Below are 72,089 nucleotides of genomic sequence, written 5' to 3' on the forward strand. Positions count from 1 at the left end.
AAGTTCTTTGTAACCACAAAAAAGAAATAATGCTGTCTCTTCCATAGAGAGGGATGCCCTCTAATGATGCCCTCTAATGCCCTCTAGGAGTAACGAAGACGACATGTGTCATTGAAATTTAAAGAAAAAGAAATTGTTGGGGAGAGGGTGCAAAAACAATTTTTGGGGGTTCCAAAAGATGAACGTCCAAAACAGGTCAACAGTGGTGAGAGAAACTATAATCCCATAATGATTTTATTTTTTTCTATTCTGGGAAAAGTATAAAATCTTGATCAGAGGTGATATGCAGGCTGTTGCTCTAATTTGAGTTTCATGTTCGGATTATCATTTCAGTATATTTTCATCAATAATATCAATTGTTGAAAATTGTTGGTTGACATGAAGGGCGTGGTATTAAGGTGAGTACAGAGTGGAAGCAAATAGAGTGGAGTAGCCGGCACCGGCACCGGCACCGTCAAGTGAGAAGCGACTGTGAACCCGCGATTTTAAAGGTCGCAGGAAGACTCCATGTCCGTGTGCTAACTGCGCGTGCGCCAAAGAGGGGACTCTGAGGGCTGCGGGCTGGCTCTGAGGCAACCTTAACATTGCGCCTCATCGATTGAGGGCTGAGGGACTGAGTCGGGTAATAACCTCAGCGCTACCACACTTTCCCACTTCAACTCGTATCCTCTCACTTTCCCACTTCAACTCATCGCATCAACCCAATTTGCTGTGCTCAGTCACTTGCACCTCTACTCTAAATTTAATATTACTGTCTCAACCGTCACTATGGAAACCTCTTCAATACATTTCAAATCTATTTATATATTATATATATAATATATATTATATATTATATATATATATATATATATATACAAAATACCTCTGAACCTATCCCCGAAGTAAAAATTGTCGCATATACTTCAAGTTCTTTATTAAATGAATGTCTGTTTGTGTGTTAGTTTGTCTGCTTCCTATAGACTTGAAAACTACTTGACAGAACAGCATGAAACTTTGGGGATATGTTGTGTGGATGTTGGGGATGGTTTCTGACCAGAAATTATAATAGGGGGGATAATAAAATTGAAATCTCTCAACTCCATCGTTTTGAGCTGATTTGAGCAATTTTTATTTCGATTTGAGCACCCTCCGTTTTTGAGATATGACGTATCAAAAATTGGAGAGCCAACTTAATGCTAGCTCTCCACTTTTCGAAAAAAAACCAAGCACGCATTCGTTTTGAGCTGATTTGAGCAATATTTACTTAGTTTTGAGCACTCATGGTTTTCGAGAGATTCCCATTCATAGTACACCAAATTTATTAAAGAGGAAATTGGGAAAACAATTTTAACTCCTGAGCTGGAAGGGCTCAACACGTGAAAACCTGCATAAGACTAGAGCACAATAAGGATCTGCTCTCAACAGAAATTCACGTTTTGAGCCATCATAGTTTTCGAAAAATTTCCACTCGTAGTATGCTCCATGTACTATATGGGGAATTGAAAAAGAATAATAACTCCTAAACTAGAGGTGCTCAAAACGTGAAAACCTGCATGAGGGTAGAGGACTATGAGAAGCTGCTCTCAGTGAAAATTGACGTTTTGAGTCATCGAGAAATTCCCACTCATAGTAGGCTCCATGTGAGAAGTAGAAAAAGACTCTATTTCCCATACAGTACATGAAGCCTACTATGAGTGGGAATTTCTCGGGAACTGTGATGGCTCAAGACGTCAATTTTTGCTGGAAGCAGCATTTTGTAGTACTCTACCCTAATGCTGGTTCTCATGTTTTGAGCAACTCTAGTTTAGAAGTTATATTTATTTTTCTATTCCCCATAATATAGTACATGGAGTATACTATGAGTGGGACTTTCTCGGAAACCGTGATAGCTAAAAACGTCGATTTCTGCTGAGAACAACTTTTTATAGTCCTCTACCTTTTGCAGGCTCTCACGTTTTGAACACCTTCAGTTCAGTTCACAGCTCTCCATGTGAGAAATAGAAAAAGACTATTTCCCATACTACATGAAGCCTACTATGTTTGGGAATTTCTCGAAAACGGTGATGGCTGCTCATAATGTGAATTTCTTCTGGAAGCAGCTTCTCATAGTACTCTAGCCTTATGCAGGTTCCCACGTTTTGAGCACTTGTAGTTTAGGAGTTATATTTCTTTTTATATTTCCCATATAGTACATGGAGTATACTATGATTGGGAATTTCTCGAAAACTGTGATTGCTCAATACGTCAATTTCTGCTGAAAGCAGCTTTCTATAGTCCTTTACCCTTTTGCAGGTTCTCACGTTTTGAGCACCTTCATTTCAGAAATATGGTGTTCTATGAGTGGCAATCTCTCGAGAACGGTGGGTGCTCAAAACGAGCTCAAAACGATGGCGTGTTTAGTTTTTCGATTTCGAAAAGTGGAGAACTAGCATTAAGTTGGCTCTCCAATTTCTGAGACGTCATATCTCGAAAACGGTGGGTGCTCAAAACGAAATAAAAGTTGCTCAAAACGATGGCGTTGAGAGATTTCAAAAATATTCTAGTGTAGAGCCACTTAATGTTGATGGTGAGTTATTCTGTCAGAGAGCTCCATAGATTCAGAAACAGTCATAACTTTCCAGTTCCATCACTTCTCACGTGTTTGTCACAAATCTTTATCAGCAAATGTTTAGTGTATAAATGTCTATTGAAATTCAAATAATGTCCCAGCAATCTATCATATTTGGCCATCATCGTCATTACAACTAGTAACCCACAGTAAATATCACATTGAAATTCATTCTTATTAACAAAGAGCTCGTTTCATAATTATCGGCCGAATCGCATTCCTATCGAAACACTTGTAATTGATATTACTGTTTCATAAGACATGCAAGAATTTTGAAGTGAGTATCCTCCTAAATCAGGATCAAAGTACAAAGAACAAAAGATCTGAAAGCCTTTCGCGACGGTCGGTCCACAATCAAAGAACTCATGCATGCTTCGTTTGTTCTTTTTCAGCTATTAAAATAACGTATCAAAGGCTCGAAATATGCATTGGGAATTAGGCGAGTCATTTTGTTATGAAACTATAATGGTCCGAACTGATGCTTCAATCATTATTGCGATGAGGATAACAGATCCAAATTAGAACGAGAGACAACTAAATGAAAGCGAGAGAAAGAAAGAGGATATAGGTGAATGAGGCAGAAGAAGTGAGACAAGTGAGCCTGGGGTTAGTGAGAGGAGCTGATAAACGAAGAAAAAGAGTTTGATATGACGGAAACAGGTTAAGTGATCCTAGATTGAACACGTTTAGAAGGTGGAGCTAGAATTGAACGAATCCAACATCATTTCCATAGCTAATTGTTATCGAGTTTAAATTCATTGTTGTTATAGTTCACCCATTGACCATAACTTGGTTTCAATGAGTTATCGAGGGCATTATCACTCTCCGAAAGTATTCATAAGATAAAAATAATCACTAGCTTCGAATGGTAAGAACAGGTTATTGAGGAGATCACAATATTTGTGTACAATATGAGATTCATTCAAAAGGATTTCCAAACACATTATCATATTTATTTGTGTATAATTCACTCCCTTTCCAATCGAATTCTGAACGAATCTTAAGTCCGTTAATTGAAATGATAAAATAGTAATGATAAAAATGTTTGCTTGTATCATGGAGTATATTGATGATAGACCATTATATCAGAGAAGGAAATTAAAAGCTCAATATGACATACCTAGGTATAGGCAAAATAATATATGTAGGGAGGCCGAGGGAGAGATGGATACCGGAACAGGTTATTTGAAAAAACCTAATCCATGTAGTGAAGATGATGATGATGATGATGAAGGAGAATTAAAAAAGTTGTCAATTTACATTCATCTGAAAAATGTGGAGGAGTATCAATGATACTCGTACTTTGAAAAATAAGTTAGTATTCTTGCTTCAAACTTTTCACCTATTTTTTGAAAATGCAAATAATTTTCTGATCACCAATTCTCATAGATATCAGAAAATGTATTATTTTTGTTCAGTTCAGGGGAATACATTCAACTCCTATGAATACATTCTATGTAGTTGTATGAATAAAGCTTGTGAATCGACAATTCCACACCTGTTGGTCTCAGCAGTGAGCATTTATCGAAGAAACTGGAGAGAACGAAAGATATCCGTTCATACCAAACATAGTTTTTGGTACTCGTTCATTTTCTATGTAATTCTCTGATATTTTCAAACAAACTTAAATTGACTCTAGTGACTAAAAGTGAGTCACTTTTGACTTGTGAATCAAACTGAGTTCAACTTGAACACTTTCGACCGATTTATTTACGGAAATCTGAGAAACAAATTTAATACGCAAGAAGATATTATTTGGAAGCCGTTGATTTTTGGAAAGAATTTAAAAATTAACTAGAATTTTAAAACTCTTGAAACTATACTATACTCTAGAGTATGGGCAGTATATACTTAGTTGAACGTGTGTACCATTACCAGTGAAATTTACTAATTAATTCGTTTTTGAAAAAGCGGAGTGGAGTGATCGACAGTTCAAAAACAAATTTCTTCAGCTGACTGTTTAGTGAGCTTACGCATTTCTGGGTGATTCATTTTCGGATGAGTTGATAACAATGACGAATGATACATCACATGTATTTTGAAAATATATTTTTAAGCCCCTGATCACACAAACCCTTTTTTCCTTAGTTGGATTCTAGTACCAAATTGCGTCTCTTTTTAACAGATTTCTATCGGAAACAATGAGAAAACTGATTGCAAATTGAAACGCTGAAATTCATTGTAATACGTAAAATTTTAAATTTGAGCCATTTTTCAAATTGGAGGGTCATGCTGACATGAACGAAATATTGTTATAGCGAAATACATTATTATAGTTTTAGTTTGTTCCTGTCGCTTCTATACTGGGCAATGCAGTGCGATTACTGGGACATTGTCTATTGAACATCTGGGACTATTGTCTCACATGTCGAGCATTTCAGCAGATAGCAGCCATTCTTCTTTATTAGTAGTAGTAGAAAGAAATGGATGATAATAAGCAATCGAAGATTCATTCAAATCAGAATACTTTGATCATCTCATGCTTGTTCCTCATTTGATGCTTCAAATTCAGTGAGTAGCCAACAAGCATCATTAAAAAAAGAATAAAAATACCCAAGCTTGAAATGATATTCATGAATCAGATTGTTTTGTTCCACATTGTTAAATGACCAAATCACAGTGGACTTCAAATAATATCAATAGTTAATTTGGCTTGAGGGGTGAGCGATGTAAAAAAGACATTCCATTTTAGTAACAAGGGCTTCATTAGAATGATCTATAGGCCGGGCCGGGTGTTGTTTACAAGCATCCTCATTTGTTTAGCAATTTGTGATGACAAATTTGAAAAGCATTTTTTTTGTATTGGCTGATAATGGATTCTTATTCTAGGCAGCCAGGCGAAGGATAACTAGAAAGCGGTGATGAAGTGGGGGGAGGAGAAGAAATCGAAAAAACATAATAGAGGAGTGAGAAAAGCGGAGTAAGGAACAGGCTTAGAATGAACTGCAAGGAGGAACACAAGAACAAACCTCGTTAGAGAAAAAAGACGATATGTTTGCATAGTTGGAAGTCGTAGGGACATAGAAGTATCCAATTTGAACAGGCCATCCTCAAATTTTAAGGGGTGAGGAGTGGTGAGGGGGTAGTGAGGGGTTCTAATGGGGGTGTGGCGTGATTTTGAATATTTATTTGAGTTTCCAGTTTCCTTAAACGTACAGTTGGAGACACGCCCTCTCGTGTAAGCGGACGAATTAATTAGACTGTCCTATTCTCGAATCCGGCACTTGTCTTCACACGTCTCACAGGACCCGGGGTTATATTATATACAGGGGGGGGGCGAGAAACGCTAATATTTACAGACGTGAGACGCATCGCCACCAGAACCTACCTCGTAATTATCGTCAAAGCATTGATTTTTGTTCTCGCTTAGCGCGTCGCTGTCCATTATAACTGACACGTTGTAAATCATAATCCTAGTGTGAGCTGTAGCCCGGTTTGGAAAAAATATGAACCGACAACAGCGTTGCTTTTTCACTTGCGGGCTTCAATTAGAGTCAAATCGCTTGATGCGATGCTGCGCTGGTAGAGGAGAGGGGTCGTCATATCCTATTGATTTATACTCCACTTCCAGAGACGATGATAGCTGGAATTTTAACCAAAACCCAATTTCACTCTTGAAAAATGGGTCGGTTTGAAAAATAACCGCTGTGAAAACCAGTCATCACATCTTGGTCACCTCGCAGTCATCACAAATATCTCATTTTAACCGATGAATAATAATATTGATCATGCTGTCAGTAAGTAAATATTTATATAGATCAAATAATCTTGTTATAATTAGACTAATAGTGGATCCTTATAATAGGCAGATGATTGAGAATTGCTCTATATATCCAAATTATTAGAATAATAAGAACACGTTAAATGCGATATTTCCCGTCCCAATTCTAAGACCCCATTTTCCTATCGATAATGAATCTCAACCATTAAGTGGATTATAATAATAATCTTTTAATACAATCATTTTTTACGATTGATATTCTCCACATAGAAAAAAGTCTGCAAGTCATAATCGTGCTATCACTTATTTCAATTCATGAACTTCATTATATTCCTTGAGAAGCACACTCCATTAAATGAAGTTGGACAATATTTTGTTTTTCAACCCATCTATTCTTATTCCTCTATGATAACGTCTTGCAAACTCAAACTAAAGAAGTCGGTCCAGAAGTCTTATCTCTTGGATTTTTTCAACCGTATCACGAAAAATCCTGCTCAACCTATCACCGAACCTCACCCACCAACAATAATTCAATAATATTAGTACCTAACCACATAAACCCTCTGCTGAACTCTATTACTCTCTATAACTCTATTATATTTGGTTTACAATAACCAAAAGTGGATTCGATTTTTTCGAATATTGTGACTTAGCAAACCCACAACTTTTCCCAGATGAGTTTTCACCCGAAGAGCTCCTTTTTTGTTGGACAAGGAAGAAGATTTTTCCTCATTTTTCAACCAACTGACCATAACCGAAAGTTGATGATTTTATTCTAACTTCAATGGCTCTAAAAAATTGACCAAATTTTAAGAGAATGCTTCGGAGTATTTCGCATGGTTTATTCTAGCTGAAAATAAAATTTTTCTCGGTTGCATAATAGCAGCAAGGAAGATTTCTACTTGTTCTGTAATTATAAAGATATTTCCTCCTCTATTCATAAAGACATCTGAAAAGCCAAGGTGGACTGCTTTGAATTGGACCGTTTGTGTAGCATCCATTTATCAAGTTAAATTCAAGAGACAAAGAGATAGGATCAATTAGGGAAAGAAATAAGTTTGAAAGCTCTTTGGAGGCGCCCCGTAGAGATCCCCTGGCGAGAGAAGAACTGCTTTGACTGAGCAATTCACCGACATCATTCAACGCTGATATCATTTCCACCCTTTACGCAGTGTATATCAGGTCCTTATCACCAGCATTAAGCAACACACATAGTAATCACTGATACCATCTCTCTGGTTTTCTTGAACAAAGCTTTGTTGCAAAGTCATCTTAGATCACATAATTCAGGAAAATCTTTCAGGTACTTTACTGAGTGTGAAATATTTCCAGCAACGCTACAAAGCACTTTCAGCCAGTGAAATGTGCAAATATAGCTGTTCAAAGATGACAAATAGAACTAAACAGTAAGTTTGAGTAAGTCTCGAGCAAGTTCTCCAACCCAGAGGGTAACTAGTTATTTCTTAAAGAATTATCCAAATAGTATTCTAACGTCTTGTTGAGTGAATCGTTTGAAAGTAATAACAGATTTAGAATGAAATTATGAACTGTATCGCGTGGTGATGCATTTCTCAAACGACGTTCAATTGTTGACGTCACTCAGGAAATGCCGTTGTTATTGATGCAGTTTCCATAGCAACGTTAAGAAAGTTGCTTTCAACTGATTTTGATTCATGACTATTGTTCGAGGAGGATTTGCCAATAAGATTATTGACTACACGATCCATCTCTATAGTGAGGTCCACGTTATAATGGCAGTGAAGAAGGATAGGAGAAATACGTTGCCAAGTCTCTCCATTTTGCCACTGACTGTACACAGCTGTTACTCAATTCATCCCATTAAATTTAATCTAATAATAATTATCATTTCCTTGATAAAATAATCAATTTAATGTCAAATTGATCAAGGAAATGTATTTTTTCATAATTTGATTCAAAAATTTGCTTTCATGACTGAGATAAGATTTTTATTTTTATACAAACCTGAAATGGCGGCTAATTTAAAAAGCTGTGATACACCAATCTGAATTTCAAAACAACAGAAATTGAGTTATTTGGTAGGTATTCTATTCCAATTTCCCTAAAAAATAATAGAAAAATAGAAATCCTATTTAAAAATGAGTAATTTCAATGGATTAATTCTGAAATAACTTTTCAATATTATTAAAACCGGTACGAGTAGGTCTAACCTATACGGATAGGCTAACTTAAGCATGGATGAAGTCTAGGATGGTTAGTTATTAACTTTTAAAATGTCATTTCATGTATTTTAATTTGTGTTTATCATAAGGTAATGTTTAAAAATTATTTCATTGGTTCAAAAATACATTTTAAATCAATTATACGACTTGTGTACTCAAGTATTTTGATAGAATGATGAAAAAAATGGCGGCTGAGAATATGGTTTGTTCAGTTTTGTACAGTCACTGTCAAAAGTAAATATAAAATATTCTGGCAAATAGACAACATTGCAAAGCGAGAGAGAGAGATAGTGCCATCTGTTTTGTTGTATGATAGAAAAGGACAGCAACAGTATTGTCAATCGTACAGCACTGCCATTATAATGTGAACCTCACTATAGACAGTGTTGAGCTCTTCTAAGATATAAGATTTGAGATGTGCTTGAATATGAAAAGTGGAAGAGCTATAAGTTGATATTTTTTGACAAATTTATTTCAAAATGTAGATTTTATCTAAAGTATTCCTCTTACAGGCACTATCTCATCTGTTATTGGAATTGCATCAAACCAATTAACAGTGCGGTACCGGTACCAATTTAATTTCACAATAATAATAATAATTTAATTTTATAATTTAAATTGTAATTCATTCCTCTTTATTATTATTTTTTTATAATAGAATACATTCAATAAAATGCTGCTCTTTTTTTGAGCATTGATAGCTGCGAGTTTTTTATTTTTTAATTATTATGAGTGGACCCGCTTATTGGTTTTTCAATTTTCCCTCCTCGCTATTTAAATCAGTGACAAACAACTTAATATGCTTATCTTCTCTCTATGGTAATAACCTATAGAGTATGTTGATTACGCTCAGAAGACTAATGAGTATGAGTAATCATAATCATATTCACTGTAGATTAAGTTAACTCAGCAGTGGCAAACCAGCATCCTATCTTTGAGAGGATACTTAATTGAAAGCATGATGATTTTAATCCCAAGTACTTTCTTTATATCATTGGAAGGCAAAATTGATATAAATGTATAATTCACGGTATCCAATACTGTTATACAAGTATAATAATAAGCTATAGTTGAGATCCATAATATACCATACATATATGCTACGTTGTTGGTTCTTAGAGATTAGAAATTAGCATTATAATAAAATGCTACAAATATAGTAACAAAACTACCGTTCATGAAACGTAGAAGACTTGAATTGATAATGGCGGAAAAGAAGGTGCGGTGACCGTGATTTCTCTAATATGACCCATTTTCTCTTTTTGGAAGAGAACCGTAGGACGATATGTCGTTTTACATGATTTCTCTCACTCAGAAAATGCGTCTCTCTTGCTTTTCATGCTAACTTATTCTGCTGCTGTGAAAATAATTTTTTTAACAATGAAAATCAATTTTCATCATTATTTTTCTTTCCTATAGATTAAGTACAAGACAATTTTGGACTGAAGTCAGTAGTAATATTTTTAGTAAAAATCAGTAACTAGTAATATTTGATGATCTTCGAAATTTCATCGCCACAACTCGATAATATAAAGAGACAAAGGTGGTTGCTGCAACATATAGAGATTAAGATAGAAAATCCCTGAAATTTTAAAATGATTCTGTTAAATTTGAAGAGTGACTGGAAACTAGGTTATGATCGCAGCCACTACTCATTTTTATAAATTTGGAAAGTGAGAGTAAATCATTACTTGAAAGAGAAGGAATCAAATAGTCGATTCTTGATAGCAACCAAAGACAATGCACAACTTTGAGATGATTTGCCAGGTATAAATAGTGATAATTCACATAAATGGGCACTAGTTGATGAATGTGCGGTAATACACTACCGTACCGTATTCCTTTCCATTTTTATAGAAACACATTAGAATTACAATACACTTCAACTCAGTGATTTTCCATGAAAAATCACAAAGCCACAACAGGTAATTTTCATTACTAAAAAATATTTTTTAATCCAGTTTATTCAAAAGGAAACTATTTTTTCATTCATTTCTACATGGATGAATTTATCTCTTTCTCAGCAGTCACTGTTTTGCTGTTCAAATCAGTCTTTTGTTATAATTCAGCACATTTCCTGTCATTATTCAATATATTGTTATGTAAACCAAATATAATCAATAATTTAAAGGCCAGTACATATTATAGAATGCGAAAAACATGTTGATTTATCTGACCTGCATGTGTATTTATTATTTGACAGATAAAATTGAGATACTGGAATAAAATGACCACAGTCATGGAAGTTATTTATCTCAACGTCATTGATATTGTTAGGCACTTAATATTTCATTCCAAGACACATGAACTATGAATTGGTTTTGGTGAGATTTATCGAACGAAAGAAGTAGGTGTGTTAGGAACTGAGTGACAGCTAACATTATTTATTGGCTGGCGTCGAAAAAGCTGATAATAATTTGCCAAGATTAATATTCGATTCCAACTAATTCATTATTTTTGATAAGGGGATCGGAGACGGCATATTCAATTTCATTCATCGCCTTACAATTTTTGGCTACAGGAATATTTTATTTTTGGATCCTTAAATGATGACTATTTGTTCATTAAAATAACTTGTATGAATAATATGTTTAGATGAGATTCTTGAGCTGGTCTATTTTTGAAAAGAGCAAGGAACATGATTACTATAGGCCTGACTGTTTGGAATAATAATTATCAACTCCGTCTCTTTTGACAAAAATTTAAAATCAGATTTCCAACAATCGCTTCCCCAATTTATTGGGTTCGCCTTTTTTCAGGAGCCCCCTGTTTATATTACAGGTCCTCATAAGTTTTTCTTCATCTTCACCAAGTTTTATCTACCTACGGTATCAAATACATTCTAGTTGTTTTTAAACATTTAGTTTTATGACCAAATTTTGATTACACTCAATAGTTTTAGAGTATCTAGCCTTCATAATACTAGTCTTTAGGCGCAATACTTTTAATTTGTCTGATAGTTTTCGACTACCCTAGATAGTCGTCTAGAGACTTGATAATAGTGTGAGGTAAGATAGTTTCGTGCCTTGCGGGCTAATCAGCTGTTCGTCAAGTTGTGACGTCACACGCGCATGCGCCCACACGCGGCCCACGTGCGATCAGCACCGGTACCACAATCTCTCCTTTCCATTTTTGTTGATCGTTTACTTAGCCCACACAATCTGCATGAACCAGCTTATCTGTTTGCTGCCAACAAAATTCATTAGTACGGCCAAATGAGATGAATTGGATGACCTCTTGGTGATTTCGCTCAAGGATACCCACAGCAATAAACTCGGGTTCATAAACCTAGCAACTGTATTTATTTTCTATTCCATTTCTTCAGATTTTCATGTGATATTATCCATTTCTTGGCTGGTTATCACGATTCCACATAAGAAGTCTTTCTGTTGAGCTGATTCGTTGATGAACAACAAACATCTGAACTCTTTCTTGAATCATCCTGTAGATTTATAACAAAGTTTAGAATTGTGAAGCTGTTCTTAACAAAGTTAGGCCCTATTCATATTTCAGCTTGACAGCCAATGAAAGATATTTTAAATATATACGTAAACTATTACGGTACAATGAACACCTATCTATGAAATTAATCCATAATTTTGATTTGAATTTTAAAACAGCACACATCTTATTTTATTCTCCATACCATCATTCAGTAGGATAGAAGCCAAATTAAATTCGAATGAAATAAATAAACTTATCAAAGACCCAGTGAAAGCATATTTTGGAGGGAATTATAATTGACCTAAACGAAAAAAATTCAAATTTGCAGCAATTGGAAAATGTTACAAAAGTCACTCACAACTAATGCAATCAATTATTACAGATTCTAATCAATCCATAAATATGTAATTTAATTGCAATAAGAACTGATATACGCGAGTTAACGGGCACTAACAAAACAAAATGGGTAGTTTACCAAGTTATAATATCAAGGGAAAAATCAAAATTATTCAATTGAAAAGAATTGAAGCCAATTTTATTCTCTTCTAAGATCGTAATTTATGTTACTGGTAAATCTAATTCTAACTTACATAATTTCAAGACTTAAAATTTGTTACATAAATAATTCAACTCTATTTACAAGATAAAATATACAAAATTCGAATCTATACATTCATTTATCACTCTGATTTATCATAGATTTTAATTTTACAAATAATTACTATTCTCTAGTGAGGCCACTCACTAAGCATTGATACCGATCAAATATAATATCAGTTTCCAATAACTACAGTCAATGTCAATTATAAGATAAAGATGACCAAGTAAGATAACCTCGCATCAGATGACCCAGCATTGTATATAATGTCATCAAATCAAATTATAAATAAATGTTTTAAAATTGACACTATTTGTACTTGATGCACTTTCCACTGTTACACTGTAAGTAGTTGACAATTCAGGTGAAATGAGCCATCGGATCTTCCGCTCGCCGCCTCTTCATCATGTAGGCTTCCATTTCCTCGTCTGTCGGTTTCTTGACTTCGAACATGCTGTTGTAGGGCCGCTTGCGTTCGTCCATACGCAGTAGCCGGTCAGCTTCACGATTCCTCTCCTCTTCCTCCTTCAATGCCTGAAAAAATGAAGAGAGAAGATCGTATCAAATAGTTTGAAGAGGTATTATTTTTTCAATATTCGAAAAACTCAGATTTTATCAACAAGACATTCTCAGAAAATTTGAAGTAGAATATAATGAATTGGTTGTAAGGTTCAATTTGAGAATGGGAAGATTGATTTGTAACACTTTACCAATATAAGATTTAAGAAAAGATTTTTTGAGAGCAATTGAAATATAAATTGATTGAGCCAAGAAGGAGGAACAAGGATTACAACAAAGTAACAAGCACAATTGAGTTCATATTAAGATGATTTTATAGTCTTTCTGTGTTGTTGTAAAGGGAATATTGCGCTAGATATCTTTATTCAATGGAAATGAGTTGTCAAAACCACTAATTTACAAAATAAATTTGATATACTAATTGCGGTTGTTACACCTCTAGTTCACTCTCTAGCCTGTACTCTACTATAGTCTGTACAAACTTTAGATTCCTCTTATGGAGTACAGTGCTGCCAGATTTCATGAAATCCAGAAAGCTAATTATGTGAGAGAAAGAGCGAAAAGAGAACGCAGGCCATTTTGATAGAATCTGCATAAAAATGACAACATTGTACTCCTATATTTATATTGAAACAGCTTTCGCCATAAAGCCCTATGCTGCTTACTAAGGTTTGCACGGAATATAGTTTACAAGTCTCTACTAGACTTTAAGGGCCGGTTTCCGAGCTCGGGATTTAGCCAAGTTCTAGACTTTAAACAGCTGGAGTCAGAAAATTGGCTTTCCGAAACGGGGCGTAGTCGCAGTTCACGTTTAAATTGAATTTGGAGAAACTAGAAAATTGAACACAAAATAAAATAAAGAGAAAATAGTGTAAAGTTTTGGCTATTTTGAATTATTTAGGAATGTTTCATTTCGTCAAGGAAAAACGTTTCCAATTATAGAAATGAGAAAATGAAGATTATCATGAAAACTATGACTAAGCCCCGTTTCGGAAAGTCAATTTTCTGACTCCAGCTGTTTAGTCTAGAACTTAGCTAATTCTCGAGCTCGGAAACCGGCCCTTTATCTCTATTTTACTGGATATTAATAATGGTGTAACAACCGGAGCTAGAATCTTAATTTTTTTTATGAATTAGTGGTTTTGACAGCAAGCCGTATTCATCCAGTTCTAGTCCTTGAACTAACTGTATTAAAATATATTAGATTTTATAGGTTACAGAAATAAATTGTTAAATTCTTGAGTTTCAAACTGTCTGATTTATGATTTGAGATTTGATTCAACTGATCACGCTTTATTGATAGTTGAATCATAGAGAAACGATAGCATAAGTAGATATCCCATGGTATAGGGCGTTTATGTCGCAACTTTTACTGTTATCCCAAGCCGATAGATCACGTAGTTCTCTCCTATGCAGCTGTGTGACGCTAGTAGTCTCTCAAATTGTGCCATTCATACACTATCACCCCAACAAGACAGTAAAAATTGACAATAATCGACAGTAATCTGCTTAAGATAACAGTAAAAGTTGCGACATAAATTCCCTATACCGTGGGATATCTACTTACGCTATTGTTTCTCTATGGTTGAATGCTCTAACGTGCATCAATATGTATAAAAACATTGATGAACATTTTGAGAATAGATTCACCTGTAGATGGGTCTACTTCCCTCTATTTACTTCCTCCTATTTACAAAAATATTTCTTACAACAGGAATTTCATGCTAACTTGCCTTTAGCATAAAACCATGTTTCAAGTGATTAATAACATTTATCAATATATGTCAATTAAGAATCATGAACGTGAAATTGCTATTGTCGCTTTGCTTAATAACTTAATAACAAGATACTGCAAACATTATTTCTAAAAATTAAACCTAACTTATCAGCTGGATCAAGTGGGGTTCCACAGAGTGATAGATGATTGTTAAAAAAATCATATCAATTGATGGTTCTTGAAATTGTTCTTGGACAAGCACGCCTTGGATAGCAACTATCTTACTAAAGTGAGATTTCAATTTCAATAACACATTGAAAATTGTAGAACCAACAAAAACGGAAATACTTACAATTTTCAACTTTTCTTCTTCCGAAATGTCCTTCTTTTTCAAGTTTTTCACTTTCTTCTGTTTCTTTGTTTTCTTCTTATTCTTCTTTTGTTTCTTATCCTTCTTCTTCTTCTTCTTAGATTCGCTGTCACTTTCACTCTGAAAAATAAAAAGGCATTACAATCGAAAATGTCATATTAGAAGAAACAACATTAATTTTCTATATATAAAAGCGAAATGGCACAATAGTAACTCACTCAAGTATTCATCTACAGAACTAAGAATCTACTGGACCAAATACGTTCAAATTTGACATGTTTTTATTTTTTTATTTAGTTTATTTCATCCTGATTTCAACATGTATATTCAGTTTGCCATCAATCTAGAGGAGCACTAAGAACGGTGTTGAAAATATTTCCAAAGAAACACCCAAAATCTGCGGTTTTCCAGCGTTATTCTGCGTTTTCTAAATTTTTTAAAAAACCTAACAAATTGTCAAAAAGTGTTCAAATTTAGTACACAAGCTCAGCTAAGGTTTAAAAAGAAAGTTACGTTCTGCCTAAAGTTAAGACGCCTAAGTTCCGCCCAAGATCGGCGGTTTTTGAGCGTTTTCTAGGCCTTCTTAAGAACTAATTTACAAATCATGTTCAAATTTTGTACAGAAGTTCAGCAAGGGTCTAGAAATTTATTCTTAAGAGGACTCAGAAATACGCCATAGATACGCCCAAGATGGGCGGTTTTACTGTGTTTTCCTTGGGTTCCCTAGTGTTTTTTCTGAGTTTTCTCACATTTTTCAAGAATCAATTGAGAAAAAATGTTTAAATTTGGTACAGGAAATCAGCTAGGGTCTAGAAATCACCAGCTAGTTCTATATCTGGATGATCCAGCTGGGGGTCCAGGGGCGGAGCCCCCTGGCTAGACGAATAAGACGAGCGAAGCAAGCCTGCCGGCTAGTAAACAAATAAACACAAGAATGCTCTTCTTTTAGAATGCAGAATAACTTTATTTATTCTATGCAATTATTGGTAGCTTAACCTAATTTTCAATTTTTCATGAATACTTTTACTTATAGAAAAATTTATATAAAGTCAAGATTAAAAACTTGTTATTTGTTTTTATTTTACAACTCTATGTTCCGCGGCAGCTGGTGGACGCCTAGTGGAAGCTACTATTGTCCACGTGTGCAGCGGGCTATATAATCAGTTACGACGAAATTCACATGAAAATAATAAACTCACCCTCTCAGGTTAGCAAAGTTTGGGCTCATAGACAATAATAGCAACTTGGAATGCTTGCTTACCTCAGATGACGACGAAGAAGATGAAGAAGAGGAAGAAGAAGAGGATGAGGTGGGAGGGGCGGGGGGTGGAGCCCTGCTCTGCTCCAGTTTGGCCCACACGAACGGCGTCGAGTCCGCATGACTCGTCGAGCTTGTGCTAGGCTGACCGGTACAGTCCGAAGTTTGCTTACCAGCCTCTCCAGTACAATACGATTCCTTCAATCAAACAGTAACACATCAATATTATGGATTTTGGACATTACTCCTAACCTCTAGATTGTTATTTAAAAATTAAAAGAATGGATGAAAAAGTTTTATTCCTGAAAAGCAACATGTTACAAACATTTTGAAAGTAAATTACAGAATAGTACTCCTCACCTAGAAGCGAGTCTGTGTGTGAGGAGGATCTTGTACAATGAAAATCAACTTGCGTAACACTTTACACTTGAGAAAGATGTCTGTATATGAATTATAACTAATTTCTAGCTATTCGGCTATAATCACACTCTAGACTCTATACTATGATAATGGAAAGAAATAATCTTTTTCGCCACACTTGGATGTAATGAGCTGGTTTACGTGCGTCATATGGAGGCCGAAAGTGATTGTTTTCCGACCAGGCCGGTAAAACTTTACGGTCCTAGGGCTGTAAAATGACCTTGAATAACAGCTGATCGTGTCCGATCTGACAATAATCATAGAGATAATCTCATAACGACTGTAATAATCTATATAATTATGTATCGTGAATCGCGGTATCATGTCTATAATATATTTTATGAATTACTGTTTCATAATTTAATATTTATTATTATGTTTTTGATATCAAACAATAGAATACGATGATATCTCCATAGCCTCAACAATATAATGTTGGCTGCATTGTCCATTGTCAGAAAGGTAAGTATCGCAAGTCTTTAAAAGTGAAGAATCGAATTTGAAATCAAAGTACAATAATTGTATCAATATTTAAAAGTGAGGTAGAGTAATAATTGTTTCTTTTTTATTATCGAATTCCACTTCTTAATGCAATACAATCAACAATAATAATAGGAAAATACAGCAGAGATCTAAAGTTTAAGGTAAGCCTACTGGTGAAACTCAGCCTTGACTGAAAAATTCCTAGTAATTTTTCCGTAATTCATTATTAAAACTTTTAGATAATTTTTCTTCAATATCAAACCATATAGAGAAAACATTAGGCCCACTCAAGATTGAATCTTCGAATGTTTTCTCTATGATTTAACTATTTTCAGAGCAATATTTTGTTGTGAAAATGCCGGCAAACCGGCTTCAAGTTTGCCGCTATTCTAAAATAAAACCATTCAATAAAAATTCGGTAATAAGAGAGGTGAAAATGAGACTCAAATGCCCATAAGCCGCAAGAATAGAATAAAATGACTTCTTCACAATAATTGATGACTTTGGGATTTCCATCATACTGTAATCTATATAAATAAAAATCGAGCCTCAAATTTTGACATTCAATAACTTTATTTGTGCACCGTATTCGATGATTTTTTTTAGTTGTGTTCGTTATGTTCAGGACCAGGTTTATGGCCAATCAAATTTATAATGCGACTTCAGGACTTTTTCCTACAGTCCTTCAAAGTTCACATGTAATCCTTATGGGAGAAGATTTTTGAGCTGGCCACACACAGAAATAAAAATCAGCTGTTATAATCATTGATTGCGTCATGCAACAGCCGTCGGTAGATCAAATCAAATCAAATTTATTTTCCATTTTTAAGACAAAAGTACAATTATTGAATAATAACATACTATTATGCAATATTGTATACAAAATAATACACTTAATACAATACAGGAAAAAAACCTGCTAAGGCGCAGGAGCGCCTAAGCGTAAGCACTTGAGCGCAGGTAAGTTGCAAATAAACTTATCAAGTGCATCTTAATGATATAGTCCGGGCGCAAATGTCATTCCGTGGTCATTTTTGGGTAACAGCCGTGGAAGATGTCTCAATTTCTTCGTTAGGTCTAGCATAATAAGGATCGTGATGATGATAAGTCGAAATCACAGGCAAACACCTCAGAAACAAGATAGCGGCCAAAATTTTCAGGGTTTTGCTATATCGCTTGTATATCAATAACCATTCAAGGTATTCAACCGTTTTTCTATACGAAAGTATTTTAAAAACCTTCCTCAACAATTTTTGTTTCATAAAATATTCCTCTAAAACGCAAATTTTTTTTAGTTATAACCTTCAAAAGCCCTAAAAACGTTTTTTCTAACTTTTTTCAAATTTCATTCCATTATAACTTTTGTCGTGCAAGAGATACAGAGAAATTTTGAATCTATGAAGTTTAGAGCGTTTTTACTTTCCTTGCCCTATTACCATAGGTAAGGAAAGTATTGCTTTCCAAAAAAAATTAAGGTACCCTAATTTCATGTTTCCTATACGTTTCAAGGTCCCCTGAGTCCAAAAACATGATTTTTGGGTGTGTGTGTGTGTGTGTGTGTGTGTGTGTGTGTGTGTGTGTGTGTGTGTGTGTGTGTGTGTGGTGTGTGTGTGGGCGTGTGACTGTGAACATGATAACTCCATTCCTAATTAACCGATTGACTTGAAATTTTAAACTTAAGGTCCTTATACCATGAGGATCCGACAATAAGAAATTCAATAAAGTTCAATTCAAAATGGCGGAAAAAAATTGTGGATAATGACTAAAAAACCATGTTTTTCACGTTTTTCTCAAAAACGGCTCTAACGAGTTTCTTCAAATTTTTAAATTTATACCCTAGATAGCTATTTATAAGCTCTATCAACTGACATGAGTCTCATTTCTGGGAAAATTGCAGGAGCTCTGTAATATTCTTGAGAAAAATGGCGGATAATCACTAAAAAACCATGTTTTTCACGGTTTTCTCAAAAACGGCTCTAACGATTTTCTTCAAATTTATACCATGGATAGCTATTTATAAGCCCTATCAACTGACATGAGTCTCATTTCTGGGAAAACTGCAGGTGCTCCGTAATATTCTTGAGAAAAATGGCGGATAATTACTAAAAAACCATGTTTTTCACGATTTTCTAAAAATGACGACCGATTTTTTTCAAATTCATACCCTGTATAGTTATATATCAGCTCTATTAACTAGTATGACTTTCCTCCCTGAGAAACTAACAGGGGGTCCACCCCATCCTTGAGAAATTTACTTTGTAACCTTCTTCTCGAGCTTGAGGTAGGTGGGCAGAGCAGTTTATTCAAAAGAACACACGTCGATATTTTATTTGTAGAACAGCTGCTTTGACAACTTTTAAAAAATCCTCAAATTTCATAATTCAAACAAAGGAAAATGTACTCTGAAAACAATAACAATAGTATAATCGTAGTTTTGATAAAATTATTTAGCCGCCAATCGGCATAATGTTATTCCCCTAGATTATCCTCGTTTAAGAATGAGGCTTATAGATCAATGAGCAAGGAAAGTTGTGTAAGTGTACCACACCAGATTTTTTCAACTTTAGAACGATATATCTTCATGCGCTGTACGTGGAGGAATGAGTTCTCCAGCGCCCTCCAAAGAAAACCCTGCACTGTTTCTTGTGAGTTTTTCCGTATACATGAGGTTACAAGCTAGAACTATAAAATCAATTTTTTCATGACTACAAGATAGAGACTTGCAAATGGTCTCAATCTCTTCCTCACAACAAGCGGAATAAGAATATTAATGATGGAAACAACGAAAATATTCGACATCATTGAAAAATTCAAGATGGCGGTCATTATTGACATAAATTTTTATATCGCTTGCTATTTAGTTATTGTGAGAGATATCGGATTGGTTTTACCACCAAAGTATTAGGAATTAACCAAACTATGATGTTCGAGAGAATCGTCTCATTTTGACCACTCTTTTCATGATTTATTCAACTTCAAAAACTTGAAACATACATTTTTTGGGTCAATATTCTACTTTCCACCCTGTAAATGTATTTGCAGTAGGCATACACTAGAGTTATTGGTACAGTGTTCTAGTATATTACCTAAGCTTCAAAATGACATCTGGTTGAAGGCTGTAAGTCCATATTCCATGAGGATCCTACAATAAGAATTTCAATAAAGTTCAATTCAAAATGGTGTGTGTGGGCGTGTGTCTGTGAACATGATAACTCCATTCCTAATTAACCGATTGACTTGAAATTTTAAACTTAAGGTCCTTATACCATGAGGATCCGACAATAAGAAATTCAATAAAGTTCAATTCAAAATGGCGGAAAAAATGGTGGATAATGACTAAAAAACCATGTTTTTCACGTTTTTCTCAAAAACGGCTCTAACGATTTTCTTCAAATTTTCAAATTTATACCCTAGATAGCTATTTATAAGCCCTATCAACTGACATGAGTTTCATTTCTGGGAAAATTGCAGGAGCTCTGTAATATTCTTGAGAAAAATGGCGGATAATCACTAAAAAACCATGTTTTTCACGGTTTTCTCAAAAACGGCTCTAACGATTTTCTTCAAATTTATACCATGGATAGCTATTTATAAGCCCTATCAACTGACATAAGTCTCATTTCTGGGAAAATTGCAGGTGCTCCGTGATATTCTTGAGAAAAATGGCGGATAATTACTAAAAAACCATATTTTTCACGATTTTCTAAAAATGACGACCGATTTTTTTCAAATTCATACCCTGTATAGTTATATATCAGCTCTATTAACTAGTATGACTCTCCTCCCTGAGAAACTAACAGGGGATCCACCCCATCCTTGAGAAATTTACTTTGTAACCTTCTTCTCGTGCTTGAGGTAGGTGGGCAGAGCAGTTTATTCAAAAGAACACACGTCGATATTTTATTTGTAGAACAGCTGCTTTGACAACTTTTAAAAAATCCTCAAATTTCATAATTCAAACAAAGGAAAATGTACTCTGAAAAGAATAACAATAGTATAATCGTAGTTTTGATAAAATTATTCAGCCGCCAATCGGCATAATGTTATTCCTCTAGATTATCCTCGTTTAAGAATGAAGCTTATAGATCAATGAGCAAGGAAAGTTGTGTAAGTGTACCACACCAGATTTTTTCAACTTTAGAACGATATATCTTTATGCGCTGTACGTGGAGGAATGAGTTCTCCAGCGCCCTCCAAAGAAAACCCTGCACTGTTTCTTGTGAGTTTTTCCGTATACATGAGGTTACAAGCTAGAACTATAAAATCAATTTTTTCATGACTACAAGATAGAGACTTGCAAATGGTCTCAATCTCTTCCTCACAACAAGCGGAATAAGAATATTGATGATGGAAACAACGAAAATATTCGACATCATTGAAAAATTCAAGATGGCGGTCATTATTGACATAAATTTTTATATCGCTTGCTATTTAGTTATTGTGAGAGATATCGGATTGGTTTTACCACCAAAGTATTAGGAATTAACCAAACTATGATGTTCGAGAGAATCGTCTCATTTTGACCACTCTTTTCATGATTTATTCAACTTCAAAAACTTGAAACATACATTTTTTGGGTCAATATTCTACTTTCCACCCTGTAAATGTATTTGCAGTAGGCATACACTAGTGTTATTGTTACAGTGTTCTAGTATATTACCTAAGCTTCAAAATGACATCTGGTTGAAGGCTGTAAGTCCATATTCCACGGCTGGAGTGTCATCAGAAAAAGAGAGAAAAGTACTGTTTGCGAAAACATGCTTTTCCCACCAAATGCCAATCCCAACAATTAAAAAACCGTGTAACTCATGACTCCTTGAAGGTACAGACTTGGGAATGGTACCAATCTCTTTGTAATATTCTTCAAGCAGCACAAAAGTTAAATAATTCGGCAACAGTAGTTTAGCGAATATAACAAAATGGGATACCATAAGAAATTTCAATAACATAAATGAAAATGAACAACAGGCGCCCTATCACTTGAAGTAAGACGGTGCTACTCTCTTTCACGGAGATGCTTGTGAATTTCTAGAATACTGACGAACTTGTAACACTAACTGAATCAGTCCTATTAAAATACTTTATCAAAAAAATGACTGATCATTACAGTAAATTGTGTACAAATATTTAGCTTCTGACTGAGGCTTTTTGGTGACTGATCTTGATAACTTCATAAGAGTACATTCATAAGAATAAATAAAGAAATTTGATTCCAATTTCCGAATTAATAAGTATTATTATAAATATTATATAAGGATGAAGTGTCAAATCATATTGATCTCAATAATCATTAAACAAAGCACTAGAACCTTTAAAATAAATATTAAAAAACTTTTCATAAATGAAGGTGGGGAAAAATGTAGTGTACATCACGGGACATAAGTAGTTATGTCCTAGAGTAGTAGATAACTCACCCCTGGGAATTGCCGTTTTGTCCCTTTATGTACAAATGTATTTACTAAAGTACAATATGTTTAGCTTGAGAAAAAGCTGACTTACCTTGATAACTTTTCCGTAGCGGGAGTACTCGACATAGTCCTCGGTCTGGGCGAGCAGGAGTTCGCGAGGCGGCGCGTCGAGGTGTTCGGCGCCTCCGTAGCGCTCGAGCACACTGGCCTGCACTCGACGCTTGAACTGCTCCTTCTTGCCCTCGTACTCGGCCTTGAGCATCTCCAGCTTGGTCGGCTCGGCCAGCAAATGCACGTCCACACCCTTCTCGTACGCCTCCCACGCGAACAGCTGTGCCTTCGCGTGCTTGCGCGTGTCGCCCGTGAACCGGACAAAGTTCTCGCCTGCGTAATCCACACTAGATAAAACAATAATAATAAATACATTTATTTCCGCGAAAAAAATATACACAAACAATATAGATAACTTGTGGAAGTACAATAGACAATATCATAGTAAATATACAATAAAAAAAATATAAAAACTTGAAGTACCCTTTTTATTAAAAACTTTAAAATATTTTAACGACTAGTTTTGACCATAGGTCATTTTCAAGTCATTTGAACTATAAGTTTTTATTTGAATCAAGTAGCCCATATAAGCGAAGTGATTTTAACTATACAATACATGATAATAGAGAATGCTAAAATAGCATATCTATCAAGAAATAAGAATAGAAAACCGCAACATCCTTTTTTAAATTTTACTCGAGTATAATTTAAAAAAGTGAACTTGGAGTTTCTTTATTTCAATTTCTTGATAATTAAGAGTAGCCCCAACCAAAAAAAGGTAATTAACATATTTTTATGAGTTTGTATTATTTTATTCTTTAGTTTATATTTATTTCTATTTTAATACAGAAAATATCAATCTAATTTCTAAACGGTGAAATTATTAAAGAAGGCTATTTTTAATATTCATTATATATTTATTTTGCAAAAACAATCAGTCTCAAGAAATTTAAATTTTTAAAAATTCGTTCTTGCAAAAAACAATAAGGGTCGGTTTCCAAGCTCGGGATTTAGCTAAGCTGTAGACTTTAACCGGCTTTAAGCTCTGGCTTTCCGAGACAGGGCGTTAACGTAGTCGAGGTCTTAAATAGACCCTGGAGTTTGGAGATCACATTAGACTCTGGAGTTTATAATTTCGCTTTCTGAGTGAAGGGTTTATAAATTCAGGACTTGAATTAGATTCTCGAATTAGGTTTTAAAATTTAGTTCTGGACTTAAACTGAGCAAACACAAATCAGTTATTGTTTTGGAGTAGATGAACAGCCAAATAAATGTCAAGGAGTCCCTTAATTATTTGATTTAGTTCATCTAAAATAGGAAAAAATAGAAGAAATAATCAGAAATACACAGAAAAATGACCAATTTCTATATTCAAAACTGTGTATCTCGTTAACCCGAAATGGTACTTGGTCTTGATTTGAAGAACAGAATCTCCTCTTTTATGTGAGGTGAATGAATTTTCTAAAGATATAATCGTGTGTTTTAAAAATTGAAGAGTAAATAGCAATCTACCCGAAGACCTTTTGTGCTTTTCTTTCTAATGACATATAAAACGCGAATTTCTAAACATAAATATGTGTTCCATGAATTCTTGCAGACTACAGTGAGTAATACTATGAACTTATAAATAAAGATAGAATAAAAGAATGAAACTATGCATCTAGAAGTAAAGATACGGGAATAAAACAAAGAATAATGAAAAAAATTAAGAAATTGAAACAGTGGCTAATGATGGAACTACTATTCAATACAGAGCGCATGCGCTAACTTGGGTGCTTGTGTTTCCCCAGTGTCAAGTCCGAAGTAGTTGGAACAAACTGTCGGATAGTGAATGGCCCACTCAACAAGATACCTACATCATAATAATTATTATTATATTATTGTAGTGTTTGATTATTTATAGCTTGACCATGGTTACATCGATACATTGAAAACTATTCACCAATATTCTATATTAAGAGTATTGAGCGAAGTGTACTCACTCTTCATTGGAGGCGGCACTGGTGTTTTCGTTGGGGTTGTCCCTCATGGAGCGGGTCTTGGGGTCGTAGTAGGCCGAGTTGGGGTCGAGGTTGCGCAGATACTTGGCCGTGTCCTCGCGTATGCGCAGGTTGCGCACTGTGATGCGCTGCTTGCTGTCAACCTTGGTGCCCGGCATGTCCACCTCGTCCACGTACTTGTCCTCGTCCAATTCCACATCCTCAAACATTCACACCTCACTTACACAATACACATACAATTCCAACAATAAGACATCATATTCAAGGGAATATTATGGTGATTGGGGAACCTCATCTTCAATCGCTTAATTCCTCGTCCAATACCACCTCCTGACAAACGACAACTCACATTCAGTTACACATACAGAGTGGGTGAAAAGTCCAAGAACGGCTTAATATCTCATACACAAAGGTTATTTGACGGTGGGAGTGATTGGGGATCCTACTCAAATTGAAAATACTTTACTATGACTTCAAAAATCTGGTCCGCCATCTTGGACCAGCCATTTTGAATGCAACTTTATTTTTTTAAATAGGAAGGTGGTTATGCGATACATGATTTCGATACGAAATTTCAAGAAAAAATGAATTGTGAAAACCGCACATCGTTATCTCAAACCGTTCAGAAGATATTCACATTATTAATCAATACTATTCAAAGCAGAAAGGAGAGAAAAAAGTCCGAGAACGGTTTCATATCTCATACACAATAGCTATTTGTTTATCTAGAGTGAAAAGTACTGTTTTTTCTCCCTGAGGGAAAAGTTTGAAGCCCGAGGCGAAGCCGAGGGCAACAATTTTCCTGAGGGAGAAAAAACATTTTTCACTCATGATATAACACAACATTTTTCCTCCACCTACATTTTTATGAAAACTGCAAATAAATTAATTTTTAAAAACGTACCGTAACGTGACCAAACAATGTGTTGCAACATAATCTAAAAAGTAAACTGAAACAGCTGGCTTGTAATCACAGTTCTCCGCCGACAGCGCTATCTGTCGGCAAAAGTTGTAACAACGATGGCCGCCACAACTACAGCTCCCGTTTCAAATTTGATTAGTTAATAAGGAAAATTCGTTGGCTGGTATTTTGAATAACATGGAATAAAAAAATGTATACATTTTTTTAGTATAATGATATGAAGTTTGTAATAATTTTCATATTATATTGATCAAATGTCTGGTTGAGGTATTTAATTTTAGTTGGTTTAATGACTACTCTATATGCTTCCTCATCTGAGCTTAGACCTTCTAACCTATTTCAAATGTACGTTTTTAAAATAGAGATGCTTACCATGTTATTTAAATAGAGTTACTTTTACGCTCTAGGGAGTTTTTCTGTTTTTTAGTACCGAGATCGAAAAAGTGACACTTTAATATTATGTTCCAGGGAGTAAAGTGAGCACTTTAGACAGGAGGTGGAGGAAAAGGTAATTTGATGGTGAGTGTGATCGAGGACCCCTCTCAAATTGAAAATACTACTTCACTATGATTTAAAAAATCTGGTCCGCCATATTGAATGCAACTTTATTTTTTTAAATGGGAAGGTGGTCATGCAATACATGATTTCGATATGAAATTTCAAGAAAAAACTAATGGCGTAAGCCGCATATCGATATCTCAAACCGTTTAGAAGATATTCACATTATTAATAAATATCATACATATCAGACATGAAATACATAAGTGGTATTGATTTATAATGTGAATATCTTCTGAACGGTTTGAGATATCGATGTGCGGTTTTCACCATTCATTATTTCTTAAAATTTCGTATCGAAACCATATATCGCATGACAACCTTCCTATTTAAAAAAATTAAGTTGCATTCAATATGGCGGACCAGATTTTTGAAGTCATAGTAAAGTAGTATTTTCAATTTGAGTAGGATCCCCAATCACACTCACCATCAAATTATCTTTGTGTATGAGATATTAAGCCGTTCTCGGACTTTTCACCCACCCTGTATAATTACAATAATACAATATTTCAGCATAAAGATTCAATTATTGAATATTGTGTAAATCATCTTCTATAGTTTAATGTACCGAACTCGAAACAAACAGACATTAATCCAATACATGATATTTAGGGCCGGTTTCCGAGCTCGGGATTTAGCTAAGTTCTAGACTTTAAACAGCTGGAGTCAGAAAATTGGCTTTCCGGGGCATAGTCGTAGTCAGAGTCACGTATAAATTGAATTTTGGAAAACTAGAAAATTGAACACAAAAAAATAAAGAGAAAATTAGTGTAACGTTTGTAATATTACATTTTTTCTCGATTAAAATCGAATCTTCAATTTGAGATCTATAAAACTTGATAGTAAATATCAGAGTAATCGATATGTGGACAACTTTTCAACTGAGAATTTATCGTAAATAATTGTGTTGCACATTCCATGGTATCACCGAAACTGAGTTAACAGAATTAACAGATAAATAGATCATTATAAATATAGAGGATATATAAATTTAAAATAACAGTTTCGAAATAAAGTTTTATTGAGAACAAATGTAAAATGTAAATTCTAAACTTGTAATTTATAATTTTTTGGAATTTTATATCGGTGACGTGTTCATAACGTCAACACTGGTTTTGAGGTGGGGCTTTGCTCTGTACTTGTTAGGTCTTCTCTCTAAAAAATGGTGGCTGGCTATGTGTTCTAATTTTGTGCTCTCTGAATATTTTTCTGTTTAAGTAAAATTTTTAATGTTTTAAATTGAGTTTTGAACAGTTTTATGGTGTTCTAATTTTGTATAGTTTGTTTTGTGTGTCTACAAGCCTATAGCCATTGTTTTTCAACTATATAAATGGATAAGTATTTAGCTTGTAATGATGCTAGATGTTTAAGTGTGTAAGGTGTAAGGTTTTATGGATTTGTGTTGTATATTGCCAAAATTCTTCTGAAGATTATAAGTTGGTTTGCTCTGAAAACTGGATTTCTCATTCATAAGCAATAGATCCATTCATAATTTATCAAGAATCTACCATTTTGGAGCCGATAACTTCCTTTAGGTTAATAGGTGAAAAATGCTATCCAACCTATTTAGGAGAAATTGGTAGCACAGCAAATGGTACGCCCTGGTGTGGGACTCAAACTACAAAATATATCCCTGGTTATAAAAAATTATTGGTAGGATAGATATCTTGATAGATTGTGGATGGGAGATGCTGCTGAGTGGGAAATCGGTTCAAGAAAGTTCAGGTTCTAAAGAGTAAATATTTTTTACGCAGTAGCAAGATGGAGAACAATAAAAATAATGAAGTTTTATTCAGTGAAAACATTCAAAACTTAGATGAAGAATCTCAAGATTTAGACCTAACCTTAAACAATGACTCAAACGATAGTGTAGCTGTAAGTGAAAACGTTTCAAATGTAACAATTCATGAGGAAGTAGTAGAAATATCAAATGAAACAAGTATGGTAGGAGCTAAAAATGATCTAAATCTTATAGCGTTCTTAACACAAAGGTTTGATGAACAAAAAGGCTAGATTTGATGAGCTAAATGCTCGATTTGATGAGCAAAATGCTAAGATTGATAATTTGAAACAAGATCAAAGTGCTAGGTTTGATGATATGAAGCAAGAATGTACTAGCATTAGACTAGAGCAGGTTAGTATGAACCTTCTATTAAAAGATACACATGAAACATTGATAGATAATCATGAAGATGAAAGCAAATTGAAGCAGGATGATAGTAGTGTTAAGATACAAGATCAATTATTTCAAATTCCAGATAATGTAGGCCTAGTTACTGTTATTGAAAAAGTAAATCCTAGTAAGATAGTAGAATTGAGTAAAGTAGTAGATAGGGAGTTGTCTTTATTGAAAGTCAACATTAAAGAAAGTATTATTGCCAAATTGAAGGTTAGGAAAACAGTAAATAAAGTGAATGTTTACATGAGACAGGTTTCTGTAGAGGTTAGGAACAATGTAAACAAAATGAATCTTGCTTTGAATCAAGTTGATGAATTAAACTTTCAACTGAAAATTGAAAAGGTGTATGCAAAGCATTATCTAGTGAACATGACTGACTTTTGTAAGCAAAATGGCTTTGTTGAAACAAATGAACCCATGAATAAAATCATGTTCTTGAAGAAAACAAAGCACAAAGTCACCATTGATGTGTTAGTATTCAAAGGTTGTTTCAAGTTGTTTACTGATATGATGAAAGTGAATCACATGATGAAAGGGTATTCCCCGGCACTATGTTATGATTAGGAATCCTGTGTTATGCCGGGATTCAGAATAGCATAATCGCTACGCAGTGTATGGTAAGAGTTCATAATTGTGTCTTTTTTCTTTCCTGTAGCCTATTTTTCTTGGCCCTTAATCGTTTCAAATTTCAATTCTTTCCTGTCTTTGTGTAATGTTCAGTAAATTTCTTCTATGATGCATATCTTAACCAATCTTGTCCATGGTCATTTAAATTTGTATTTTATCTGAAATAATTTTGGAATTTAAAATAGTAGCTTATTTTCCTAATCTTTAAATTGTTATAAAACTTAACTTTTCTAAAATCTATCTATTGTAGTGTAAATAATTGTTTGCTTGTGGTATATTTTTTCATCATGTATTACATATTTTAATTATGTCTATTTTTTGTCAGGTATCATATTTGGTAACTAGGTTTTTCAGAGCAAATTATGTCCCATTTTCTCATCTTTCATTGCATATCGTGCCATAAGCCATATGTAATTAGGTTATAGTTTTCTTCTGGGCTTTTAACCCATTTTGCATTTTATTTATTTTTTTTTTTTTTTGCTGTCCAATACTTTGCATTCTTTCAGAGGTGTGGGCGTGAACCACATATGGCTGGACTCGATTATCTGACCTACTTGTTTGCGATATAAAAACCTTAAGACTACAACATCAAATGTTTGTAAAAACTTTTGCATACTTTTGTTTTTGTGGTCCGATACTAGAGTCTGCTATCACATTGCCTTACAGACATCTAGGAACTCTCCACCCAGTCACAATAGTCAAAATATTTTTTCCTTCACCAGTTGTTTTTGTGGGAGTGATAGCTCACAGTTATAACAAATTAGAGTCATACTTGGAATCTACAAAATTCCATAGTAGTATATTTTATTAATTTGAAAGTTTAGAACTGAAAATTCTGAAATTATTTAAAAAATAAATGGTTCAATTTAGAACATGCTGAAATCTAATCTTATGTATAAATTATTTTGTTATAATAATAAAACTTCAAAATTTGAAAGTATTAATGAATTGTGTCGCCATATATATGAGATGTACAATATAAATGAAAGTTAACTTGAATAATAATGATTTCATTAAATAAAAACGTCTTATCATATTATTAATTGAAATGAGTTAAAGGTTAAAATTTCTCTAAAGTTTTTGTAATTGATGTCTTTTTCTAAATTAAAAAAAACAAAAAAAAAACTGTTTGTTCTATAAATTTTGATATGATTGATTATCGTTTAAAATGGATGCTAGAGTGTATGTAGAATTTTTAGTGGGGTTTGTTGATTAGAATTTTGCTGGTATGTGATTGTTTTTTGAGATGGAAACCCATTATTGCCTAAAGAAGGAATAACAGAGGTTATGACTTAGAGAGGCAGTAATGAGATAATATTTTTGTGTTGATTACTTATGTTGATTGCCATAGATGCAAAATAATGATTAATAATGTTGATTGCCATAGAGGCAGATGATTACTTATGAATATTGATTGCCTTTGAAGCAAAATATTATTGATTTTTTGAATGATTTCTTGTTTAATGATTGATAGTAAAGTTTTGTCAAGAAATGTAGTTTGTGTTTAGAACATTGAAAAGTCGAAATAAACTATAGTATCCGATAAACGATAATTAATAATATTAAATATATTGCTTTTTATACAATAATTGAACAAAAAATTAAAATGAAAATTTATAAATTTGTCCACATAAATAATTTTGAAACCCTGAATGATAAATCATAAATGTGAAATATTATACTAAATGATAATGAAATGCAGATATATTGTAGGCCTATTATGAAATGATTGTGAATAGAAGAACAATTGTCTGAAATTATTGAAATATGTATTGAAATTATTTTTGTTGTGATGATCTGATGTTTTTTACAATTTTGATAATAATACAGAGTGTTATGAAATTTATGTAACATGTATTTGTTTATGTTCTAAATTTTGAAGAATGGATTAAATTTTGTTATTTGAACAGTGAATAAATGGAAATGAAATTTTTTTTATTAAAATTTTGTATTTGATGTCTCCATTGAGTTTGAGGAAATTTCACAATTTATGTATTGCTGACTGTATAATAAGATGTTAACAAATTTCATTTTATATTGATTATATACTTAGAAATAATTTTCATGTGTATTAGTTTGTATTGGTAGCCTAATCAAAATTTTCTTTTTAGTTTATAAGCATTTTAAAATAACAAGTACAGTATGGACATTAACATCAAAATAATTATCACGTGAATCTCGAAATCGACAACAAGTGAATGCCATGAAGAGTGTTAAGAACATTTGGGTGATTTTCGAACTAGTGTGACTCATTAACTGAATATCTATGCCAATATCTACGCTGATGCCTACACCAATGCCAACGCCAATATCTACGCCAATATCTACACCAATAACTACGCCGATATCTACACTGATGTCTACACCAATGTTGAAGCCAATGCCTACGACAATGCCGATGCCAATGCCTGCGCCAATGTTGATGCCTATGCCTACGACAATGCTAACGCCAATGCCGACACCAATGCATACGCCAATGACAATGCCAACGCCTATTGCTGACCATGTAACTCAAACTTCAACCCTACCACATTACCTGCAGGTAATTGCCATCCATGTTCACGTTCACAACTTTGAATTCAGAATAACAGTCACAGTATCATGAAAGAATTGATTCAAAAAATCCTCTCCTAAATTATTCCTGTATGCAGAACTCTAAACCTTGAAAGCTGAAAATATAAAAAAACCAAACCTTACCTAAATTAATCCTCACCTAAGTTAATCCTGTATGCAGCGTCTATCTCTTTTCCAAAAAACAAATTACATTGTCATTTCAAGCCTGAAATGTACATTGTATAATTATATGATACAAAATTTACGTGACTCTGTATTGAGTTTGGTATGCAGCCGTCTACTACAAGCATGAGGCAATGCTAACTGAGATGTCACCTGTATGGAGTTTGGTATGCATCAGTCGACTACAAGTATCAGCCCAACACTACGAGTATTCGGATCAGCCCAACACTGATGTCATCACACTGGAGTCACACTTAACTGAAATTCATACTGAGTGCCTTAACGGACTGTTTTCCAAAATTTGCATCGATGAAATCAACCGTGTCAATAGTGAAAGAAATTAACATTTTTTGATTTATTGAAATTTTATGAGATAATTCATCAAAAAAAAAATATCAATTCATTAAAAAAAAAAATTTTTTTAATCAACATACTAAATATTTTTATGCAATAAAAAATTGAATTTTTCTATCTATTAAATTTATGTGCAATTTCAAAAACTATTCTTTATATATATTAAACTTTCCGTTGAGATATTTTCCTTTAAATTATAAAGCTAAATCAAAAGTAATTTTGATATTCTATACTTTGAAATATTGTTTGGAAACGTATAACAAATGCTATTGATGAATTCTTATAATAATTTTCAATATTATAGGATGACATGTAATGTTTTTATAGAGAAATTGTTACTGTTCTCGAATTTAATTTCAACAATTTCCATTTGTTTCAATGTAATATTTTTTCTTTAAATTCTCAAACAGTAAAAATTTTTATGTCAAGAGGGGGGTATTTGTAATATTACATTTTTTCTCGATTAAAATCGAATCTTCAATTCGAGATCTATAAAACTTGATAGTAAATATCAGAGTAATCGATATGCGGACAACTTTTTAACTGAGAATTTATCGTAAATAATTGTGTTGCACATTCCATGGTATCACCAAAACTGAGTTAACAGAATTAACAGATAAATAGATCATTATAAATATAGAGGATATATAAATTTAAAATAACAGTTTCGAAATAAAGTTTTATTGAGAACAAATGTAAAATGTAAATTCTAAACTTGTAATTTATAATTTTTTGGAATTTTATATCAGTGACATGTTCATAACGTCAACACTGGTTTTGAGATGGGGCTTTGCTCTGTACTTGTTAGGTCTTCTCTCTAAAAAATGGTGGCTGGCTATGTGTTCTAATTTTGTGCTCTCTGAATATTTTTCTGTTTAAGTAAAATTTTTAATGTTTTAAATTGAGTTTTGAACAGTTTTATGGTGTTCTAATTTTGTATAGTTTGTTTTGTGTGTCTACAAGACTATAGCCATTGTTTTTCAACTATATAAATGGATAAGTATTTAGCTTGTAATGATGCTAGATGTTTAAGTGTGTAAGGTGTAAGGTTTTATGGATTTGTGTTGTATATTGCCAAAATTCTTCTGAAGATTATAAGTTGGTTTGCTCTGAAAACTGGATTTCTCATTCATAAGAAATAGATCCATTCATAATTTATCAAGAATCTACCATTTTGGAGCCGATAACTTCCTTTAGGTTAATAGGTGAAAAATGCTATCCAACCTATTTAGGAGAAATTGGTAGCACGGCATGTTTCAGCTATTTTTAATTATTTAGGAATGTTTCATTTCGTCAAGGAAAAACGTTTCCAATAATAGAAATGAGAAAATAAATATTTATTTTACTACAACTATTTACTGTGACTACGCCCCATTTTGGAAAGCCAATTTTGGCTTGGAAGGCCCTTAATGAATCATTGTGATTAGCGAACCTCATCTTTAATACTTCAAAGTACCTAATTAAAATCAAACCTAGAATGAATAGATGAATAAATAATTGAATTAAAAAAGACATAAATCTCATAAATGGAAATGGAATTTAATTTTTCTATCAACTAGTTAAGTTGTCCAAGTTGTATTTTAAAATATGAATGCTAATAAACGTTAATGACAGACAACTTACAGTTATAGAGGTATTGAAGGGGTAGTTAAGTTTAACATTGAAGAAACCTTTCGATTTTGTGGTGTTTCGAACTTTAAATTTCAAGAACTCACAAACCAATCAGTGAGAATGAAACTTACAAGGTAAATGACATAAACTAACCTTAAACAGTACTGTAGATTTCCAGTAACTACTATCAAGTTTTTTTTATTCAATTATTATCAAGGTAAGAGTTTTCAAATACAATTTAATAGATGTATAAGAAATCCACTGCAGGATGTCTTTATGAGTTATATTATATAAAATGATTAGAAATTGTCACATTCAATAATTGATTTTGAAAATTACAAAAAATCATAATTTAACTTAAGTGAGAGGTAGAGACAATTCCAACTAAATGTATTCAAAATAATCCATCACGATATCACCTTCACAAGCTGAACAAAATATTTTGATATTTTATGACAATTTCAAGTATTTTAAAATAATATGGATACAGTCACGGTCTCACAAGTATATCCCTGGACCGATTTACACCTTCCACAGTTAAAAAACGCTACTATGCATAGCAATAACATTTATCAACCACCTGAGTTATTGCAAGTTATTTCATTCAACTAGCCTTACACACCGCAATTTTTTGATTGGTAATACAGCAGTCAGGCATGCTAAGTTGGCTTCCTTCATCTTCCGCCCGAAAAACTAGGATCAACTTATGAGACCACATCTGTATCTAGTACACACCCACTAGAACACAGGGAGTAATTTGTGGAGGGTGAGGAAGATCGGCTTTGCTTACCTTGGCGTCACCATCTCCTTTCTCGGCATTGAGCTTTTCGGCGCGCAGCTGCCGTTTGGCCTCCTCAATGCGATGATACTGGTCGACGATGGTGCGGTGGTTGGCGGGGTCGTAGCCCACCCAGCGGTCGCGCTTCGAGTCGTAGTCGCGGTCATACTCCGGCTGGATGAACTCGTCGGCGGCCAGGGCGGCCCCCGTGAACTTGGCGCCCACCTTGCGCGGCCGCTCCATGCAGTCCTTCTTCTTGTGAGTCATCGCCCCGCAATTCTCGCACGCGCCTTTCCGGTATTTCGTCGACACTTGTTGCTGCAAAACCCAATTCAGTCCACGACTTTAGATCAAAACAATAGTAGGACATATTATGGATAAAAGGACTTGTGATGGACTGATGTTGCACACCAAACTGATACCTCACTATATAATATTATATAATAAGTGTCAAATAATTTCAGATGATCTTTCCAAAGCAAAGTGAAAGATTATTTTTGTAGTGGAATTTGAATATTTTAGAAATTGTTTTTAATATTAAGCTATTGTTATTTAATTCAACTGGAAGCAAGTATTTGCTTTGTTATCTCTTACAATGTATTTCTCTTAATTTGCTCATGTTTGTATAATGTGATTAATTCCATATTTCCTTTTCAAAGCAAATTATCAAGTTATTATTATTTTTGTTTTTATTCATAGCCTCCATAGTCTACTGTATTTTATGGATTGAAGATTTGTATGTAGTCAACGTAATAAGACCAACAATTCCTCAATGCAGGCTTAGCCTAATAGGGAGTGTACTCGACTATTTTTATTCTGTTCTTGTTTGTAAAATTGTACACAGATGTGAATGAAATAAATAAAAAGATTTGATTTGATTGTATATTTCAGATATTTCAGTTCATAGTTAATTTTGGAATCAAAATAGTAGATGAATTACATCAATTAGCATTTTCATAGCCTCTGAACTGTTAATTTTGAATTAGGGATTGAAAGAGTTTTGGGGTGAATTCCTGGTGATTCTTCCCGAATTGTACTAAATATATTGTTAGTTATACATGTATGAACAAGAAGTAAGCACATGATTATATTATCAGTATGAGCAACAGCACCATATCGAAAGCATTAGCATAGAGTATGAGCACTGTCTTCAGTGCTTGAACATGGAGTTGGAGCATAACCCAGGGTTTATGAGAGCCTCTTCAGGTCAGTTTCTTAGTTCGGTCAACTGGTAGTATGTACATCAGTCGTGCTTTTTTCATGTGGCAATTCCATGAATTCATTCACAGCAGACCAGATCGTTCGCTCCATACGAGTACATTAGATTGTTACATAAAAGACATAGGCGACTGACGTAAGCACTGGATGTCAGTCGAGCTATGAAACCGACCTCATCAAAAAAAGAGTTTTATTCCCAATCTTGTTAGTAACAACAGACTTTCTGCTGGCAATCTGCTGAGGTCAAGTTAAAAATGGCTGACCAGAAAAGGTAATTTGTTTGTTTGATTGGCTTTTCTTCCTGGTCTTAGAGAATATAGAAATCGTTAAAAATAAAACAATAGCCAGAGAATATATATTAAAAAGACATAAACCTAACAGGATCAATCTGAAATTGTTTGACCAACAGATTCTTGCACACTGTAGTTCATACTTTTAGTTAAATATTGTCTTTTGAAGATGTCTATGTTGTATTTACTTACGGTGACTCCCCGGTGATAAGCCAAGTCGATGCGTGTCGGTGCCTTGACCATATCCTCCTGGATTCGCTGATGCTTGAGCGTCGGGCCGCTGGAGCCGAAGTACCATGGTGCCGACGAGATATATTGCGGGATGTGTGGATTGATGTCCTTGCCTTCCTCATCTACAGCTGCTGGTGCTGTACCTGCCTGCAAAACAGTTCTTCACTTAGAAAAAATTGTGTTTTCCATCAAGGAACAGAAGAACAATATTGATACATTCTATTTATCTAATATAATTAAGCTGCGTGTGTACAAATGTGAAATTTTAATGCAGAGGGATGCAACTTATATCTTCAATTAGTAGTATTATTACTTATATCTTATTATTAGTAGTATTATTCAGAATTATTGGACCAGTTTTGAATTTCTAATCAGGAATTTTATTGTACCACTGAAAGTCGATCCCCGTTTTGATTTTAGCCTTTCGTGTATTATAAACAAAGTTTATTATGCCAAATGAATTTTACTTTCTGAGTAGTTGTGAAGATGATTATTGTGGTAGTTATCCATACCGAATTAAAACTGGCGAAATGAGTTTCTATGGGCGGCAGGACGAGATCCTTTTGATCCGTGCAGTTTTTTTGAAAACGCGACTAAAGATGGCACCGTACAACTTTTGCCTATTTGAATTTCACAATGTTAAAACTAATATTGAAATCGATAATAAGGACGCCAACCTTAGTGTTATAACAAGAAAAAGCGTACCAAAAATTGCTTTAAGGTGCAAATTACTAGTAATTTCAAGAGGAAAGTGTTTGTGAGTAACAGATCTTCTAGAGAATTTAATCTAAATAAGTAAGCTGAGCGACGCAACCACAAGGTAAACTGCATGCCATTATTAATTATTGCTTATCTGGATTTCTACGTAACTCAACATGCTGGACAAGCCAACACTACAAGCCCAATATAATTATTTATTCTGAACAAGCCTATTGTGTGAATTATTGGTATACAGCAAGCTTAAGTCTTACCAGAAATTCGAGCTATACGCACTCGATACTACTAAATAGCAAATGACATAACCTATTTCGACTTCAAATCAGTACGAACTCTACTTGTTCAAGTTTCCTATTCTTTGCAAACCCAGTTCACAAAGCGGTCTACTACTTCTGCAAAGTAACAGTCTATGTCGCCATAGATTTTATTCTTCACAAACTTTATATTAGTGTACTAAGATACGATCTCTTTGATGGTAAATAACTTGACTTGGCGACACACCTGGTAAATATAATACCTTGTGTAACCTATTGCAGAATACTCCATCTATAAACGAATTGCAATTAATTGCATGAAAAATTATTCTCGACTGTGTAGGCTGTGATATATATGTATAGGATATACTATTTCGATCATTATTAAAATTTCTCATAAAATAACTGTGATATTGGCTGTGATATTACCAAAACTTGTGTATTATAATTATATGTATCTCTGCTTTACTCAAATAACTGTTGTGGTGCAGACTTTTAGTCCTATCTTAAAATTCACTCGGAACAGTCAAATACTTTGGAGAAATAATCCAGTTAATTATGGCTAACAAGCATAACCACAGTGACAAAACTCAACAGGATAAAAATTTGCAAGAATATATGTGCCAAACCTGCCAACACTTAGTCCACGATAATGACAAGGCTGTCGCCTGTGACTGTGACATAAGCAAATGGTATCACATAGAATGCATTAATATCACCGACCAACAATATGATTTGATGAAGGAGGGGACAACCACTGGTCCGGTGTGGCTGTGTGACAACTGTAAACAACGGATTAACAATGAAGCAACTAATATTTCAATGATGCTGAATGCCACTGTAGACTCCAACGAGGCAGTCAGCAACCAGTTCTGCAAAGGTAACAATGCAAAGGCAAAGAGACAGGACAATCACTATGAGGTTATAATCGAAATGCTGCGGAATGATATGGATGACTTGAAAGAGGAAATCAAACTGCTGAAGAAGGACAGAGAAAGACTCTCTGATACCCTAGCTAGGAAAACTGACACCATATACAAACTGGAAGATATAATTCTGGATTTTACTCAGGGCATACACCCTGAATCAAACTGTCCTGTCAGGAGGAAGACCGAGGATATCACTAAGAGACTGGTGGATGAGCTGGAGCCAAGCATGATGCACACCAATCACAGAGGGCCTCCGGGAGGTGACCGGCCCATCCAATCTACAGGTGCAGCTCAGGGGGGAACCGAGGAGAGTGCTGGAGAGCTGGTGAATGGGATACACCAAAACATGACGCAGACCGGCCACAGTGGTCCACTGGTAAATGACAAGCCCATACAATCTTTTAATACATCACAAACGGATGCAGAAACTGAAAGTGATCACCCCCTCATTATAGGAGACTCACTTCTCAGAGGAGTGGACGAAATACTGCGCAGTCAAGGAGTGAGCAATGCAGCTGTTGAAGTCATTCCAGGGGGAAAAATCCAGGACATGAGCAGGTTCCTAAAAAACCGAACCCACTTACCTAGCAAAGTAGTGATCAACATAGGAACAAATAACTTAGCCAAAGCAAAGACACCTAATCATGTAATGAGGCCTCTCTGGATGACAATTGAGGCAAATCAAAAAAGATTTCCCAGGACAAACTGGTATATCTGCTCGATTCCGCTCAGGGAGGACTGTAACCAGAGATTTTTGGAAGAGACTAACAAATCATACAAGTTTTTGAGCGAACAGCTGAAAATATCATACTTGGACAACACCCAAAAACTTCACAGGCAGCACCTGGATTGGGATGGCACACACCTTAACAATGACGGTAAAAACATCATGGTAGCTGCTATATGCAACGCCCTGCAGCTGGGGAAGAACGAAGGCAGAGATGCTGATGATCCCGAAATTGAGAGTGCGAATATAGTCACGAGAGTCCACATTAACCCGAAAGAGACTAAAAGGCCTTTGAGGAAGGAAGAACAAGCTACAAACATTACCACGGGAGTCCATTCTGCGGAGTAGCAACAACAGAAAGACATCCAAAAATATCCCAGACAGAATTCAAATAGCTTTGCCGAAACACACAACAATACAGTACAACCAAATGAAAATACAAACCACATGAGATCCAGAAGGGAAAGACAGAATAGCAAAACAAAGGACCTGAAACTCAAGATCTACCACCTGAATATCCAAAGAGGACTACAACAGAAACTTGATAGACTGCAGATTGAACTTCACCTGTATTCTCCCGACCTGGTCATCCTCTCTGAGCATGGCCTGCGAAAGGAGGAGCTCCTTAGTACACACATTCCAGGCTACACTTTGTCAACAAACTTCTGCCGCTCACACCTCATGTGGGGAGGTATAGCCATGTACAAACGGGATAACACAAACCTAAAAATAGATGAAATCATACCTGAAGAATCACTCCAACCGTCTGAACAGACATTTGAGACAATACTTCTGAAAATTCAACTGAAGAAAACCAACCTTATAGTCGTAGGCACCTACAGATCACCTGATCCTGGAACGCTTAAGGACTATCTGGAGAAAATGGGAAACCTGCTGCACCAATACTCCTCAAAAAATTTCGAAATAGTAATACTGGGAGATACCAACATAGATACCCTGAAAACTGATGGAAAAAGCTATAAAGAGCTGAAAAACACACTGAATCAGCATGGATGTTTCATTCACAAACTGCCCGCAACTCGAATAACACCTACTTCAGCCACAAGCCTTGACGGATGTTACCACAGCCTGCCACCTGATTACATCAAAGTCACTGTTTGCCAAAACCAGATATCCGACCACAATTCAATTCTCTGCCAGATTCAGCATAAAACAGAACCCAGGAGAGTAATGTTCAAATTTGCCAGAAACTACTCAAAAAATAACCTACACAAACTAAAATACAGACTCAGTCAGACTGACTGGGAACAGGTTATAAACCAGGACTTGATAGAGGATAAATATTCAAACTTTGTAAAGATCCTGCGCCTCAACATAGATGAAGCAATGCCCAGAGAACCAAAGAAAATTACATCAACTAAGAACGTGTTCTGGGACAACAATACCATTGCTCTAAAGGATCAAGTACATCAGGCAAATAATAAGTTCATTACTACAGGATCACCAGAGGATAAGCAGAACTTTATAAAACTTAAGAAAATCTATGAACAGGACATCCAAAGAAAGAAAAAATCCTACATTAACAAAAAAATCCAACTAGCTGATAACAGAACCAGAGTACTCTGGAGGATAATAAATGAGGAAAGAAACAGAAGCGGGTTGGGAAAAATGGACAACTTAAGACTCAAGAAAACTAACAAAATGATAGTTGATCCATATCATGTTAGCAACCTCCTCAATTCTGCCTTCACGCAGCCACCCTCTGAGACTGCTTCTGAAAATACCTCTGACCATATCCACCTGGCAAATAATAAACAGGAGCTCAAAGAATTCGAAACCATTCCAATGGCCAAATTAGAGCAACTCCTTAGAAATCTCAAACCTAATAACTCATCAGGACACGACGATATCACTGGCAAGATAATTCGACATTGTGAGCGTGAACTAAAGCTGCCACTCCTTGACATAGTAAATGCATCAATTTCCCAGGCTGTTTTTCCGCAGAGCATGAAAATCTCAAAAATTTTTCCCAAATTCAAGGGAGGTGACAGGTTGAATGCAAAGAACTATCGGCCCATAGCTAACTTGCCTATCACATCAAAGTTGATTGAAAGAGCTGTATATGACCAACTTATTGCATACCTTGAGAACAACAGCCTACTTTCAGCACACCAACACGGATTCAGGAGGGGCCTTGGAACGGTTACAGCGATCTCCGAACTATGTAACAACATCAGCAAACACTGGGAGGAGGGTAAAACTGTTTCAGGTCTTTTTATTGACCTCCAGAAGGCATTCGACACCATTGACCTTGGCCTGCTGAAACGAAAGCTCAAGATATTGAACATCAAAGGGAGAGCCCTACAATGGCTGGAAGACTATCTCCTGAATAGAAAGCAATATGTTGAAATCAACCATCAGAAGAAAAACAGCATAATAAGCTACAGATCCTCTCTAAGGACGGTCTATAAAGGTGTTCCTCAGGGGTCAATACTGGGGCCACTACTATTTCTGATCTATATAAATGACTTCCCCACAGAAATCGACCATAGGAAGAACTGTATTCTCTTTGCAGACGATACCACTATCTTAATACCATATAAAAAGCATGAACACACCGAAGAAGTGGTGGACACAACACTCAACGAAGCAAACGAAATATGCAAAAAACTAAATCTAACCATAAATAAGGATAAAACAGTTCACATTCGCTTCACCCCAAAAAATAGAAACATTGAGGACCAAACAAACATAGGCATACCAGCACAGACAAATACTAAATTCCTGGGCATACTGATCGATGGTCACCTCAACTGGCAGCACCACATTGAACTGCTTTGCAAAAAACTGTCATCTGCCATCTTTGTAATCCGAAGGATCCGAAATATCACAGAGGAGAAAACTGCATTCATGGCTTACCATTCTCTATTTGCGTCTCATTTAAAGTACGGCATTGTGGCTTGGGGGTCTGCAGCCCAGACGAATATTGATAGAGTTCTGCGATTGCAGAAAAGGGCCCTGAGAACTATCCTAAGAAGAGATATGATGGACCACTGCAAGGCGCTCTTCATCCAGCATAACATATTCACAGTTGTCGCACTCTACATATACGAAGTAACAACCCTGGCTGTGAGGAGTAGCCCAGAATTGAGGGGAAATAGACATGCCCACAACACAAGAAATGGAGCTGACATTGAGCTCCAGCAGCACCGGCTCACAAAATTCAGCAGGTCGCCGGCCTACTCTGGGGCCCGACTCTTCAACCTTCTGCCCAAGGAGCTTAAGGCAATTCAGGACTACGGTGCCTTTACTAGAAGTCTGAAGAACTACCTGATCATGAGACCCTACTATGCACTGGCAGAGTTCATAGACGACCATGCATACCGGCATCACCGACCGTGAATCCCCATTGATTGGGAAGAAATTTGACGATTCCCAGGTCAACGACCATGGAGAAGACTACAACAAGTAACAAGTAACAAGTAAGTCGAAAGCATTAGATTGCTCATATATCAACTAGAAAATTCATTCCAGATAATAATTCTGAGATGGGTTGTGATAGTTAGCAGCTTACTTACTTTTCGAGCTTCTTCAAGCTCCTTAGCTTTTCGCCAGTCTTCACGTGATTTCTTTTTCGGTTCATCCTCTGAGGTGCTCTTGCTTCTTAAAATTTCTGAAACTGGAATATTGCTTGAAACAGCCATCCTCAAGCTCCAAGTTTCCTATAAATGAATGAAAATATATTAGCTTTTCATAATCACGAAATTCAATTAAATTACCAGAACTATATTCTATAATAATATGAAGGCTACAGTTCCTGTGGAATATCTCAGTGATGAGAATAAGGAATAACTGTACAAATTGAATCTTATAGCCAACACTAATTTGCGAACTAATAAAGCTTACACTAGTGTGGCCTATGCTGATTTCATTTTTTGAATATCCAAGATTTCTCAAAATTTCTTACTGAAACTGTTTTTTCATTCTCACTTTTTTACATTTATGAGATAAAATGATGATTAGTTAAGCAATTAATTACAAAACTTCTTAGATAAGGCAAGTGCTGTGCACCGTATTATTAAGCCACAATTAATAAATTTATATTTATTATTTAGATACAGCATATTTAGTTGAACCTTTCTCTATATATTGAGCCTAGCCTTACGCTGCCGTCTGCCATGAATTTGCTCAGAATTTTATCTAAATGTTGGTCAAATGAAAGCCAATGACGACCAGCACCAGTGTGTGGATCGGTGGTCATAGAGAATAGTTATTTGTGCAACTAGTGCGCAAAGTAACAGTTTGCTGCACCGGAAGAAACGTTTACGCCCGAGCCGTAGGCGAGGGCGGAATGGTTTCTTGAGTGCAGCAGAGGAACTTTGCGCACGTATTTCACATTAAGTTTTTCCTACAGTTACCATTGAATATGAAAAGTGGGTAATTATGGGTAAAATTGCCTGAAATGCATCAAATGTTTTTCAGTGTAATTTTATTATTGATAAAAACCTTAATCCTAAAATCCTAAAGTCCTCGTTGTCCTTGGTTTCTTGGTTATAATATATAATGAATAATAATTAGCTCGTTGTGCTTGGTTGCACCTCTGCTCACTATAGCAGCCCAGTCACTGTTACCAACTTCATTTTGATTTTGCTGCACTGTTGCTCCATATAACCTACTAAGTATTTTGCGTTGCCATGTTGCAAATCTGGAGTACAGAAAAAATTTTCCCGCACTAGAGCGGAAAAGTGATTCTTTGCGTTCTGTAATCAGTGCAGCAATGGCCACTTTTCAACGTAACTGTAGGAAAAAAATATATCTATTCCCTACGCCTTTGTGTTTTACCAGGCTAGGCCAGCTTACTCGGCCAACACGTAGACTAGGCATTAGGTAGGTATATTGCTGTTAGGTAGGGTATACGGTATAATATTATAGGCTACTGTAATAGTAAAAGGTAGCAAAACTACTTAGCTACTAAGGTGTAAATCAAGACTGTGAGCCAAATGTCTGTATTAGGTTACACAAGACTGTGTTAGGCTATACAACAAGAACGCCAGTAATCCTGAATTTATTCTTTAGATTACTCTAGGCAACACTTTTGTAATTATGGAATATTAATCATTATTGAGATTATAAATATTATTGAAAGACTGACAGTAAGAAAAGCTTAATGGTTCAGATATTATAAATAAGTTAATTGCTAATAAGTAGTACCAGTAACTTGCATAACCTCAATTGTGCGTTTCAACTTACGTTTGTTACGATATTTTTCCTCAATTCAAAAGACGTATAATACTTCTTTCCAAGCAAATAATAACAAGAAAGAAATGATTAAATCTTTAAAGAGGAAAACTATGTCAAAGTGTTACAAAGTTAAAAATTATTCAAGTAGAGCAAAACATTAAAAATCACAAACCACTCTCGGTCACAGATAGCACAGTATCGCGCAAGCGTTAGTAACGGTTTTTTCTCGTTACATTCAGTCAGATCTTTGAATGTAACGTTCTTTGTGATGATGGTTACCGAGCACCGTAACTGCAGCCGTCATTCCATTTTGATGATATTATTATCCAATGATGATTTATCATTAAATTCGATATAATAATCAATATATTATCGTCATTTCATACAATAAAAGGAAGAGCAATTTTCAATAATATAATTAATAAAATATAACGGTTGTTATTTAACTAATGTTAAAAAACACTATAACTAAGTCAGCATATTTTCATTTCAAAGCGAAAACCTAACCCCTCAACCTCCCCTTTTATATTCAAAACATTAATAGACATAATTCTTTGTGAAAACCCGTAGTTCCTTCCAACATATTGCAATTTCAAAGACAAATCCTAACCCCCCAACCTATCTTTTCACCTTTGAAATATCAAAAACCATAGTTCTACCTGTACCCCAGCCCTTTTTAGCCTATTGCAATTTTAAAGCGAAAACCTAACCTAGCCTTATAAAAACATTATTAAATATAACTTGAAATAACCCAACCCCTAACCATTTTACATTCAATACTTTGGATTTCAAAGCAAAATCCCAACCCTCTAACCTATCCTTTCACTTTTGAAACAACAAAAAATATAACTCTACCTGGACCCTAGCCCCTTCCAGCATATTGCAATTTCAAAGCAAAAACCCAACCTATCCTTATGAAACATTATTAAATATAATCTAAATAAAACCTAACCCTTAACCCTATTTTGTCAATAAGTTGAATTTCTACATTGTTGATAAACGATGTGGCAACCTTGCAATGCGTGAAAGAGATAGCGCCATCTGCTTTGTTGAATGATACACAAGGATAGTAACACCATTGCAAATCACACACGGGGCCGCGGAATTGGAAATATATGGAACTCAAAATATCAATGTTAATAATGTCCTATGCTTGAAAACTGTTGCTGGGTGGAACTCCGAATATTTGTCAGACTGCGGAATTGGAAATATCCGGAACTCGAAATATGTTGCTAGGCGGAATTGGGAGTATCTGGAACTCGAATTATTTGTTTGTCAGATGGCGGAATTGGAAATATCTGGAACTCAAAATATCAGTGCCAAAGTGGGAGTACTGGTAATGTGATTGTTATTAAGAAATGGTTCAAGTCTGACTTATTTTCTGGAATGATATGGACTAATTAGCCCACTTGGGGTAATTCATAGCTCATTATATATTAATTTTGGACAGAAATATTGAAATTGAACTCTAAACAGTAGAAACAACTTTGCTGATCTTTTTGGACTTGTTTTTCATTATCAAAATTAGGGAATACAATACTTTTGGACCTGGTCTGTCGTTCTTTTTTAATTATACTCATTATATTCATACATATTATGCAAGTTTTCAAAACTGTGTTATCTGTTTCAACAAACAAGACTGACGACTGTGGATGTGTTGATGAATTTATTTTAGGTTAACTGTAGAACCCTTCATTTGTTTTGCGATAAATTTGTTTCATCCCACATCTGCACAGTCTCGCTAATAACGATCGATATTGTGAATTCGATATATTTCCAATTCCACATACTTCCAATTCCACCAGCTGACAAGATATTTTGAGTTCTGCCGGTCTGCACGATATTCCGAGTTCCGCCTGTCAACATATTCAGAGTTCCATATATTTCAAATTCCGGCCAGCTGCAAGATATTTTGAGTTCCAGATATTCCCAATTCATGCGACTCTCACACACTGCCATTATAACGTGGACCTCACTATAGATACTCAAAGAATACTTTTGAATAACTATGTGATAACTGTGACCGTTGCTGGCCGTTACTCTGTATCTGCACAGAGAAGAGGATCTCTTCTCTGTGGCACAGCTGACCGAATATAAGGCCGAATTATAATTTCAAAATAAGCGATTGCTCGAATGAATGTTCGCATCTTTCAACTTCTTCGAAAGTGATTGAAGAGTACCGGTAACTGCAGGAAAGCATGGACATTGTAATATAATATAATTGATTAATCGATGAATTAAATAGAAATTAGATATTATTCTGGGGATTGTTCATTGAATTAACTTCAGAGTTTCCAAAGTTGACCCTGAAACAGAACAGAAATAGGTAATTTTTGGTATATGTGACTAACAATATTGTATCTCACAATATTGTATTGCACAATTGTATCTCAACTATTTTTGAAGATATCAATCAATTTTTTTTTAAATTGAAGAGGAAGAAAAAATAGGTGTCGATAATATAAATTTTATCCTACAATACTAATTTAAACATTAAAAAAACAATTATGTTCTGGTCAATTTATGTCAGGTTCAAGTCATTTACATTTATAGTATTAAGATGATTGAATAGAATAATTGAACATTGAGGTAAGATTTAAAAGTTGAGATGAAGAGATTTTCCAATAGTAGAGACTCTTGGAGTATGGAAAGAACTTTAAAGTTGAGAACTAGGAGTTGAAGAAGTGGTGAACAATGTACAAACCTTTACTTTTGATCACATTTTCTCATGACAATGATAAATTTCAATTGAATGAACTCTTGAATCAAGTCAAATAATTACTAACCTGAACAAGTCTGACCAAAGCTTACTGAGCCTGGGCCAAGACCAAATCTCTCCTAAACTAACCTTTTTCTAATCTGAGATATTCCTAACCTAAGCTTTTCCTAACCTTAGCTTCACCTAACTTGAGTTTTTTCCAATCTAAAGCTTTTCCTAACCTAAGCTTCCACTAACCAAAGCTTTCCCTAACCAAAGCTTTTCCTAACATAAGCTTTACCTAACATAAGCTTTACCTAACCTTAGCTTCTTCTAACCTGAGCTTTCCCTAACCCTTCGACCATTAATATAATAGACACGGCTTGAGCGTAGTCGCTGAAGCAAACATGAATTGGGTGTGTGACGTCACATGAGAGAGCCTTCGAACTACACGCCATAATCAGCCTATGCTAAATGAGCACTTTCATAGCTTCTGAATCAGAATTTTAACTGATTTATTACTCTATTTGAAAAATTAATTATGGAAGTTGATTTATCCATTATTTATTCATATAATTGCATACGTAGAGCCTATGTTTATATTGCCTAGTAAACGTATTTAAACAGATTATGTTGTATTGAGATTTATTTCAGGGCTTTATGAAGCCGATAATAACTTGCTTCTTGAATCTATGAACAAGTATGAATAGACTTATTGAAAATTCAGGAATTATTGTATTTTATGCACACAATCAATAACATAATCTTGAACCTGTTCAAAAAATAATATTGACATTGAGTTTGAATTCTCGACCTAGACACAACAGATTTTCTTATCACACATAGAAACACAATAAAATTATGATGGTAAAAACTGGAATACAAGGATTAAAGATTGGATGATTTGAATGAACATATCAATATTGAAATATTATTACTACATTATATTATATCAATATAATATAATAATCATGATATAATTTCTTTGTAGAAAATATATCGGCAGTAATAATAATTTATTGCATTCTATGATTAATAGAGTAGTAGTTTACATATATATGTTAACAGAAGAGTAGATGGAGAGCATGAAAAATTACTTATCAAAATTAAGTAGGTACATACGGTAATATTAATAATACTAATAATATATTCAGCTTCATTGAGCTGAAGGAACGCTTAATTCTACAACTTTGTCCATAGAACTTTTGTTAATTATTATTTGGTGCATTAATAAAGGCAGTGATCTGGCTATCTACTATGATGGATAATATTTTCGAAACTAGAACACTACATATAATTATATTACAATCAGAATTAATATCAGGCCAGCAAAAAGTACATCCTTCATGGAGATTCAGATGAGTAGATGAATAGCTTAAAAAAACTAGACTACTTATAAAAATTAGGCACATAACATTAATAATACAAATCTATATAAGTGATAGAGGGAGCTCTTAAATCTACAACTTCGTTTAGGTATACAACTTTCGTGAATTATTAAGTGCATTAATAGAGGCAGTGATCTTTGCTATCTACTATTATATTTTTTTCAAAAATAAAACTACATAGGCCTTTTAAATTACAAAAAGTACATTCTTCATGAAGATTTAAATGAGTAGATGAAGAGCTTAAAAAACTAGACTACTTACCAAAATTAGACACATAACATTAATAATATAAATCTATATGATAAGTGATAGAGGGAGCTCTTAATTCTACAACTTTCGTAAATTATTAAGTGCATTAATAGACGCAGTGATCTTTGCTATCTTATTAATATTTTTGTATGCAAAATCAAATGATAAAATTTAGAATCTCTTAATCGGCTGCAGGCATTGAAATACCTTTTTATACAAGGACAACAAGCAAATTCACGTTTGCATTCTTCATTAACATTGACTTATTGAATGATAACTTGAGCCTAATTTGAAAAGAATGTGGCTTAGATAATTACTTACCTGTGAAAAGAAATCCCACTCCCTTTCTATCACTCTCTGTGCAGTTATATGCACAGAAACTTCTCACCATTTTTTAAAGAAATCACCATCTGGTAATTGATTAAAATACAAAAATATGATAGTGTGCCTATACCGTAAAAGAATATCCAGCCATTTTGCTCCTTCATGTGACGTCATACGGCTGTTTATGTTTGCTTCTGCCCAATGTATTGTGGAGGTATTGAGAAGCCGTGTCTATTATATTAATGGTCGAAGCCCTAACCTTAACTTTTTCCTAACCTAAGCTTTTCCTAACCTTTGCTTCTCCTAACCTAAGTTTCTCCCAACTCAAAGCTTTTCCTAACCTAAGCTTTCACTAACCAAAGCTTTCCCTAACCAAAGATTTTCCTAACCTAAGATGTACGTAATGTTAGCTTCTCCTAACCAAAGCTTCTCCCAACCCAAGCTTTTCCTAACCTTAAGCTTTTCCTAACCTAAGCTTTCACTAACCAAAGCTTTCCCTAACCAAAGATTTTCCTAACCTAAGATGTACCTAACGTTAGCTTCTCCCAACCTAAGCTTTTCCTAACCTTAGCTTCTCCTAGCCTAAGTTTCTTCTAACTCAAAGGGTTTCTCAACCAAGCCTTCACTAACCAAAGCTTTTCCTAACCCAAGCTTTCCCAAACCTTAGCTTTACCCAACCTTAGATTCTCCTAACCTTAGCTTCTCCTAACATGAGCTTTCCTAAAAAAAGCGTTTCCAAACCTAAGCTTTTTCCTCACCCAAGCTTTTCTCAACCCAAGCTTTTCCTAACCAAAGCTTTTCCTAACCTCAGCTTCTCCTAACCTGAGCTCTTCTTAACCTTATCTTTTCCTAACATGGGCTTTCCCTAACTTAAGATTCTCCTAAACTATTTTTTCCAACCTAAGCTTTTCCTAACTTGTGCTTTTCTTAACCCAAGCATTCCCTAATCGAAGCTTTCCCTAACCAAAGCTTTTCCTAACCTAAGCATTCCCTAACCAAAGCTTTTTCTAACCTAATTTTTTCCCAACCCAACAGTTTCCTAACCTAAGCTTTTCCCAACCCAAGTGTTTCTAAGCTAAGACTTTCTAACCAAATCCTTTCTATGCAAAATCTTTCTAACCTAACCTCCCCTAACCAAAGCTCTCCCAACCTAACCTTTTTCAACCTAAACCTTTGTAACCTAGGTTTTTTATTATCCCCAACCTAATGAAGCCTAACTTAAACTAACAAATGCAGTCCAGCCCAACCATTGAGCTCCCATCTTACCAAGCATAGTCCAACCTAATATAACAAAGCCTTACCAGATAAAGACTGAGCAACCCTCAGACTTGCTCAGTCTTCATCACTTAAGGTTTGGGTCACAGTTCAAGGTCACAGTTTAAGTTTAAGGTCACTTCATCACATCAAACTTTGGTAGGTAGGGTTTCATCAATAGCATTAGATACGGGAAAAATGTGGTCAGCAGTAATGGTTAGCTCCATTTAAAAATATTTTCAACATTTTCAGACAAAAACTGGCACATTTTTTATATTTTCCAGATTTCCTATCAACTTCATCAATAGCATTAAATACAGGAGAAAATTTAGTCAGCAGTAATGGTTAGCTCTTTGATGGAATTAGAATAATTTTTTTACAAATTTGATATTTTTGAATTCTATTTCAAAATGATTTTTTTCCCATGATTGGAATTTTTTAAAAAAATTGAAGATAGTGAGAATTATAACTGGAACCGTTTAAGCGTAAGTTAGCCTGTGGTACTTTTCTGTAAGTTGTATAATTCTGAATGATTGTATAAACTTTAATTATAAATACGTAAATGCCCTTTCTTATCGAGCAACTTCAAAAACCGATGACAACTCTATTTAGCATGCTTCAAATTTGTGACCCCTAGAGAATAGAGCAGCAACTCTATAACTCTACAACTCTATGGTGCTAGTAAAAACATGATAGGATTATTAATAGGTTAGACTAAGTTCAATATTATTGCTATTAATATTAATAATATTAAATTTCATCGATTAGAATTGTTGTTATTCAGTTACCGACACGTATTTTTTCTTCTTCTTTCATTAAAAAATTAAGTCCCATATCTGTAATAATAGTTGATACAATTAATTATAGTATTGTTTATAATCGTCCTTTCTTCAAAATAAGGTTAGTTTTGAAACAGCTATATCTAATATTAAAATTGAATCAAATGGTATGAAAATATGCTAGCTTTATTTTGTCTTCCTCTTTAATTTATAAAAATTTGAGTCGATATCTACAATAATAACTGAGATAACAGGGGGAGCTCACCGGCTAGAGCTTAGCCGCATTTACTGCAGATTCACTTCAGGAATGTAAATAATAATTATTTTTCAAATAGAAAAGTATTATTTTTTGAAAAAATAGAACCAGTTAGTTTACAACGGACACATCAGGTATTTAAAAAGATGTATTCATTTTGTTATTTTATGTTATTGTTATTTATGTTGGTACTTGCCAATACTTGCTTTATTCCTTATTTGATTATTTCTATTTTTCTCTATACATGCTATATGTACATGGATTTAGTAAGTTAAGTTCTCTTTTTATAGTAAATTTTTCAAACTCGCATTTCTTAATTTAATCATACTAGTGTAGGCTATAATCTACATAAATAAATATAATATTGAACCTATCATACCAAAAAGTAGCATTGATATGACTATCAATCTTAATCGATTAAATTGACAATCAATTGCTATTGAAAATTAGTGACTTGCTTATATTTTGCATTCTGTTCCAGTGGCGTTCTTCTTTATGAAGAGGAAGAGTACTAACTAAGAGGACAGGAGAGTACTAACCTACATGAAAAATCATTTGTTGGCGTGGGAGATTCGAACAATCACCAACGACTTTGAGATCGGGCTGGTAAATTCTGTGAGAAACATTTTTCCCAACGCACGTCACCTGGGTTGCTGGTTTCACTATACTCAAGTAAGTGCTGAGTATGTTTTATAATTATTGTTTCCAGTAATTATAATGGGTGATGCCACACACAGCCGTAAACAAAGAGCGCTTTTGTTTCATTCCATCACAGTACACAAATTAGCAGATGAATTTCATCAGAAGTTAATTGAAGATTGATAAATAACTCTATAATAGAAAAACAGTATTTGTAGGCTAATATTGAGTAAGTGGTAGGGCCTACTATTCAATACTTTAAATAGATAACTATTTTGGAAAAATCCTTTCCAAGTTTATAACTTTAAAGTTTATAAGTGTTAAGTTTATAACTTTAAACTTCTAAGTTTATAACTTTTTTCAGATAAGTTACGGTTCCTTGCAATGTTATACTGAAATTGTTTTCTGGACTATTTTTGACGATACTAGAACAATCAATAATATAATGATTAGTTATATTACTTGACTAGAGTCAAATCATCTCTTTGCAAAATATCCAAAGGTGTTCCTCAAGGGTCAATCCTAGGACCCTTGTTCTTTCTCATTTACATGAATGACTTCCCAAATAATATCAAGAAGGACCAAAAATGTGTACTATTTGCAGACGATACCACCATAATGATCCCATCAGACAGAGAATCCCAAAGCAACGATATAAGCTCGACACTTGAAATGGCCACAAATACATGTAGGAAACTGAAACTATCAATAATTTTTTTTCAATTTATTAAAAACACACAAAACAAGACATAACAAAGAATTACAAAACAAATAAAATATAATATAATGCTACAAATATAAAAAAGTCAATAAAGACAAGCCAGTAAATATAAATCTGAATTATTCCAGCGCATGATGGGGCTCCAGACCTGGCCTATGAACAATGACTGCATGAATGTTGAATATCTCTTTGAAGACTTTTATAAAACTTTTCTACATGTTTTTAACAATTTTTTTCCTAAAACTAACTTTTACATTAAAGACAAGTCTCAGGTCAAGTGGAATACAAATTAAATAAAAAAATCAAAAGACAACTTGAAAGAGCTGTATTGGAGAAGCAGAAATACAACAAACAATCAAAATGAAATCAAGTTGGAATACAATAGAGCTAAAACAATGCATGATAAACTGATAAAATTAGCAAAGAAAGAGTATTTAAAATCAAGAATAGAAAATTAAAAAAAAAATAAAATAAATAAGGAAGCTTGGCAGATAGTTCGAGACTTGACTTGTGATGATGACTTGAAAAATTCAAATGTACAGCTAACAATAAATGACGAGCTAATCACAAATCCTTGTGATATAGCAAACATATTCAATGAATACTTTGTGGAGGAAATTAAGAGATTGAGAGTGGATGATGAGGAGGCTGAGGTGCATTGTGGTGTTGATGGAGGATTGGTGCTGTGGCCTGCTACAGAGAGAGAGGTGAGGGAGGTTATTGATGAGGTTGGAGCGAGGACGGGTGCTGGAATTGATGAGATACCTTGCAGCCTGCTGAGACATTGCAAACATATAATCGACAAGCCTCTAACTATGATGATAAATAAATCCTTCGAGACTGGCACATTTCCAAAGCAGATTAAGATATCAAAAGTAGTACCAATTCCTAAGAAAAATGAAACAAAAAATGTTAGAAACTACAGATCTGTTGCAGTTCAAAGTGTATTTTCAAAAATTTTTGAAATCATATTTCTCAAAAGACTTTCTATTTTTATTGAAAGAAAAAACATCTTCACTTCTCAACAGTTTGGATTCAGAAAGGGTCGGTCAACAGGAGATGCAATATTCGAACTGTTGATCAACATATATGAGAATTTGAACGCAAAGGGAGAATCAATGTGCATAATCTACGATATGACTAAGGCCTTTGACCTTATCCCACCCAAGAAATTGATAAGGAAGCTGCTGACTCTGGGCATTGGGGGTATGGCATTGAAATGGATTGCAACTTATCTTTCAAACAGAAGACAGACGGTTTGTGTGAGGCATATTGGTGTGGATGGCTTGACCAAGCACTATTATTCCAAAATTCTGGAAGTTTCAAATACAGGAGTCCCTCAAGGTTCGAATCTGGGGCCGATTCTTTTTCTTCTCTATGTGAATGATTTGCCTGAATCGATTACGGAGGGAGGAATATGGATGTTTGCTGATGATGTAAGCCACCTTATACGGAGTCAAAATCATGAACAGCTAAGAAACAGAACGCAAAGAGGTTTGCAACAAATGCAGGTATGGTGCACCAATAAACAGTTGATACTAGACAGAGGCAAAACAAATGTAATCAAGTTGTACAATCGGAAAAACCTGACCACTCACCACTGCTTAAACTGGACGGCTGTAGTATTGCAGTAAATGAATCTACAAAATATTTTGGGATCACTTTAAGTAGTAACCTTCGATGAAATTAGCACATTGAAAATGTGTCTGTAAAATTGACATCAATATGTTACTTGATTCGTAGACTCTTAACAATTGTAGAAAATGATATTTTGATGAAGGTATACTGCGGATGTTTTAGTAGCATAATGAGTTATGATATAACAATGTGGGGTGGAAGCACATTGGCAAAAATAATTTTTCTGTTACAAAAGTGTATTGTACGAACAATTTGTGGAGCACCGTACTTAGCGCATTGTAAGCCACTTTTTCGTCAATTAAATATTTTGACTCTGCCATCAACATTCATCTTGGAGTCGGCCATGATGGTGAAGAGGAAGCCAGAATTGTTTATTAGAAATGAGGCAGTCCATTCATACAACACTCGACAAGCAGGATTGATTCATGTGGAGCAGGTGACATCTACTTTAGCCAGAAATGGGCCCAAATTCCTCAGCTCCGCCATATTCAATAGGGTTCCAGCGAACATTAGAATCATAGAGAGGGAGGACAGGTTCAAGCACTGAAGACCTACCTGCTAGCCAGACCTTATTACTCTGTAGAGGAGTTTCTGCAGAGCGACGACCACGACGCAGTAGCGTTTCCAGTGGGATAACAACAAGTATCAAGTAAAGGGACAGATATTCAATATAGACAACAATGTAATTAATGAACCAACAAATACAAAGGATTGTACAAGATTTCTTGGTATCATGATGGACAAGAACCTGAACTGCAGTAAACATATTGACCTTTTGTGTAAGAAATTAGCTTCAGCCACATAATTATGTACTTCGTAGAATAAGATGTACCACTGATGTCAGTACCACATTTATCGCGTATCATGCCCTATTTGCCTCACAATTGCGATATGGCATTGTTGCCTAGGGAGCATCAGCGCAGGTGCACATGGACAGAGTTCTACGAATTCAGAAACAAACCTTACGAACCATCCTAAAGCCGAGTCAAGCTCGAATCTCAGAAATAGCCAACACACGCATAACACAAGAAGCAAGCTGAACATTGACCTTCCGCAACACAGGCTCGGCAAATTCAAGAACATACCTACCTATGCAGGCTCACATTTCTTCAACTATCTACCGGACAGCCTAAAGACTTTGAGGGATTCACGGACAACATTCCACAGAAAGCTGAAAAAATACCTCATTGCAAGACCGTACTATGCAGTGACCGAATTTATTGAGGAGCATACGTACCACCACCTTAGAGTATAGTGCAAGATACTCTATACACCTTCTTGACGACTCTGACAGAGGAGACCGAATCCATTGACGATTCCCCGATCCCAGGACCGTGAGGAAGACATCAGAAGAAGAAGAAGAAGAAGTTATCTGAAGTACGATAATTATTGTAAAAACACGTATGATAATTTGTCTGTTGGCGAGAAATGAATAAGCCCGGCTTTATATAGATTGCATTTTAAAAAGTACAAAGTTCAATTAAGTGTCTAATTTTTCGATAATAGTCAGTGAAAATCCGAAAGTGTACCACATGTGAGTACCACTTTTTAATAACTATTATTCAAGAAACTAGACTATAGTGTTGTAAAAAATAATTCAAAAAAATAATTATCAACTAACAGTTTGTGATGGAAAGTGAAATCAGCATGTACTTGGATTATTAGAAATCGCCAAGAGTTGTTACATTCTGATGCTATGTCATGTTTAATGTTAGTCTATGTACACTTCTATAAACGCACGTTATATTCAACTCTTTTCAGGCAATTTGGAGGCATGCTGAAGCCGAGGGCCTGACCAACGTCATTCACAACAATTTTGATGTGAAAATGAGTTCCGCCCCATCAAGGACCTCCTCATGATGACCGGGTCCCCCCATATGGCATAGTTGATGGCTTGAGGAGGGACTCCTCGACCGTCGGTTGACGAGAGTCATTGCATATATCAGGAGGTACGTATACAGGGTGTTTACGAACTCCCTACCAATACTCTAGGGCATTGTTCCTGCATAAGAAACTTATCTAAATATCATATAAAATTTTCTTCTTATTTACTCTATTTCCTTCTTCTTATTTCCTCTTATTATTATTTCTTCTATCAAGAAAGATACGAGACTCTGCTGATGATCTACGTCTGCACTATATGGATATCAACAACTTTTTCCAGAGAAAACATTATACAACGCATGGTCTTCATTTCAATAGATGAGGAAGAAGGCTACTTACCAGATAGTTGGCTACTTTTGCTGAGCAAACCATGACTACTGCTGTTGGTGCTTCATATTCAAAGGCTGGTAGGCCTATCACAAAGTCAAAAGGACCTAATCTCCTATCATTCAGCACATTGGATCGTATCCTGCGACACCTATTTCGACAGCTTCTCAAGTGCCTTGCTGCCCGAGTGTGGACTCCAGAGAGCGCTCTCCGCAATCCTCACTTGGTAGTGAGTAGTTCCAGGATTTGGAACTGCATCAGCATAATAGAAAGTATCCGAACTACTACACAAGAAATGAGAGCTATCGTGGTGACCGGATACAAAGAGACACAGATCAAAGAAATCATCACAACATATCATCACTCACTAATCAGCAATCTCGGGACTCTATGGGGAATTGCATAAATAGTGTTTCTGAAACTTTGTCTTCTAGTTCTGCTGGTATAAATTTTTTAGGAATAACAAACATCTAAATACAGTTTTTAATAATAGCTCTGTACATAGTCAGCAAAGTAATCGAGCCGATCATCTGTATTTGAAACATTGGAATATACAGGGAATCACTCACAGCAACAAGTTAGATGAGATAAATATGTTCATAACTGGTATGCAACGAAAACCTAACATTATCTCTCAGACTGAACACTGGGTTGGAGAAAACAACTTATTTCTCTTGCATAAATTTCATGATTACAATCTGAGTTCCTTTACTTACCGACAAAACAAAATGAGGGGAGGACCTTGTATAATGTCAAGACACGGCCTAATATGTGAACAGCTTTCTGATTTTGAGGGATTCTACATTGAGCAATACTTCGAATGTTGCGGAATTAAGATTACACAGCCGAATAACCTTATTTTAATTTGTATATATAGATCTCCCATCAATTCTATTCAATCCTTGAACATATTTTTTGAAAGATTAAATGGGTTGTTAGAGCTCTGTTCCAGGAAATATCCCAAATACAATCGAATTTTTTTAGGAGATTCTAACATAAGACACAATAAAAGATTCAATAATGCGGTCCAGGTTTTTAAATGTACTGCACTCTTTCAATCTACACTTGCATTTCGTGGATGCCACCACATTAACACCTGTCTCTCGCACGTGCATTAACAATGTAGCTTCCGATTTTGACCCACTCCAGTGTAATAGTTTTATTATTGACTAGCCGTCAGGCTCGCTTCGCTCGCCATATCCGTCTATATCTTTCCAACAATACCCTCGAAATTGAAATTCGACCAGTAGTTTTCGAGTTATTGAGTATTTAATGACCCGAAATGGGCATATTCTGAAAATATCGAAAAATCGATATATCTCGAAAACTAAGGTCGATAGGAAAAAAGTTTACTGATCATTTTCTGTCAGAAATGTCGAGTAGAATCTATGGTTAACGGCTGTTACAACCTTGGTGGGACACCCTGTATATATCTAATTTTTTCCATATGTATGTATTTGTTTCATTTGTCTATTCAATTTATTTTTTTGCCAAATTCACTTTTTTGGGAGAAGTTGTGTTAGAGCGTGGGGTCCCATCTGACCGAATCCCAAAAGGTCGAAGAGTATACTTTCCCATATAGTCGAATCCATCTAGCCGAAGAGATTCGATCAATTGCGACAAACTACAACATTTTTCTATCAAATGGGATTCGACTATTTGAGAATCGGTCAGATGGGAGAATGAAATCTTCGACCTTTTGCGACAGTTGAGATTTTCGGCCAAATTAGATTACTATTAAAACTTTTCGATCATTTGGGATTCGACCATTTGGGAAAGTTCAAGTTTAGTTGCATGTCAAATGACCGATTCCCATTTGGTCGAAATTATAATTTTGTCGCAAAAGATCGAAAATTGAAGAATCCCAAATGGTAGAATTGAAACTTGTACTTTCCCAAATGGTCGAATCCCAAATGATCGAAAAGTTTTAATAGTAATCTCATTTGGCCGAAAATCTCAGCTGTCGCAAAAGGTCGAAAATTTGATTTTCCCATCTGACCGATTCTCAAAAAGTCGAATCCCATTTGATAGAAAAATGTTGCAGTTCGTCGCAAATGGTCGAATCCTATTAGGTAGAAGAGTTTTGTTTTCCCATATGGTCGAATCCATCTAGCCGATGAGATTCGATCATTTGCGACAAACTAAAATATTTTTCTACCAAATGGGATTCGACTGTTTGAGAATCGGTCAGATGGGAAAATCAAATTTTCGACCTTTTGCGACAGTTGATATTTTCGGCCAAATGAGATTACTATTAAAACTTTTAGATCATTTGGGATTCGACCATTTGGGAAAGTACAAGTTCAATTCTACCATTTGGGATTCTCCAATTTTCGATATTTTGCGACGAAAAATATGATTTTCCCAACTGACCGATTCCTAAATGGTCGTACCGCCAAATAGTTTATGCATGTCATGACAAACTTTAGCTGGATGCACACCTCAAAATCCATAACCCATACAAACAATCCTCAATTCCAGACCATCCTATTATTTTTTATTGGCCAAATAATCAGTTCAGCATACTCTTCCATGTGCGTGTACGATAAAATCATAACTGACAGATTAATCGATCACGCATATCATTAGCATAATATATAATCGACGTTTCAATCACGCATATCACGCATTCAATCACGCATTTAAACATTAAATCATTTAAATATTTAAACATTGAGAGAAATGCCAAACCGTCGACTTGAATCTTAGACCTCACTTCGCTCGGTCAATAAAAGAATAATCCACTACTTCATGTAGGGAATTAGAACTGTGTGTTTAAACTCAATGAGGCATTGCAGTATAAATGGCTGTGCTACTATGAAACTCAAAACAGCTGTTATGTTTTCTCAATAAAGACATCTTTCAGCTTTTATTTTCAATCGCTAAATCAATATTCAATATCCAAGAGAATACATCTTGGTACATGGAAATCGCCAGATGGTAGAACGATCAATCAAATTGATCATGTGGTAATAAGGAAAAGATTCGCATCTTCCATAATAGACACTACGAGCTGTAGAGGGCCAAATTGTGACTCGGATCACTATTTAGTGAAGGCAGTCCTCAGAGAGAAAATAAGTGACTGCAGGGAAAATAAAATACAGCCGAGAAAATGGAATTTAGAAAATTTAAAAAATGAAAGGTACAAGGAAATATATAGAAACAGAATACATGAGGAAATCAGGAGTAGAGGTGAAAGAGAAAGCGTAGAAGAGAACTGGAAAGTCATAAAAGAATCGGTAAATGAAGTGGCAAAGGAAATTCTAGGGCAGGTGAATAGAGCGGGTAGAAAAGAATGGTTTGATGATGAGTGCAGAGTAGCTATAGAAAGAACGCTGCTCGTATGAAGATGATACAAAAGGAAACCAGAATGAACTTTGAAAATTACAAGATCGAAAGGAGAATGGCTGATAAAATCTGTAGAAGAAAAAAGAGAGAAAAAATGAAGCGCGATTTGGAATATATTGAGGAAATGAGTAGAGTGAATGAAACCAAGAAGTTCTACTTGGCGTTAAATAAAATGAGGAAAGGATTCCAACCAAGAATGATGGTATACCGTGGAAAGGATGGGAAAGTGGTTAGTGAAGAAAGCATGATGGATAGATGGGCGGAATATTTTGAGGAGACTCTGAACCGTGCTCATATTGAAGATATTGATGAAATGATGATGAAATACAAGTACAAATAGAAAACGATGTTACTAATCCTCCAACAATCCAAGAGATAATGCAGGTGGCAAAACAAATGAAAAATGGTAAGGCACCAGGAGAGGATGGCAGAAATGATCAAAGAAGGAGGACAAACTCTATTCGAAAGTTTGCCTGATAGGTCTAATATGAAGAGAAGAAGTGATGCCTGAAGAATGGATAGGGTTTTTCAAGGGAGGAGACAAAATGGAGTGCCAGAATTATAGAGGGATTACCCTATTGAATGTTGTATATAAGATTTTCTCTGCAATCATAAGAAATAGACTGGAGCCATATTCAGAAAATATACTTGGTGAATACCAGTGTGGCTTTCGCAGAGATAGGGGTACAACTGACCAGATTTTTGTAATAAAACAAATAATAGAAAAATTCTATGAGCATGGAATAGATGTGCACTGCCTTTTCATTGATTTTAAGCAAGCCTTTGATAGTCTCATCAGGCCTAAGCTGTGTCAGATACTCAAGAGTTTTGGTATTCCGAGTAAGCTTGTTAACCTCATCACAATGATAATGGCTGCTACTACAGCCAAAGTGAAGATGGGGAATAGGCTGAGCAGAAGCTTTCATTTTAATGCTGGTGTAAAGCAGGGTGATTGGCTCTCAGCAGTAGTGTTCGACATTGCTCTCCAGAAAGCTATTGAAAGGGTGGATCAGAGAGGTGCCATATTCAACAAGATGCATCAAGTATGTGCATATGCGGATGACGTGGTAATAATGGCTAGAAGTGTGGCTTGCTTGAAAGAAGTTTATAAAATCCTGGAAATTGAAGCACAAAAAGTTGGACTGGTTGTAAATGAGAACAAGAGTAAATATCTGTGTGTGTCAGCAGTCAAGTCCAGAGTACCAAGAAATATCTACGTGAATAACAAAAAGTTTGCAGGTGTAGAGAACTTCAAGTATCTAGGATGCCCAATAAATGCCACAGGTAATAATGCTTATATAAAAGAAAGGATTCAAGCAGCTAATAGGGCCTACTATGCCAATGATAGGTTATTTGAAAGTAAGTTCGTCGGCAGGAGCACCAAGATAACAATATATAAAACATTGGTGCGTCCAGTGGCAACATATGCGGCAGAAACTTGGGTGATGAATATGGCTGACGAAAATGCGTTAAAAATCTTTGAAAGATCCATACTAAGAAGAATTTACGGTCCCGTTCAGGTTAATGAGCAGCAATGGTGAATAAGAAAAAATGAAGAAATAGAAGCATTAATAAAATGAGAAAATATAGTACGCTTCATTAAGGCCCAAAGAATAAGGTGGTTGGGGCATGTGATGAGGATGAGTGAGGCTAGAATGCCGAAAATAGTTTTTAATAGCAAGTTGCACAGCAGACGAAAGAAAGGTAGGCCAAGGAACAGGTGGGTGGACCAAGTGATGGATGACCTGAGATAGATGGGGGTGAGAAGATGGAAGGAAAGAGCCATGAACAGGGAAGAATGGAGGCGTGTTGTGAAGGAGGCCAGAGCTCACCTAGGGCTGTAGCGCCGGATAAAGAAGAAAGAAAGAAATCAATATTCAATCTATCTTCTTCTCTTCTTCTTCTTATTATTTCTCTTCATCTTCTTCTTCAGCTCCTCCTCCTCCTACTCCTCCTCCTTCTACTCCTCCTCCTCCTCTTTCCTCCTCATCCTCTTCCTAAGTCCCAACATACTGAAATCACACCACAGCCCAAACTACCGAGCCTAAAATCTTTAATTTTTGCACAACTTGTTTATGGTAGCCTCAAGACATCCACTAAGAAAGGATTTTTTTTTTAATTTTCCCCCTGAGGAAGCTGGGGCCCCCCAAAAATGTTGCAATTTTTAACAGCTCATTGCACAACAAAGTCATGAGAAACTTTTTTCAGATGGAATTAAATAGAGAATGCATTTATTCAAATGCTAATAATTAATATATAATTATTATTTAACGAAAATCCCAAATAAATGCTGCAAATCACCTCCAGAGATTGTCAGTTTGGTGTAAGGGCAAGCATTCCTGACTAACAATTGGGAGGTACCGGGTTCGATTCCCGGGCTGGCAACTAATTTTTGGATAGTAGTTCTCATCGAATTTCCATCTAGCTGTTAACCCTGTTGTCAATGTCTGCAGTAGCAGAGGTCTTCGGGGTGATTTGCAGCATTTATTTAGGATTTTATTGAATAATAATTAGAAACTTTTTTGTTCAGCTACGAAAATAACTTTGATCTATGCAGAAAAACTCCGACCAGGAGCACAAGGGGGTCCAGGAGAGGGCATTTTTCGAAAATTTCAATGTAAAATCACTCTACAGCCCTAACTACTCGGCCTTCAGACTTGAAATTTCGCACAAATATTCTTCACTAGACGCCCACTAAGAACGGATTTTGATATATTTTGCCTCTAGGGTTCCAAAGGTTGAAAAAGGATCCCATTAAGTAAGCTCATGAACATGGTAAGGTGAACGCCAAATGAAAATGATATGAAATAATATTTACACATGATTCTCTAACATATGTTGTAATATGTTAGAATATTTTACTTTCCTTGCCCTATTACCATAGGTAAGGAAAGTATTGCTTTACGAAAAAAATCAAGGTACCCCAATTTCTAAATATCTATATGTTTCAAGGTCCCCTGAGTCCGAAAAAGTGGTTTTTGGGTATTGGTCTGTATGTGTGTGTGTGTGTGTGTGTGTGTGTGTGGTGTGTGTGTGTGGTGTGTGTGTGTGTGTGTGTGTGTGTGTGTGTGTGTGTGTGTGTGTGTGGTGTGTGTGTGTGGTGTGTGTGTGTGTGTGTGTTGTGTGTGTGTGTGTATGAGTGTATGAGTGTATGTGCTTCTGTGTACACGATATCTCATCTCCCAGTTAACGGAATGACTTGAAATTAGGAACGTAATGTCCAGTAACATTTCCACCTAAAATTGAAAATAAGCTTGAAATCCGAGAAAATGTGATTATTAAATTGCAAACGGTTGGCAACTGTTGGTTCTATTAAATCATTCACTACGAAGAGATAGCAGACCTAGTGTGTCTCCAGCGTTATTGAACTATCACCAGCTGTCTCATATCTTTGAATAGTAGACTTGAGATGCGCGAGTACACTAGCGTCAGGTGATCAATTTTCATAACGGCAAGGAAAGTTGTGTGAGTGCGCCACACCAGATTTTTTCGTGATAATAAGATCAGCTATGCTTTTAGTTTAAGTTTGTTTTTCGGTAATCCTTCAAAATTATATTTTTAATTTGTGAATATTTCCTATTTTAGTTATATTAATGTGAAATATTTCTTCTATGTTTATTTTTGAAGCATCTAAATTTTAAAATCTACTTTGTGAAAATACTTGAAAACTGAAAATTTTGTGAATTGAAGAACTTCGAGACTTAACCTATTTCGAACGATGAGCAGTTTTTTATATCAGGGTAGTTTACACTATGTCTGGATCTAACATCATCGTTCAACGAATACTAATCTATCAAGATATATATTTATTATTGATGTATCGATTTGTTCTTGGTATTATTATAATTAATTGTTCAGATTTTTTTATTGTATTTGACCATTTTCTACTTAAGAAAAAAGTACTTCAGTCCTGATTTAGAACTCCTGAACTTTCAAAGATAAAAACGGTGTAAGTGTACGTCTAGTGCCATCTGCAAAATTATTGACCGAGCGAAGTGAGGTCTAAGATTCAAGTCGACGGTTTGGCATTTCTCTTTATGTTTAAATGTTCAAATGTTTATATGTTGCACATTTACATGAAATTTGACAGGTATGTTCCTTTTTTAATTGCGCGTCGACGTATATACAAGGTTTTTGGAAATTTTGCATTTCAAGGATAATATAAAAGGAAAAAGGAGCCTCCTTCATACGCCAATATTAGAGTAAAAATCAGACTATAGAATTATTTATCATAAATCAGCTGACAAGTGATTACACAGATGTGTGGAGAAGCCACTCTATTGATGTATTTCCATAAGGTCTATAGTTTCAATCAGGTACATGTGGATGAGAATACTGCGTGAGGTCTAATGTTCACAGAACTACTAGTTTAGCAAAGTTAACCTCAAATTTTACATCTCTGCCTCTGCTCCAAGCTAGTAAAGGTGCATTTTCGTTCATGCGTAAATTTCCGTAGTCGACGACGGCAAGCATTTTTGACATTCATATTGTCCAAATTTCAAGTGTGTCAAAACAGCTGATCAAATAACTCTTCATTATTTGTCTCTATTATAAAGGATTAAACATTATTTCTTATATTATCAACATATTGCCATTTAAAAGTATAAAAAAGTATAAGATCATTCTGCCCCATTAGAACATAATTGAACATAATCTTTTAGTTATGTAGACAAATTGAGATCCACCCAATCTGAGATCCTCACCCTGTCGTGGTCGACGACGGCATTTACGCACAAACAAAACCCAGCTTGACTGTCGACTACATCTCGATATCGATGAATATGTAGGCCTATTTTGTTTAAATTCAAATGCAAGAAAATAACTCACATATTTTGTAAAAAAATATAAAAGTGTAAGGTTTGACAAACACAGAAAAGTTAGTTTAGATTGAAGCTGATTATATTTGCATGTTTTTCCACTTTGTGTGCCCTTAATTTGTCTTCAAATTCTTGTAAAGTATTGGTGAATGGCATTATTAACGCTGTTATAGATAGCTAGTAAGCTTATACATACAGAAACATGAGTTATATTGATTGTTGATTGTAATAATGAAATTGAACAAATCGATACATCGAATATAATCAATATCGAGATATACATCTCGATAGAACAGTATTTGTTGAACGATGACGACAAATCCAGTAGCGTAAACTATCCTGATATGAAAAAGTGCTCACCATTTCGGACTATGTGTTTTCTAAATTTAAGAGAGGAATAGCACAAGGTTACTTTATTTTTCCTCTCGCTATCATTTTGATAATTTAGTTATTGTACTGTATAAATGAATAAAATGAATCATTGGGAAGCTTCATTCCGATTAGAACTGAGCACAGGGATTTTCTCTTGTTAGGTGTTTGTTGATAATTCTTTTTCCAAATTTTATTGACGTGAAAAATCACATTAAAATCTTTCTTTATAGACAAAATTACAGAAAAACTAAATGTTAAACATATAGTTTTAGCACTATTTCACAGATTCCTATAACTTGCAGTCGTTAACTATACCGTATCTATAATAAAGTAAAGAACTGGCTTATACACGTACGGGATAGAAAAATTATGTTTGACGCATTATCACGTCTGAAGTACTGAACTGATTAACTTGAAATTTTGCATATCCTATACTATTAAACGAGCAATTTCTGTTTATATGTTTGTATTTCACGGGATCTCGAAAACGGCTCTAACGATTCTCACGAAATTCAGAACATAGTAGGTTTATAATATAAAAAATCGATTGCACTAGGTCAAATCCCTGGGAAAACTCGCTGAAGTACATTAAAAGGATAATTATTATTCATCCTTGGAAAAACAGCTGATAAATTATTTCGTCGTCTGTTGATGATGGAAGTGAGTGAGTGAATTCATGTGTGTGGTACTGTATCAAAATTATGACTCAGCTGTTGAACTTTTGTAATCATTCAATCAGGTACTTAGTGCCGAATGCAAAAAAGCCGGGCTATTTTCAATTCTGATTGATTCCAGTAGAACCATCTTTTTGAAATAGCCTTCTCTGATTTGGTTCACATGAAATTAATCAGGATTAAAATTCAACCTGCTTTTGAGCAACCGGGCCTTTGTGAGGGAAATTTTTGCATTTCTGGGAATTGACTGTGATTAATATTATCAATAATTCACTGTGATTAATTGTCAATTCAATGTGATTAGATATCACTGTGACTGTGATTAATATTATCAATAATTCACTGTGATTAATTGTCAATTCACTGTGATTAATTGTCAATTCAATGTGATTAGATATCACTGTGACTGTGATTAATATTATCAATAATTCACTGTGATTAATTGTCAATTCAATGTGATTAGATATCACTGTGACTGTGATTAATATTATCAATATTCACTGTGATTAATTGTCAATTCACTGTGATTAATTGTCAATTCACTGTGATTAATTGTCAATTCACTGTGATTAATTGTCAATTCACTGTGATTAATTGTCAATTCAATGTGATTAGATATCACTGTGACTGTGATTAATATTATCAATATTCACTGTGATTAATTGTCAATTCACTGTGATTAATTGTCAATTCACTGTGATTAATTGTCAATTCACTGTGATTAATTGTCAATTCAATGTGATTAGATATCACTGTGACTGTGATTAATATTATCAATAATTCACTGTGATTAATTGTCAATTCACTGTGATTAGATAGAACATTTCTGTATGAAATATGAATATTATTATAATTTCTAATAATTTTTTTATGCTTTTGTACTCCAGAGCGAAGCTCGGTCCTCGATATTAGATTCTTAATTAACCAAGGATGGTTATAGGACTATTTTTAATTCTTCTTGAATAATGATAAACAATATTATATAAGCAACAGTGGTTATTTTATTGACCAAGCACTGTTCACCAGCGTTGGAATACATCTATATATATAAAAGCGAAATGTCACTCACTCACTCACTGACTGACTGACTCACTCACTCACTCACTCGCAGAACTCAAAATCTACCGGACCAAAAACGTTCAAATTTGGTAGGTATGTTCAGTTGGCCCTTTAGAGGCGCACTAAGAAATCTTTTGACAATATTTTAACTCTGAGGATGGTTTCAAAGTTTGTCTTTTAGCACGTATATTCTTCTTATTCTCTCAATTATAATTGAAAAATGTCCATACCATATGTTAATATAGAACTATAATCTAGAGAGAGTACCTCCTCGAAACAGTTGTTAACTGGTAACTAAATTAATAATTTTGTCAGGTAGGCATCAAGTTGAGTTGACTTTGTTAGGTTGGCACCAAGATGAAGATTGAAATGCATTTATCTCGGAAAAATTGATTGGGCACTGCTTCTTCAATCAGAGCTATTCCTGGGAATATTATATTACTAGCCGTCAGGCTCGCTTCGCTCGCCATATCCGTTTAGCCAGACGTTTAGTCTGGACCCCCGACTGGATGATCGTCCTAACATATGATAAAAATGCTCAAATAAATGAAAAATGCAGGCGAGCGAAGCGAGCCTGCTGATCTCATTCTTGGACGATCCAGTCGGGGGTTCAAGGGGCGGAGCCCCCTGGCTAGACGGATATGGCGAGCGAAGCGAGCCTGACGGCTAGTAACAAATATAATCTAATGATCGAATCTTAATTTTTGTCTGTGAGTGGATTTCAGTTTATTTATGTGCCATACATGCAGTAGCCTAGTCTATTATCATCAATAGACGTTGTATAATTATGCTGCTTAAGTTAGACTCATTATAATTATGATAATTAATATAAATAATACTAGCCGGTAACCTATGCTCCGCAAGCGTATTTTTAAAGCATTGAACAGATTGAATTTAGTTTCATTGTTCTGTACTTTAATCAAGCAGTCAAGCAGAAACCAAAAGAGCTTTATATTTTTTTAATAATTGCCAAGATTTCAGAGCCTTGGAGATCGGAATCTCCAAAGCCTTGATCAGTATTTATAATTTTTCAAGTATCAACGAATTGCTTTTCATTCCGCCAAATCTTGCTCGAAATTTGTAAAGATTTGTCTAGTCTTAACATATAGATTTTAAGCGCTTCTATTTGTTTTATTGGAAGGAGTTAAGCTTATAAATTATCAAAAATCAAATCGAGATGCTTTTGCAGATGAAGAAGAGGTTTTGTAATCTAATCAAGGACCAGGTGAGTCATCCCCATAATGCAAGATTCAGAGTTTCTTTTTACCCACATAGGCTCAACTCACACTTAAGCGACTCAGGTCGAGAAGAGACTCGACTGAAGTCGAGAGCATTTATTGTGTTTCCAGATGGTGACAGTCGCGGAGACTGGAATCGACTGGTCTGAGTGTCACCATTTGGAAACACATGCTCTTGACTAGAGTCGAGTCTCTTCTCGACTTGAGTCGCGTAAGTGTGAGTTGAGCCGGAGAGTGGCCCGTTTTATATGGGAATGAAAATATTCAATTCAATTCCATCTCATATAAGAGAAATTAGATAAAAGCTGAATCTCTCACCATCGACAGAGCCCTCCCAGAGGGAGTATTCATATTTTCCAATATGAAAATATGAATTTTCATATTGGACTGTTCAGATATGTAGATTCAACTAGTAAGAACACGGAATATGAGCTACTTTACAGAGAGAATCATAGAAAGTTTCAATTCAACAAACCCAGTATATTATTTTATCAATAAAACTGTTTATTTTATAAAAAAATTAATATGACCAATATTGTAGTCCATAATCGAATGACGTATAATAAAACTGATCCCGTGATTACCTGCATTTTTCATGTTTTAGGTGGCTGGGGGGGGAAAGCTCCAAGGGGATTTTTATGGACTTTTGGGAGAATGACCCTCTGGGAGGGTTCTATCGATGGTGGGAAATTCATCTTTTATTTAATTTTCGGATCGAAACTGCGTTTTTGGACCTTCATTGACTGGGCTATATTTCCTCGTTCCTCACTTCTATCATGTCTTCTTCCACCATCATTTGTTACAGAATTTGATTTTTTTCAAACCGTCCCCAAAGCAGTTTTTGTCAATTCAATTCAGATAGATTAATTGAAAATTTTGACTTGCACTAGTATGTATTAAGGTGTTTTCCTTTTTGAAAAAATGAACGAGTTGAGAATTGGAAAACGGTGTATAACACTTGAAAATGAAATTACTAACTCAGGATTTACCCTGGGCGAGATTCATTGCCATATGATTCAATTCGATTCCCTGCAGAGAACCAATCTATCTCACATTGGATTCATTTTCATTGTGTTCATTGTTGCCACTGATAACTTGGAATTATCCGGATTAAATCGAATTGAGAGTAGAAGGGTACTGGCGTGACGCTTTACCGTAGGATTCCATATACTATACAATTTGGGAATATAACTTTAAGCCAATAAGATTCTACTTTCAATTCGAGTTCATTTTGTATCCTATAAACTTCATGAGAAATCTATATACTTTTGTTTCCTTGTAGATATCCTAGAGCGGCGGTCAGGCTCGGGTATCCGAGCATCCGGAGCTCAATTCACCGGCAACTAGTACAACCGCCAATGCCGCACTCTCTCCATGAGTTAATAATTCAAATAAAATAATTCAAAGAGATGAGTGGCGGCACATGATGTCCGACAGAGATGACCAACTTTTTTTCCGAGGGTTGATTGGTCGGCGGCAATATACATATTATCACAAAAATGTTGAATGCCCTTCGTGGCACTGAAAGGATTCATATCGACGCCACATTCAAAACAGTGCCTGCACAATTGCAGGCTCACCAATTGCTAACCATTCATGGGGAGTACATGCACCATGTAAGTAAATTGTATTTCATTCTGTTATTAGTGACCCCCTGGGTAGGAGAACTTGCTCAAGAACTGTTGTATTGTAATCTATGAAACCCGCAACTTTTAATTATACAGAGTTGATGAAAATTATGGAAACAGCTCAATAATTCATTTACAAGGATAATTTGTCAGTCGGTGTAATTAACGATTCTATATTTTAAATGAAAAATTACTCTTAAAATATTACCCTGTCACTTCAACATCTTTGACCCTCATATAAATCCAAATTCTTTTTTTCCAATGAGAAGGTGGTCAAGTGATACATGATTTCGATACAGAGTTCCAAGAGAAAATAAATGGCGGAAACCGCACATTGATATATCAACCCGTCTCATTTTGATGATATAATATAGAGGTTGTAAATGTTGTGTAGTACCTACATTAACCAGCTGAAACCAAGTGTCAGCGCGTGAGAAGATGATGCCGTTGCAGGCGAAGACGACCTGGCCTGCATCACCTGCGGAGTCCACAAGCGCTCCTACATTACAGAGCCTTGTGGACATTTTGTTATGTGCGGAAGGTGCGTGAGTGTACATCGTCACTCGGTGAACGAGAATGACTTAGACATGCCATTACCAATAACGTGCCCCGTCTGCAGAAGAACCTTGTCAGGGTACCAAAGGATTTATCAATAAAGCTATTTTACCGAGAATGAGTTGTTTTGCTTAAGTAATCTTTCACCTATGTATTTCAAAGCCGCCAGACGTGTCGCCGCCAACCTGTCTCCCCAACAACTAGTCTCCTCACTATTTTGATCACAGGCGTCAGTAAATCCCCTGGCAAAATATACCATTGCCGTCAACTAGTCTCCCCGACAGTAAATCCCCTACTAGAAGGAAGGAGCCTAGTTGTCGGCGACAACTAAGCTCCTCACATGCTCACGACAACTACTCTCCCCGGCAGTAAATCCCCTGCTGGATAGGCCTATTAGGGGTCTGATTGTCGTGATCGTACCCGACAACTAAGCTCCCCGACAGCTAATACCCTATTGAAACCAGCTTGAAGCGGGCGGGGAAGTAGTACAATCACAGATACTGCTGTTGTACACATTCTATGAATTCGATTATTGGAATAAAAGCTTGTTAGAGTTATCACTTCTATCACTGCAAACATAAAATTAAAAAAATAAACTATTTTTCTTTCCGAATTCAACTGACTTGGAAATGTTCCTTATTGAATGTCAAGCAGTTTCAGAATGAGTTTGTACATCTCGCAAGTGATTCCTGCATACATGTATGCATAGAATATAACATATATATCATCAAGCAAAACTCTGATGTACTGTTCAGTCTTCAACTCATGGCATTCAAAACTTCAGATTGAAACTTTATACTCTTATATTTTTGTTTTTCCTTGTAATGTGAATTGTAGGAATAATTCTACATCGATTTGTCACTGTTCTCTTTTGAATAACCATTCATTAATTTTTAACTAAACTCTTTTGATTAATTATGATTGATCAAAGTTGATCTTGATTTTTTAATATAGTACTGTATTTTCTTCTAATATGAAATGTAAAGGGTTGTGTGGCAGCGAGTCCTAAGGCCCGCCGCAAAGTAGACCCACGCTAATCCATGAAAAGCAACCCACGCAGTGGGATGTTTTGTAAACCATTGCTATAGAATTATTCATAATCAATCTGCTGACAAGTGGAATCAAAGGAAAGTGGAATCCATAAAAGGAAAATCCACTAAGTCCATAAAAGTAAATTTTTCTGGAAATCAATTTCCAATTTTTAACATCAATCATAATTTCCTTATAGTGATTTTTCATAAAATAGTTTTGTGCGAGGAGCTTGGTTGTCGGGTTCGGTGACAACAACCAAGCTTCTTGCACGCTAGCGTCAACTAGTCTCCCCGACAGTAAATACCCTACTGGTTCAGAAGGGACTAGTTTTTGGGACCGTAGACGACAACTAAGCTCCTCGGACGCTGTCGACAACTAGTCTCCCCGTCAGTAAAGCTCCTCTCTCAGGAGCTCAGTTGACGCCATCAGTAAATCCCCTCGAATGTGGTTTTAAAAGGAGCTTTACTGTCGGGGAGACTAGTTCCCCGCCAGACGCTGACTAAAAATGCCTTAAAACGTATTCCTGAAATATCCTGTTGTGATCCAATCCCACCAAAATTAATGATGAGTTCAAAATAATAGAGAGAATAATAGTTCATTTGAATGCAAAATGTTTTTTATCTCTCATAGTTTTCCAACTATTACATGAATTTTGGTAAAGTACTCTCACTTTGGGAATATTTCAAGTCTATATTTTCCGTTGATGAACAATATTCCATTGTTAATGTAGCTTTTTGAATATTAACACAGAAAGAGATGGATATTGATGCAGATTAGTTAGAAATATTGTCATATTGATGCAGATTAATTGATAAAGTGCCAAGTGTATGAGGCATGAATTATGATGTTTTCCAATTTTTCTATGAAGTTGTGAAAGAAGAACTTGCGAGATTCACGAGAATAGTAATTGGTAAGCTTTGTGAAGTTCTGGAGAGCAGTAGGCTTATTTTATTATGTTCTACCATAGAAAAAGGTAACGCTATTGAATTAATTATCATTAGTTTATTTTAAGTACAATCGCATCATTGGTCTCTGGTATTATTCACAAAGCGGACATCTCTTTCTAAAAAACACGAAAATATTCTAAGAAATTATA

General features: G+C 35.1%; 2 protein-coding genes across 2 annotated transcripts in view; one reads left to right on the forward strand and one right to left on the reverse strand.

The window, feature by feature from the left end:
• Window positions 1-12,469: 12,469 nt before the first annotated feature.
• Window positions 12,470-44,302, reverse strand: LOC111064040 (pre-mRNA-splicing factor Slu7). The gene is made up of 10 exons (XM_039425715.1): window positions 44,123-44,302; window positions 42,451-42,594; window positions 36,246-36,431; window positions 34,558-34,863; window positions 24,763-24,980; window positions 22,789-23,127; window positions 17,689-17,710; window positions 16,422-16,616; window positions 15,143-15,280; window positions 12,470-13,088 (listed from the first exon to the last, which is right to left on the reverse strand). The coding sequence occupies exons 2-10, from the start codon at window positions 42,574-42,576 to the stop codon at window positions 12,915-12,917; spliced, it is 1,704 nt and encodes a 567-aa protein (XP_039281649.1). The 5' UTR covers window positions 42,577-42,594; window positions 44,123-44,302; the 3' UTR covers window positions 12,470-12,914.
• A 6,718-nt stretch (window positions 44,303-51,020) lies between these two features.
• LOC120351120 overlaps window positions 51,021-72,089 on the forward strand; it is a 26,492-nt gene continuing 5,423 nt past the window's right edge. The window contains exons 1-4 of the mRNA XM_039427160.1: window positions 51,021-51,195; window positions 51,543-51,733; window positions 55,821-56,008; window positions 69,061-69,394. Coding sequence (XP_039283094.1) covers window positions 69,278-69,394 — 117 coding nt within the window. The 5' untranslated portion in view covers window positions 51,021-51,195; window positions 51,543-51,733; window positions 55,821-56,008; window positions 69,061-69,277. The remainder of the gene's footprint in view (window positions 51,196-51,542; window positions 51,734-55,820; window positions 56,009-69,060; window positions 69,395-72,089) is intronic.

This window comes from Nilaparvata lugens, chromosome 4 (genome assembly GCF_014356525.2).
Source record: "Nilaparvata lugens isolate BPH chromosome 4, ASM1435652v1, whole genome shotgun sequence".
Taxonomy (NCBI): Eukaryota; Metazoa; Arthropoda; class Insecta; order Hemiptera; family Delphacidae; genus Nilaparvata; species Nilaparvata lugens.

Coding starts and splice junctions, on each gene's coding strand:
- LOC111064040 (XM_039425715.1), bottom strand. CDS start 42,576: ATGGCTGTTTCAAGCAATATTCCAGTTTCAGAAATTTTAAGAAGCAAG. Junction 17,711..22,788: donor TTTCTCAAGCTAAACATATT/GTACTTTAGTAA, acceptor GTTTTATTTTAG/AATAGCGGCAAACTTGAAGC. Junction 15,281..16,421: donor CTTCTTCGTCGTCATCTGAG/GTAAGCAAGCAT, acceptor TTTATTTTTCAG/AGTGAAAGTGACAGCGAATC.